General features: G+C 47.8%; 3 protein-coding genes across 4 annotated transcripts; 2 read left to right on the forward strand and 1 right to left on the reverse strand.

Moving 5' to 3' along the window:
* Positions 1-3,949: 3,949 nt before the first annotated feature.
* On the reverse strand, positions 3,950-15,784 carry JKAMP (JNK1/MAPK8 associated membrane protein). 2 transcript variants are annotated; one of them, XM_077819540.1, is made up of 7 exons: positions 15,689-15,784; positions 15,154-15,245; positions 12,259-12,413; positions 10,894-11,100; positions 8,417-8,598; positions 4,994-5,070; positions 3,950-4,526 (listed from the first exon to the last, which is right to left on the reverse strand). In XM_077819540.1, exons 1-7 carry the CDS (start codon positions 15,690-15,692, stop codon positions 4,308-4,310), a joined length of 936 nt encoding a protein of 311 aa, XP_077675666.1. In that variant the 5' UTR covers positions 15,693-15,784; the 3' UTR covers positions 3,950-4,307. The 2 variants fall into 2 exon arrangements, with proteins under 2 accessions (XP_077675666.1, XP_077675667.1); XM_077819541.1 differs by lacking the exon at positions 4,994-5,070 and having other exon boundaries at positions 4,341-4,526.
* A 370-nt stretch (positions 15,785-16,154) lies between these two features.
* On the forward strand, positions 16,155-24,008 carry L3HYPDH (trans-L-3-hydroxyproline dehydratase). The gene is made up of 5 exons (XM_077819542.1): positions 16,155-16,649; positions 18,957-19,126; positions 21,000-21,122; positions 21,727-21,864; positions 23,640-24,008. Exons 1-5 carry the CDS (start codon positions 16,160-16,162, stop codon positions 23,763-23,765), a joined length of 1,047 nt encoding a protein of 348 aa, XP_077675668.1. The 5' UTR covers positions 16,155-16,159; the 3' UTR covers positions 23,766-24,008.
* A 14,125-nt stretch (positions 24,009-38,133) lies between these two features.
* GPR135 (G protein-coupled receptor 135) lies at positions 38,134-39,405 on the forward strand. Its single transcript, XM_077818449.1, has one exon. The coding sequence runs from the start codon at positions 38,134-38,136 to the stop codon at positions 39,403-39,405; it is 1,272 nt and encodes a 423-aa protein (XP_077674575.1).
* Positions 39,406-63,871: the final 24,466 nt, after the last annotated feature.

The raw sequence follows: 63,871 nt of genomic DNA on the forward strand, positions 1-63,871 counted from the left end.
CTGGACTTACATTCACAGTGGAAAAGCTATTGTGTTCATTGGGAAAAGTATGCATATTTTATTGCACAGCCTGGGTGATGATGATACATTTAATTTCCTGTTCCTAAAGGCTAATTCAGTAAGAAAGCTGTGGAAAATATTCAGAGCTTCACTGTTCTCTTCAGAAACACATTTTAGCTTTTCCACAATGGACATGTGAAGGCTAACAAGTCAGAGCTGCTGCCTGGCCTGGCGCTATATGATTAGCATTATGGCACTGTAAGTTTAATTGATGGTTAGGATGCCTAGAATTTTTTGTATCGGCAACTTCTATTGTTTACATTTTAAATAATAATACACTGGGACTGAGCATGAACGTGTCTCCTCTTAGGGCCGTTCCCTCCATCCCCCATAATACCTTGCTACTCATTTTAGCTCCGGTGGTACAGGCTTGTGCTTTGGATGCTAAAAGTCCTAAGCTCTATCCCGGGGAATGTCCGTGGTATGTGCATGCATATGGCTATATTCCTGTAACAGAAGTACATTGGTTTTTTGATTATAGGATTTTTAAGCAGAAAGGTTCTTGTAGTCATACACCTTTGAGGTGATTGGGATTTGGATATTTGGACAGCAAACTAGAGAAAGGGATGGGTTAAATCTATAAGGAAAAGAATATTTCTGCTTCAGCTTAAGGCCTGATGCTGCCATTATTTCATGTGTGGAATGTTCACTGTGGTCAATGGAAAGTAATTTCATAAAAGGACCACAAGGATCAGGCAAAAATGGGTCTGTTTAATTACATCCATCTTAAACTAAGTATCTATAATTAACTTTTTTGTGCAAATGATAGCAGATACTGAGAAAAGTTTGCTAAAATATGTATTTTATATTTAAATTCCAGATGTTTCTGAAGGATAGAATATTGGAGTAAAAAGGAAAAGGTAAGTATCCATATATGATCCCTAGGCTACATTTACCTACTATAAACTATGCTCTTAACAGATTACTGACTAATAGAAATTTTAGGATTAATATACAAGGTTCCCCAGTCTTATCCAATGACATGCTTATCATTAGTGCTACTTGGGTTTTGTTTTCACATTTCTTTCTGACAACTTAGGGCCAAACTTTTAAGCCTGGAGTCACGCTGTCCATGAACAGAAATGCATATGCAATTGCTTTTTTGTCATTACCATAGCTGTGCGTGCAAATGTACATTGCAGTTGATCCAGAAACCCAGTCACCCCAAGTGTATGTGCAGTCCCAGTAATTGTGTCTGAAAATACAGGTACAAGACTGTGCATAGAACACTTTTATTTTTAAAAAAAAAAAAAGTGACCAAATACTAGCCAGGGTAGTTGGTATTTTAATGCATATATTTATCAGAGCCTTATGGATTTCGGTACATAAAAAATGGGAATGTTTGTATGCAAACAGATAGATGTACCCAATCTCATTTAAGTAAATGCCTATTTTCACACCCAAATGTGTTTTTGTGTGTACCATTGTAGAAGTCCTTTTTGAAATAGTGGCTCTAATTTTCCAGTTAGGCAGTAAAGTTATTAGGACAAAAATCCTAAGTCTTGTAGTAAGAGAGAATACTACATAGTTTGCATCTGAACAAGGAACAGTGACATCTGGAGGCAGGTAAGCTGGTGTAGAGTCCAAAACAAATACCCTGAATTATCTGAAGGTTCCATAGTATGGTCTCCTTTGACTAGATCTGCATCAGCTTTGCTTTGAGAAGTAAGCTCTCAAGCAGCTCTCCAATTCCTTACAGCCTAATTGGGTAATAAAACACAACATGCTACTGTGACTCTTAAATAAACACACCGACTGTTATACCAGGGTATGCCATGATCAGTACATTTTTATCCTCCTCTCCCCTCTTTGTAATTACTTCCACAGGCTCAAAATTTAAAAAACAGGTCACTGGTTAACTTGCCCCAAAAGAGTTGGCTGATCAAAATACCCTTGGGAAATGGCTGCTCATATTTTTAGATCTGAAGCAGTTAAAGGCTATGTTGGTTACCATGTGACTTCCCTCTGCAGATTAATGATCATTTAAGTGTTGTAGGATGATGATTCTCAGTCTGTTTCATACTGTCACCCTTGTCTTATGCTAGCACACCTCTTGTGAATACCTCCATTCTAGCATGTAGATTGCTGTGTTATGTGTAAAAGTAAATACTAGGAGAGCATTAAAGAATCCACTTAATGGGACAGGGACTGCTCCTTAGTGACAGCAACCCCATTTCTTTCTCTGCCCTTTCTCCCTCTGTGTGTGTGACATACACTAGCATCAAGCTTTCTATCATTGCCTACAGTCCCCCTGCTCTAACTCCTCCAGATCAGTGCTGGGTGGCAGCCAACCAGCCACATTTCTCACCTTTACAATGTTAGAATCATAGAATATCAGGGTTGGAAGGGACCCCTGAAGGTCATCTAGTCCAACCCCCTGCTCGAAGCAGGACCAATTCCCAGTTAAATCATCCCAGCCAGGGCTTTGTCAAGCCTGACCTTAAAAACTTCCAAGGAAGGAGATTCCACCACCTCCCTAGGCAACGCATTCCAGTGTTTCACCACCCTCTTAGTGAAAAAGTTTTTCCTAATATCCAATCTAAACCTCCCCCACTGCAACTTGAAGCCATTACTCCTCGTTCTGTCATCTGCTACCATTGAGAACAGTCTAGAGCCATCCTCTTTGGAACCCCCTTTCAGGTAGTTGAAAGCAGCTATCAAATCCCCCCTCATTCTTCTCTTCTGCAGGCTAAACAATCCCAGCTCCCTCAGCCTCTCCTCATAAGTCATGTGTTCTAGACCCCTAATCATTTTTGTTGCCCTTCGCTGGACTCTCTCCAATTTATCCACATCCTTCTTGTAGTGTGGGGCCCAAAACTGGACACAGTACTCCAGATGAGGCCTCACCAATGTCGAATAGAGGGGGACGATCACGTCCCTCGATCTGCTCGCTATGCCCCTACGTATACATCCCAAAATGCCATTGGCCTTCTTGGCAACAAGGGCACACTGCTGACTCATATCCAGCTTCTCGTCCACTGTCACCCCTAGGTCCTTTTCCGCAGAACTGCTGCCTAGCCATTCGGTCCCTAGTCTGTAGCGGTGCATTGGATTCTTCCGTCCTAAGTGCAGGACCCTGCACTTATCCTTATTGAACCTCATCAGATTTCTTTTGGCCCAATCCTCCAATTTGTCTAGGTCCTTCTGTATCCTATCCCTCCCCTCCAGCGTATCTACCACTCCTCCCAGTTTAGTATCGTCCGCAAATTTGCTGAGAATGTTAGTGAGAATGTTAAAATGTTAGTGGTGGCTCAAGCTTTATCAGCATGATTGAGTTACACCAAAGCAAAACCAACGGACATGAAGCACTCAATGAGGAAACAGACAATTATTTAATTGCACCAAAACCCAACAATTTTCAACAAGGGTGAAAGGCATGGAGAGGTCTCCCCCATGGAGGCTCCTTCATTGCTTAGAGATTGACAGATGCATCACATGTTTTACTGCAGAATGTTTGCTAACAACAGTTGTTAGCTAGGAGAACCAATTTCTGCATAGGAGTATGCAGGCAGCATATTAGGAAAACTGCCTGAGTGGAAGGGACCGTACTCTTTAATAGGCTCCATATGGAAGATTGTACAGTCAGCACATCTCAAACAAGACTGAATGATGCAGTAAGAAATGTACTATAGAGAACAATCCTGCTCTAACCATTCTGTGCTTCGTTTCCTCGCCCGTGTTTTAAGATCTAAATTGAACTGGGCTGCAAGTTAATAAGAGGCTGTAGCAGGGGAAGGGAGGGGGTTCTAGTGGGAGTAAAATGCTAATACATAACTACAGCTGCAACTTTAGACATTGAGTGTTCTCCACAAACCTCTTATTTTTAAGGAGATGGTAATTCCAAGTGAGCGGGTGACAGAAGCCAGACACTTTACCAGAAAACCACAGCTCTATTTTGCAACTTTATTCAAACAGAGGCTAATATATGGCATTGTGAAATAAATAAATAAGGTACATGTTTTTTGTTTGTATTACAAGGTATGTCCCACCAGTATTTACACATAGTGAAAAATGTATATAGATTAAGACATTATCCACTTCGATTTTTTACAAGCCCTTCATGAAGTTAAAGTACAGCACTTTAAGATTACATACTCTTAGATTCTGTACGGTGTTTTACCCAGAAAATGTTTTGTACAGAAATGACAACTTCAGTCTAAGAAGAGCTGAAGGGCATAACAAACAGTGAAATTCTTTAATCCATGTTACTGGGATGGTTTCATTGGGGGTGTTGGCACAAATTACATTTAATGTCCATTTGCTCCTTCTGAAAGGATGCGTGAAGGTTCAGTGTACTTTGCAGTAAGTAAGTAAAAGAGGGCAGGTGCAGGTACCAAAGCCAACAGTGGTAAATCCTGGCCAAGTCTCTCCAGTTTGGAAATAGAGATGATTCCATAGGCATGAAGTAACCAGTGGCTAGAAAGAACAACAAGCCTTTTCTTCCTGACAAGAAGATCCTTGAAAGACTTGTAAAAGAAAAAGTGTTGTTAATGTTTTCACACCTACATTGTATCTGACACTTAAGTGAGAGGTTGTGCACAATGCAGGGGGAGGCACTATATATAAAGTCTATTGGACTTGAGAATGATTTGACTCTAATCACTCTCTATGATCTTTCCCTAGTCCTCCTTGGGAGAGGCAGTTGCATCAAGGACTACCAGTTCATGCTAGTTTCCTTGAGCTGGACCCATATGCCAAAAATGAAAAAGGCTTATTCCCAGAATAAGCACAAGAGTACAGACAAATACATGAGGCGAGGCAAGCTAGCAGTCTCCACTCAAGTCAGTATTCCAGAAGATATTGTAGCATATGCCAGATATCTGATCATGCATTAACAATGAGCTAGTGTTCCTTATCTTACTTCTCAGGCCTCAAGGCTCTGCTGGTAAAATTAAGTTTTAAAATCTATGACAGAAGAGACATTTCTACCTACCTCTACTTCAGAGGCAGACATGTACACAGCCAGAGTAACCAAAGATAACACCAATATAATATATGGGAATGCATAATCTAAAGGCAAACATTGCATGTATTAGGGGGAGGGAAAAAACACCACCACTTTAAGTACATTTCAGCAAAAGACGTTAACTACTGCTATGTATGCAACTGTTCCACTGAATCAGTTCAGCCTACTTTAGCCCACGGATTTGAAATTTAACAATCATGCACTACAGTATGAATGAGTGATAAACAAGCACAGAAGTTTACTTTTTGACCTTCTAGAGCAGTAATACTCGGATTGTGGCTCACAAGCCACAAGTAGCTCTTTAATGGGTCTCCTGCAGGTCTTTGTAGCACGATATGAAAACACGGTGTGGTTTAACCAATCAACCAATCAGGATGCTTTTACTAGGTTATTAACTTATTTGCTGTGAGAATAATTTATATCCAAAAACTAAATATTTCCCCTGTCATTCACACTACTGTGGCTCTTTTGGGTAATGTTGTTCACTAATTTGGCTCCTGAACCACTGAAGTTTGAGCATCACTGTTCTAAAGGTTTCAAAATCCATTTCCTCCAAGGCCCAAAGGATCATATTTCTACATAACATAAGAACGGCCATACTAGGTCAGATTAATGATCCATCTAGCCCAGTATCCTGCCTTCCGACAGTGCCCGGTGCCAGATGCTTTAGAGGGAGTGAACGGAACAGGGCAATTTATTGAGTGATCCATCCCATGCTGTCTAGGCCCAGCTTCTGGCAGTCATAGGTTTACAGACACCCAGAGCGTGGGGTTGTGTCCCTGACCATGTTGGCTAATACCCATCAATGGACCTATCCTCCCTGCATTTAACTAATTTTTTTAAACCTAGTTATAGTTTTGACCTTCACCCCATCTCCAGCAATAGGTTCCACAGGTTGCCTGTGAATGGTGTGAAGAAGTGCTTCCTTTTGTTTGTTTTACACCTGCTGCCTCTTAATTTCATTGCATGACTTCTGGTTCTTGTGTAACATGAAGGAGTAAATAATTCCTTATTCACTTTCTCCACATCATTCATGCTTTAATAGACAGGTTTCAGAGTAACAGCTGTGTTAGTCTGTATTTTCAACAAGAAAAGGAGTACTTGTGGCACCTTAGAGACTAACCAATTTATTTGAGCATAAGCTTTCGTGAGCTACAGCTCACTTCATCTAATAGACCTCTCTCATACTATTTCTAATTAGGCTCTGTACATTTTAACATGCATCACTGAAGTTTAATAGCCCTCTGGCTCCCTCCTCCACAGCTAAAGCACAAATGTGAATAGAAAAGTGGACAGAAGATTCCGCTGAAATGGGAGCGTGCATGCTGAGTGATGGCACGGTGACATGCTGCCCTTTCACACAGAAACCCACAGCCTCATAGCGCAAGGCTGGAACTCGAGAATGGAGGGGGCCTAAGAATAGCTACATTTTCCAATTTGCTTTAGCCCCTTCTGAAACGAGAGGTATTTCTGCTGGAAAAGAGAGATTAAGTTCATACCACTAAAATGCAGCATAATCTTCCAGTCCACACCCACTGCTTTGAGGGGTAAAAGGCAAGGCACAGAGCCATGTGCCCAGGAGGGAGGGAATAGCACACGAGGCAGCCTCTCCTCGTGGATTCCTCAAGGTCTGGAGGCCACAAACCCCTCTTCATATCCCCTTAAAAAGGGGGAATATGGTAAGCAAGTTTGAGACAGTCCTCAGCTTTCCTGATCTCTTCCCCTGCTGCTGTCTACAGGTTTCACAAGAGGGCTCCATTTGGCTGTAAGTGAATGAGGGCTTGATTTTCAGATACATTGAGTGCATCTGACAACCAGGCTCTGAATTCTCCTATTGGCACAGGCAAGTAGCTTTTAGAATAATTTAGAACAATAATTTTCTCTCTTGAGCTGCTGACTGCATTTGAGTGTTCTCTAGCCTCCCATTGTCACCGCTTTCCCAATGCATTCTTAGCATTTGCTAATTCTTGCCTTTATTTAAAATATTTATTTCTGGAAGGCTGAATTTACAGAACTGCAATGAAGCTTGGAACAGCATTCCTACTACCTAGGGAGTGAGGCCAATGCTGCTTTGGAGAGGTCTGAAAGTTATCTGTGGTTTTAAACCAGTGTGTGTGTTAGGATATAGATATTCAGGCCAGTCTGCAAAGGCCTATACTTTAAGAATTTATGTGTATTGTTATCACTTAACTAGTTCTAGAGGTATAAAAGAAAATCAAAATCACAGTCTGCCTGTTTATGGGCCTTCTCTTACAGTGACAGTCTTAGGCCCTGTTCTTAGGCTAAGATCTCTGGCTAAACAGCAGAGGCAGCCATAAGCTAGGAAATGTACGGTCACATCCCAAACTAGTCACTATTGAAATAAGGCAATCTGATCTATCACCTCCAGAGAAAGGGAAGAGCCTAGAGAATGTAAAAGGAAGTTTAGTTTGATAGCATTCTATTCAGTAAGAAATCATCAATAGACACAGCTGGGAAACCTTTATGGCTTAATAGATGTAGTTGTGAAATCCTCACTTCTGTATTGTTTTGTCATTATAGTTCCCACTTCGCTATTATTTGCATGGTCTGTCTGGTTCTGTGACTGTTTCTGTCTGCTGTATAATTAATTTTGCTGCCTGTAAACTAATTAAGGTGGGGGGATATATTGTAACATGATTATTTAACCAATTATGTTACGATTGGTTAAGGTATAGCTAAGCAGAACTCAAGTTTTACTCTGTAGTCTGCAGTCAATCAGGAAGTAAGGGTGGGGAAATTGGAATCATGTTTTGCTACGGGGGGGAATGGGAACAGGGACACAGGTACGGCTCTGTGGTGTCAGAGCTGGGAAGGGGGACACCAAGGAAGGAAACTGGAATCATGCTTTCTGGAAGTTCACCCCAATACACATCAAATTGTTTGCATCTTTGGACTTCGGGTATTGTTGCTCTCTGTTCATGCGAGAAGGACCAGGGAAGTAAGCAGGTGAAGGAATAAGCCCCTAACAGCATGCGCGCAAAGAGCTATCTTAGCTAAACTGATAGTATACTTAATGCACTGTCATGTTCTGCTAAGGCAACACTGAGTTGATTGGCTAAGGAACCTTACTATTGATTTACAACACCAGCTCTATGATTTGTCAATGTTTTCCCAAGAAGCAGGGGGGAAGGGGCACGCTTCTTCATGTAATAGATGGCTGTGTGGAGTAATCGCATTTTATAATAGCACTGCGGGCAGATATTTGAACAAAGGTAATTTTGATGAATGTTTCTTTATACATTTAACGCAATAGCCTTACGCAAGCAAAGCAAAAAAGGACATACTTTGTCCACTGAGCAAGGTGTTCTTTTTGTTAAGGGCATACGTTTTAAAAACAAACTAAACAAAAAAAACAAACAAACAACTTACAGAGCAGGCCTCCTCCAACTGCTTGAAGTACAGTTAGAATAGGGAAGAAGTAGAGTGCTGCATAAATACTTTTAAATCGATCTGACTTTCCTAACCCACAGGCAATCTTCTTAACCAGAAGCGGTCGGAGCAGCATCATCAACACCAGACAGAAGGCATAGTATATAAATACAATGGTGTATCTATAAAGGAAAAAATACTTAGTATTTGCATTACAGTAGTAACTACAGGCTCTAACAGACCTAGGATGCCTTGTGTTAGGCACTATACACACTCTCACACAGAGAAAAGTTTACAATCTATATAGAGGGTGGGAGGGAAAAACAGGCCCAGAGAGTTCAGTTGACTTGTCATAGTTCACCCCAGAAGGCAGTGACAGAGGTGGGAGCAAACTGCAGGTTTCCTGACTCATAGTACAGCATCCTCTCTAGACCAAACTGCCTCCCCAGGGCAGTGAAAGCAACATGTAGGTTAGTTCTTAAAGGCTGCCCAAATCTATAGGTGTTTCTTAATTCTCTCCCCTGAAGTGTAATGAAGATGTATTGAAGCTCGCTGTTAGAGTCTCTGTACTCCTAAACCCTCATGAACAGGCTCCCTTGTATGGCTGCTCGTTGTGACACTAATTTAGGAGATGTTAAAAGGTACAGGTTGCTACTCTCCAGTGTAAGACTACTATAATTACCATTACTTGAGTTCTTTGTGCAACTACCTAGAGCAGGGGTGGGCAAACTTTTTGGCTCGAGGGCCACATTGGGGTTGCAAAACTGTATGGAGGTCTGAGTAGGGAAGGCTGTGTCCCCCAAACAGCCAGCCTCTGCCCCCTCCCACTTCCCACCCCCTCAGAACCCCCAACCCATCCAACTCCACCTGCTCCTTGTCCCCTAACTACCCCCTCCCAGAACCCCCCCCCCCCCCAACCACCCTCCAGGACCCCATCCCCTATCCGACTGCCCCAACCCCTGTCTGCACCCCCACCCCCAACAGGCCCCCGGGACCTCATGCTCTATCCAACCCCCCCGGCTCCCTGTCCCGACTGCCCTGCCCCCTATCCACACCCCTGCCCCCTAGGACCCCATGCCTATCCAACCCCCCCGCCGTTCCCTGACCCCACCCCTAAACTTCCACCCCCTGACTGCCCCCACAGAACCTCTGCCCCATCCAACTGCCCCCTGTCTCCTAACTGCCCCCCAGGACCCTCCGCCCCTTATCCAACCCCCCTGCCCTGGTCCCCTTACCATGCTGCTCAGAGCAGCATGTCTGGCAGCTGCCCTGCCCAGCCCAGCCAGAGCCAGACATGCTGCTGCTTTGCCCTGCAGGAGCGCACAGCTCTGCTGTCCAGAGCACTGCCCACGCAGCAGCATCGCTACGGGGGAAGGGGGACAGCAAGGGAGCAGCCCGGGGCTAGCCTCCCCAGCCGGGAGCTCAAGGGCCAGACAGGACGGTCCTACAGGCCAGATGTGGCTCGCAGGCTGTAGTTTGCCCACCTCTAACCTAGAGATATGTAGAATTTCTCCCAAAGAGCCAGCATGCTGCAATGTGCCAAAAACGCTGCCAGTAAAGCTGCAGTTACAGATTGTTGGCTTGCTGGTTTACTATGATTCACTATGCTGGTGCTTTAAAGAAGCAGCACAAAAAAGAAAGCTCACAAGACTTCAAAGGGGGTTTGGTAGCCCACTGGTCTGGGTTAGATAAGCCCTTTTACATTCTACACTGTCAAAGAGGAATTTCTAAAGAAGTCAGTCATTTAAACAATTGTTAAAATCAACATTATAAGCAGAAGAAAGGAAAATTGATGCACTCTACCAGATGAAAGATTGACTTTGTATTTGTGAAGTGTTGTGAATGTTCAGATTTTTCTTCTTCAATTAGTGGCATATGGCTATATTTCAGACTAAGGTTAGTTTAAGCTGACTTCCTTGGTTTATCCTCATTTCATCTAGAACAGCACTCAGTGTAAAGTTTTATATCTCTACCTCTGTTTGAAAGTTATACAAACTTTAGAATTTAAAGCATGTATTTCTACCAATACCTGCAAAAAAATTTATTACTGTTCACTTATAATTAGTATAAGCTGCTGTTATAGACAAGCAGATTCACAAATAAACTGAAGTCTAGACTACCACTAGGACTTTCCATTTCTCACACAAGGGCCAATAAAAGAATTAATAAGCACTTACAGTGTTCCATTTTTGAAGTGCCATATAAACACAGCCCCCAATTCAAGACAGCACTTGGGCACATGCTTAAGGTTAAGCATGTGCTTAAGTGCTTCTCTGGATAGGGATGCTTTCCTGAATCCAGGCTACATTAAAGTACATTTTAGCAAGCAGATTACCCTTCTTACAAGAAGTACTAATTTAGCAGAATACGGCCACATTTCAGGGTTAAATGTACCATAACCCAACATTTTATAAATTTCTGAAACACATATGGTGAAATAGCAAACTGATAAAAAAATACTCTGAGTTTATACTCACAGAGGATAGACAGCTTCATGAGTACAGTGTATAGTTGTAATGTAATCAGGACTTGGGTTGTAAAGCATCGTATACCAGTCAGAAAGCATCTCTACCTTGCAAGAACGGATATACAGAAAACCTACTGGATCACTCACAAGCAGTGTAACTATTGCTGCAATACTGCATTCGAATAAGGCAGTAAGATGCTGAAACAATGCACTGGAACTGCAGAGGGAGGAAGAAAAAAGTTCTTTAATACCACTTAAAAAATCAACAGGGAAAAAAAGTCAAAAATATCAAATGCTGAGTGAAGTATAAAGACTCTTTCAATTCTAAACTGTCTATTGTGTTTAAATTCACTATGAAAGATGGGCCAAAGCCACAGTTATTACAAAATGAAGATTGAAGTAAGCATGATACTGAAAATAATCTTCTCATTTATCTGAGTCACACTATTTAGTGCACAAGTGCAGTTGTACTTCATCTAAACTTCTGAAACTAGCATTCACACCACATTTAGTCTAGCAAAATGAAGGATCAAATATGCAAGGCAGGTGAGAGTTATACAACTTCCTACAATGCAGAAAGCATATTCTTTGTTCAGCAAAACTAAACTATTAAGTATTGCAACATTATAAAGCCCTCTGCCTAATTCACTGGCAAAGTGAGAACTAAGCACCACCCTTGATATTTCCAAGGCATTAATTTCTAAGTTACCTATTCTTTATAAATGGTGGTTTTCATTTTCATAGTGACTTGCTACATATGTTTTTTAAATAAAAGGGCAAACATTTTAAATCAGATGCATGAAACTCTCACTGGAGCTGAAAGCTCATGTTAAAATGATATATTTTAGTGGGTTGAGAGTTTATAGTATGAAACATTAAGTGTTTAGTATACTGTTTGCACATCACTTTAAATGGGCATCATTTGTAAAATATTTACACAGCATGAAATTACAGAACGCAGCCACGTTCTTTAACAAGTCTGTTATAAAGTGCATTCAGAAACCTAGGATACTACAGTAAAGGTTAAGTATCTTCCCATCAGGGGTTATAAAGATATAGTAATACTCTTTAGGCCAAAACCTGACATACGTGAGCGTTCCCTCCTACACCAATGAGGATTCCTTCAATACATTTAAAACAAGGAGTTGGGTATAGGGCATTTCCTGGGCACTGTGACCATCTGGGAGGAACTTGCAGCTCTAAGATGAAAATTAATAAACCCATAAGCACAGTGTGCCCAGAAAATTAGCAGCCTGTGTATCTGCCTGCCCAGTAGCATGACTCCTTTAGCACAACTCAATTTGCCTTCTCATATGAATGATATACATTTATGGTGGGCCTTTTTGTTTTTAAATTAAATAAAAAGATTACTAACCTCTTTTTTCCTGAATACCATTCAATGAAGAACCAGTGCAAAATCAAAGGAAGCATAGCCATAAAGCCAAGGTATAGCCAATCATAATGCCCTGGAGATCCTGTACACTCCCGACAGATTTTATCACCATCGGTTCGCTGTCCTCTCGGACAAACCTACAAAAACAGCACCACAAAACTGTATTTACAAGTGCCTAAAAACCCAATAACTGATTGATTGCTTTCTTGGAAGCCCAGTTAAAGGGAGTGCGTGGGCTGACAAATTTACATTATTCAAGGAAGTTCAATCCCTCAGCCCTCCACTTGCCTCAATGATCCCATCCCCTGAGCAAACTCGTCCCACTCTCATTCCATCCCTTACGCTCACTTTCATCTGGCTTGTTCCCCTCACAATACAAAAATGCTTTAGTCTCTTGTGTCCTACAAAATCCCACCCACCTTTAACCCCGCTTGTCTCATTAACTACTGCCCCATATCCCTTTCATCTCTAAGCTCACTGCATGCACTGTTTACCAGCATTGTCTGGAGTTCTTCTCCTCCAATTCCATTGTAGATCCTCCAATCTAGCTTCCACCCCTTGCACTCTACTGAAATTGCTCTTGCCAGAGTCTCTAATGACCTCTTCCTTAAAGCTCAGAACCAGTACTCCATCTTCATCCTCCTTGACCTGTCAGTCACTTAGTCAACTGTGCTCCTCGAAATCTTGTCCTTCCCTGGCATCCATGACTCTCCACTCTCCTGGTTCTCCTCCAACCTTTCTAATCGCTCCTTTAGCGTATCCTCTGCCTCCCTTCAGCTTTCAGGGGGGTCCACAGAGCTCTGTCCTTGGTCCCCTTTTCTTCTCTCTCTCTGCCTTATCGCTGGGTAATCTCAACAGCAAACACAAATTCAACTACCATCTCTATACTGATGACTCACAGATCTATGTCTCCACTCCAGACCGGACTCCTGTCTGAACTAAAATCTCAGCCTGTCTCCGACATCTCCTTGTAGATGTCTAGCCATCAAGCTCAACATGGCTATAACAGAGCTCTTAATCTTCCCCTACCTATCTTCTTGATCATTGGGGAAAATGCCACTCTCACACCTGGCACTCAAGCCCATAACCTCGATGTCATCTTTGACTCAGACCTCTCTCTAGGTCAGTGGTTCCTAAACAATGGGTCCCAGGCATGGTGCAGAGAGCAGGGTTGAAGTGTGAGCCCACACTGCACTCATCTCACAGTGGTGGCTCCTGTCCTGCAGAGTCTGGGCCTGCTCCAGGCATTGCAACCTCATGCATGGGGTTGCAGCACCACTCAGGCTTGAAGAGGCAACCAAGCCAAACCTAAGTGCCGTTGCAATCCCGGGCACTGGGCTGCAAACACCTAGAGCAGGGACCCGGACCCAGGCCCAGCTCCACTGGACAGGAGCTACCACTGTAGGGTGAGTGCAGATCAGGCTCTCTCTCCAACTTCCCTTTGCACCAGTGTTAGGGTTGCAGTGGTGGGGTGGAAAGTGCTGCTACAGGTGGTCGGTGCCCCCTCAGTGGGGCAGAAGGATACTGGTGAATGATTTTTGGCTCCTTCCTTCCATGAATTTGGACCCTGGGTGGGTCACAAAAAAAAGACAAAATGCATTTGGTGGGTCGCCTTAGTAAAAAATTTGGGAACTGCTCCTCTAGGTCTTCACAGCTAGGCTGTGCCTCAAGCTTGCTAATTTTTTTCTGCATAACATCTCTAAGACATGGCCCTTTCCATCCATTCACACATTTAGAACTCTTATTCAGGGTCCCCGTCATCTCATGTCTTGATTCCTGCAACATGGTTTTCTCTGGTCTTGACAGATGAAATCTTAGACCCATTCAGAATGCTGCTACTGCTACTAAGATAATTTCCCAAGCACGTCACTTTGACTATGTCACCTCTTTCTTGCATCCCTGTCTTGGTTCCCTCTTCTCTATCACATCAAACATAAGCTACTTGTGTTTCAAGGCCCTTCACAACCTATCCCCAGCTCTTTTTCACTATTCAGATGTCAGCTCCCTCCTCCGATGGGCCTAAGATGCCAGCCTCCATCGTCAACTTGGTAAATCTTCAAACACACAGCTACGTGCTTCCTCCCATGCTGCCCCTCGTGCTTAGGAGCTCCCTGTAAACATCTTCCTTCAAATCCCTCCTTAAAACTCTCCTTTGCTGGGATACCTATAAAAAACTTGACAAAAGTCAGGCCACTTGGTGTGCTGAGATCATTGATTAGCAGGCTGATCAATGCTACCTCAGTTTCCTTGCACTCCCATCTATTTGTCTGTATCTATCTGTTGTCGCTTGTCTTACACTTAACGCTACGATTTAGTCGCAGAGGTCATGGATTCTGTGACTCTACCGAACCTCCGTGACTTCTAGAGCTTGAGGAGAAGGCGGGACTGTGCGCCCCTGCCCTGCAACTGGGGCTGGCTGGAATCAGGACCCTGCAGCCCCAACCCCACGACTTCTGCCAGGGGCTGCAGCTGTGTGCCCCAGCCCCACAGCCTCCACCGGGGCTGCCACTGCCACCCCTGAGCTGATCGAGGTAAGTGGCACTGGGCTGGGGCCCACACCCCTCCTACCCCCCACACCCAAACCCCCTTAGCCCACTAACCCCCTGCCTTGAGCTCCCTGCCACACCCCTCCTGCACCCCAACCCCCCTGCCCTGAGCCCCTTCCTGCACACCGCACCCACTCCCAAACTCCTGCCCCAGCCCTACATTCAACTTCCCCACCCGATGTAGCCCTCAGGCCAAAAAGTTTGCCCACCCCTGGTTTAGACAACCTTATGCCTCCTTTGCACGTGACACAGGAGACACCACATCACAGGCCAAGATCAGGCCCTAGATCTCGGTCACAAATTCAAGAGTCTGTCGGAATTCGACACTTACCCCACAGTCGCCGTAGATTTGAGTGGACGCATTTAAGTATTGTGCGGTTCTCCCACAATACAAGCCAAGGCAGGCTGGCTGGATAGCTACAGCTTTTAAAAATACAAGGAGTTGCAACACTGTAGTACCTCACGTTACTGGAGATGCAACAGCAAAGCCGGTGAAAGAGTTTGTGGCACCGCACTTAAGAAATGGAGTTCTAGGCCCCCACTGATCCCCCCCCTTTTCCCCCCTCCGGCTCCCAGGCATCCCTGCCCTGCCCCCCTCCCGACCGGGGGCAACCCCCCCACCCCGTCCACTCCCTCGGCTCCAGGGACCGCCCCTCCCCCGCTGCAGGGAAGGGGGTGCGGGGCTGCTTTGACCCCGGGACAACCAGGTCTCAGGCTGGGTCCCGTCGGGGGTCCCCGCCCCCACGAGTGGGCACCGGGAGGGGCCCGACAGGCGGCGGCCCGGGGAGGAACGGGACGGAACAGACCCTCCCAGCGCGGGCCATGGGCCCCGGCTCCGGCACGGTCACCCCGGGGGCTGCGCTCACTCATCTTGCCGCAGCAGGGCCCACCCGCCGGAGCCTCCCCCCAGAGCACCAGCAGCAGCCGCCACTTCCGGACTCCTAGGGCGGGGAGAGGCGAAGCTCCACCCCCCGTCTGCGTCACTTCCTTCTCCCCTGTGTGGCAACCGCGGGCTGACTCCGCCCCTACTGGGGGCGGGGTTTCACATCCCCCATCCCGCTTGTGGGCGAGGCCACGATAGCCCCGCCTACCTCCGGAGCTCCTTGCGGTTTCTCGCCTGGTTGGGCGAGGTTTCCCCGGCGCTCCCCCAATGGGGGCCCGCTTGGTCGCGCACCCGCCCTTATGGGCGCGGTTACCGCGCAAGCCGCACCCCGTTGGTGCATGACGTCAGGCGGACTCCGCCCATTTGGGCGTGGCCAACCTGGACCCGACAGGCTCCATTGGTCCTGCCCCCGCCTGGGCGTGGCCGCCACGCGGCGCTGGCGGGGCAAGCGGCGATGGCGGCGCCCGGCTGGTTGCCGCCCCGCGCGCGGGCCGTGGTGCGCGTGGTGGACATGCACACGGGCGGGGAGCCGCTGCGCATCGTGCCGGGCGGGCTGGAGCCGGGCCCCGCGGGCCCCACGCTGCTGGCCCGGCGGCGCCACATGGGCGCGGAGCTGGACCACGTGCGGCGGCTGCTGGTGCACGAGCCCCGCGGGCACCGCGACATGTACGCGGCGGTGCTGGTGCCCAGCGAGCTGCCGGCCGCCCAGCTGGGCGCGCTCTTCCTGCACGGCCAGGGCTACAGCACCATGTGCGGCCACGCCGTGCTGGCGCTGGGCCGCTTCGCCCTGGACGGCGGCCTGGTGCCGGCGCCGAGCCGCCCGGAGACCGCGGTCACCATCCACTGCCCCTGCGGGCCCGTCACCGCCTTCGTGCCCTGGGACGGGCAGCGCAGCGGCAGCCGCGTCCGCTTCCACAGCGTGCCCGCCTTCGCCGCCGCCGCAGGTACCGGCCCCTGCCGCAGGGAGACCCCGGGCTCCTGTTCCTCAGAGCCGGGGCGCCCCCGTCTGTGTGGGATCCCCCCCGGGGGCGACCCCTGCCGGTGTGGTACCCCTGTGACCCCGTCTGTCAGCCCCCTAATCGTAGTGTGGGAGCGCCCCTTGTCTGGGTGATCCCCGAGCCCCCCTCTGTGGGACCCCCCGGGGCCACCCCCGCCTGTGTGGCACCCCTGAAAGCCTGACCCCTTGTCTGTCAACCCCCCAATCGTGGTGTGGGGGCACCCCTTGTTTGGGTGATCCCCGAGCCCCCCTCTGTGGGACCCCTCGGGGGCGACCCCCGCCTGTGTGGCACCCCTGTGACCCCCTGTCTGTTAGCTCCCCAGTTGTGGTGTGGGAGCGCCCCTTGTCAGGGTCATCCCCCAGTCCCGCTCTGTGGGACACCCCGGGGTGACCACCGCCTGTGTGGCACCCCTGAAAGTCTGGCACCCCGTCTGTCAGCCCCCCAATCGTGGTATGGGGGCGCCCCTTGTCTGGGTGATCCTCGAGCCCCCCTCTGTGGGACTCTCATCCACTGGAGCCTTGGGGAGGGGTGCCCCTGTTCTCTTCCCCCCCCCCAGACTGTACGGCCCCCACGGGTGAAAGTGATGACTGTGTGCATGACTAACAGCACTAAACCTGCTCTCGCTTTCCCCACGTCTGCCCCCCCCCCCGGGGTGTGAATTTGTGAGGTACCTAGGGAGGGGTGTTATGGGTGCTTTGGTTCTGATGCTGCAACCAGCTTCAAGCATGTGTGCTGGCCCCTTGCCTTTGGAAGCAGGTGGCAGCGTCAAAGGGCATGGCAGGGCTCTGGCAGCCAGCAGACTTTCTGCAGAAAGGATTATAGTTTGTGCCCTGCATGATGCTGCCACCTGAGCCCATATTGGGCTGGCAGCCTCCAGCTCTGCAAAACTGAGTGCACCCTTATTCCTGGGAATTAGAGTGGGTAATTTAAGACTGTGTAAACATCAATAGTTTGAAGGAGAAAGCTTGTCCAAGATTGGTGTCTCTTGGTCTGCAGGGTAGTTATGGAGATACCATTTACTGAGATCACTCCAGAAAACAGAGGAATGATTTGTTTTTAACTTTGTATACTCCACTCATTAAGGGTAGGAAGAGGACAGGCAGGTGAATGTTTTGGTGGAGAAAGGGGTTTTTTAATGAAGTTTGTACCTACTTTTGACTCCACAGAAGAATAGACCTAACTATGGATCTGCCCGATGTTGAAATTGGTGACCAGGTCGAGAAGATGAAGAACTCTGCTTTGTAGGGCTCTCTGCAGATGACCTACCTAATGTTTCTGAGACCCTTTATTAAGTAACAAAAGAGCAGAACTTCGGATAGATTAGAGACTTCACAATACCTGCAATATTTTAGGATGATATGCTATCCCAAATTTGTGTCTTCATTATTGCATAACCATATTCAGCTTCTGTAAGTACACTAGGAATCACTCACACTCTTCAGTCTGATGGTCTCCTGTGTTTTGCTATTTCATTTTGCTACTGCATTAATTCCTTTAGCTGTTCCGCTTCCTGCCCTCCAGCATCCTTTCCTTTCCAAGACTCCTTGTTTCCATTTTATATCTGCATCTAATAATTGGTCTACTCACTGTCATTTGTTTTTTGGTTTGGGTTTTTTAATATTTCTAATGATTGAAACTCATGAAACAATTTCTAGCATTGTGTTCCTTGACTTTTCTGTGGAGTTCTGTGCCATTCACTTGCTTTAGCACCTACCTATATTTACATCTCACTTCAAAGTAAATCTGACACTGTAATTAAGTTGATTTACCCTACTGTGTTTGTTGGAATCCTTCTGAATTGATTAAATCTGATTGCATTATCTTGCATTAATAAGCATGAGATAAATTGTTTTTTAAAAAATCTAATACTTCTAATTTGGAAAGAGTACAGTCTGTATAGTTGGCCAAATTCAGCTCAGCAAGGACAAGGACAAATTGTTCCCTGATTTAGAACCCAAACTGACCTATGGATTTTAACAGGAGAGTTTTTCCATTGACTTTAATGGAAGTTGGATCAGGCTCTTATAAGACTCAGCACTTACCTCTATCCTTTGATGTCAAAGTGCTACACAAAATTATCCTTGTTACTATGCTAACAGTTGCATTAAAATCAGCAACGTTGCACTGGGGTGTGAATTAGGATAGAATTTGGTTTCCTGTGTTGAGAGGGTTGGGGCGGGGGGGGAGATAATATTACCCATATATGTTCATGCACGGTTCTGTTTGCTTTTCCCTCTCTCCTGTTCTGTTTAGATGTGACCGTTGATGTTCCTGGCCATGGGAAGGTGGTGGTCGATATTGGATATGGTGGTGCTTTCTATGCCTTTCTCAGTGCTGAGAGATTGGGATTAGATGTTTGTTCTTCAAAGACTCAGGATCTTGTAGATGCAGCAAGTGCAGTAACAGAAGCAGTAAAGAGACAGGTACAGAAGATGCCAACATACCCCAAATACTTTTCTAACAACGTAGTAATATTGCAGGGTTTTTCTTAGAGGAGATTATTCATGACGTTGGAATTCTATACCTGGAATTTAAAACAAAGAGTAAATATCATAGTAGACTTTCTCAGGTGTTTATGGGTGTGACTGTTCTTGCCCTGTTAATGTAACTTTACAGTTTAGTTAACTTAAACTGTTGATTATGTTGCTAGAAATGTGTTGAATAATCCAGATAGCCAGAGGTGCTGGGAAGTGGGGGAGTTTGTGTCCAGCTGCAAATACAAATTTTTTTAAAATGCAGAAAACACACACAGCACAACTTGCTTCAGGAAACATAGGCACTGCCCTTCTGGATCAGACCAAGGTCCACCCAGTCCAGTATGCTGTCTCTGACAGTGGCCAACACCAGCTGCTTCAGAGGACAGCATAAGAATACTGCAGTAGGCAGGTGTGGCATAGTCTGCCTCCCACATTAGGTCTCAGCATACACTACTGTGAAGCAACTGCATTGTTGTGTTTTGTGATGTGTCTAGAAAGATTAAGTGGCGTGTACGCCATATACCTATCAAATACACGCCCGACACATTAGGTGCTGAATGCAAATCATTTATTTGTAGAATTGGGCATTACTCATAGCAGGTTAATTTAACGTTTTCTTCACTGTGGAAGATGTTATGTTATAACTTCTCCATGTGATCAATATTCTGTGTTTTTTTGACACAGTTTCTGTATCACTCTTTAAGGGGAAAAAAAAGCCATAAAGTTTCAACTATGTTCTGTATTTCCCATGCTTTAGTTGTCTTAGCACAATACCGAATTACAGATGCTTTGTGTTACAAATGGCTCTGTTTTAACCATCATAATACCCAAATAATATTTAGCATCTTTCTAGCAATTTACATTTTCAAAGCTCTGTATAAATATTAGTCTTTCCAACACCCATATAAGGTAGGCAGCTATTATCCTCATTTTACTGTTAGGGAAACCTCTTCATCTCAGTGTGCCTCAACTAAGGGCTTGTACACACTTGCGCTTACTTCGGTATAACTTAAGTCGCTCGGGGTATGGAAAAGCCGCCGACACAGCTACCGCTGCTCAGGGAGGTGGAGTAATTGTGGCAACGGGAGAGCTCTCTCCCATTGGCATAGCGTGTCTGCACGCGCACCGCAGCTGCATCGGTACGGCTGCCTCGCTGTAGCCATTCTAGTGTAGACTAGCCCTAATCCAAATTCAGAGCCAGGGCTGAGGACTCTGGAGTTGCTGTTTCTAGTCTACTCTACTGCCTTCTGAATGATTGATCTTACTAAAAAGTGTAATATTAGCATATTTTTAGTTTGAATTTTGTATTTATGTCTTCTTAATGACTTCAGGAGCGCCCATATCTAGCATCAAATTGTCTACTGTAGTCTGTTTAAATGTCTGTCATGTTTGTGCGTGTCCCACCTCCACTCAACGCACACATCCCTGTACAGCCCCAGGCAACAACATCACACTGATGGTTTGTAGTCAAGCAAATATTAGACCTGAAAAATGCATCCTGAACAGAGCTTAGGAAATCAGTGAAGTCAAATCTTGAAGAAATACCTGAGGGTTTGAGTTGCACACAGGAAATTCCACAGTTCCACGATGTCTGTAGTCTTAAGTGAACACAAGATAAAAAAGTTGCTGTCCTCACTAATGAGCCTCAGTTGTGTTACCTGTGGGGTAGAAACAAATGTGCCCAAGAGTCATTAGAATGGCACATTTATACCTGAGTGCGCGCCCACCTCGGTCATCTTGTAAAAATCTTACTGCAATTTAATTGAAAATATTTGATTGTTGTATATGTCTGTATATCCATTTTGTGTGGTGTTCCTAGTTTAAACTTCATCACCCTGATAACGAAGAGCTTGCTTTCCTCTACGGTACTATATTAACAGATGGAAAAGATGCATTTAGTGATGAACCAACAACCAACATCTGTGTGTTTGCAGATGCACAGGTATGAAAACATGCTACTTTAAGAGATACAAGATAAGTAATGCCTGGTCTGTGCGTCTATTAAGAATGAGTTAAAATCTCTCACGGTGCTGCAAAGGCATTGTCTTTGAAGTGTCGTCTGTTCCTTAACAGTAAACTATTTCAGTACAGAATGAAAGCAGGTAAATATTTCTGAAAACATGAGAGAGGCTTTCAGTAAGGATTAAAAATGAGTTTAGTAGGTAGGACTCTCCCAACTGTCACATGGGAATGATCCAGAGAATACCGGTCGAGAGAATTTAGTTGCTCTGGATTCTGTTAGTGATTATCTGCAAGTGTTACAGACCTGAAAGTAACATGAAGGTTTAATACTTGAGTAGTAATTATGAATATTGTCAAACTAGGATCCCTCACTCCTAGTATTTGCCAAACAGAATCATAGTCTAAAAGTGCCAGAACCCACTTAGTTTCTTTTGTGCTTCTCTCAGCCTGTCTATTTACAGAACCCCAGAGCTAGGAAATGCCAATGTCTGTAATGCTATGGACTGTAGGGGGAGGCGTTTCTCGTGTTTTTGTAATAAAAGAGAAAAATTAAAAGCTAACGAACGTTTTATTTTTTAATTTAGGTCGACAGAAGTCCGACAGGCTCAGGCGTAACTGCTCGCATTGCCTTACAATACCATAAGGGACTCATCCAGCTGAATCAGACCAGAACCTTTAGAAGCAGCTCAACTGGTTCCTTGTTCACTGGAAAAGCAGTGAAGGCAAGCAGCAAACCTCTTCTTTTCTGTGTATTTTAAGGTGTTTGTTGTGAATTCTGTGCTCATGCCAGTGAGGAACTAACAGCACAGGCTTAAACCAGGCATAGTTGCACTATCTACAGACAGCTCTGCCCCTGTAGTCACTTCTGATCTGTAGCATCCCTATAGTTTCAGTCCTGGGCCTGTTTTGAGCAGAGATTGCAAGTCTTGACAAATTGTGTGTCTGAGAGCAGTGTGTTATGGATAAATAGGGATGAAGATTCACCTGATACAGTAATTTTTCCATTATGATCATAGGCTATACAGAAAGGAATAAACAGTATGATGATGAAATTCACAGATGATACAAAATTGAAAGGAACTGAGGCTGGAGGAATAATTCAGAGACCTAAAATAATTAGGAACATAGGCAGAAAATAATACAAATGGGGGCAGGGGCAGAATAATCCAAAACAGACATTGTGTGTGACAAACCGAAGAAGTGGCACTGCTGAAAGAGACTTGGGGGTGACAGCCAACTCCAGATCAAAGATGAACTTGAAGTGAAAGGAAAAAAGACCAGTGCAGTTTTGCACTGTATATACAAAGGCTCCTCATCAGAGGAGGGCAATATTTGTATGGCTTTCGTATGGTTACAGCTGGAATCTTGCCTTCTGGGCACTTGTTCTCCAAAAAAAGATTTCTGAATTGGAAGGAGTTGAGTGAAGAGCACCAGCAACATGGGCTGGTGGGACTGATTTACAAAGAAGATTGGGTTCAGCTGAGTAACAATTAGAGAGAGACATAGGAGGCTGCATACATTGGAAGGAGGAAAATGGGATGAACTTGGGATGGGAAAGCTTGTGAATGTCAGAAAAATTTCCCCAGCAACTATTGGACTAGGAAAGGGAAGGAGCCATGTGTCTGAGGCAGGCTTGCCAGAGGTAACTGCAGTTCCATTTAAAGTGCAAAACTATTGATTAACAAAACCAATAAGCAAACCCCACGATCTTAGGCCATGTCTACACTACTACCTATGTCGGTAAAACTTATGTCGTTCAGGGGGCTGAAAAAAACACACGCCTGAGCGACATACGTTTTGCCGGAACAAGTGGTGGTGTGCACAGCGCTATATCGGCGGGAGAGCTTGTTCTGCCGCCGTTCGTTGGGGTGGTTTAATTATGTCGACGGGCGCGATCTCTCCCATCGTCGTAGAGCGGCTACACGAGAGATCTTACAGCGGTGCAGCTGCGTTGGTGCCGCTGTGAGGCCTCTAGTGTAGACACAGCCTTAAATTTCTGTTCCTGCAGCAATAGTGGAGCCTTTCCTTGACTTGCCTTGCCTTCCTGGAGCTCCCCGCAGAAGTCGTCGTAGGCTGCTATTTCAAGTCTTTTATACAGCAGCTATACGCTTCTTGCCTGTTAACTGATGGCTCAGTCCAAGCTAGGTTGGCCTGTGCCAAATAGAAGCCATTATCAAGGTGTGGCTCAGTAAGGCCTAGTTTACTCTTGAAAGACAGGTTGACATAGCTAGTTGGTCAGGGGTGTGAAAACGCACTCCTGACTGATGTAGCTGTGGGTGTAGGTGGGTTATATCTGCGAGTGACTCTGTAAGTAAACAAAAGCCCTCTGACTGTAACTGCAATTGGTAAGAGCTGAGGAACACCCAGAGAAGCAGTGCCATTGGTGACCCAATTTTATTGTACTCCGCTACCTACTGTGTAGTAATGCTCCTTTGTAAACAGCGAAGAACCCCCTCAATGCCCATTCAATTTAAATCTAAACCTTTTCTCTTCTCAGGAAGCAAAGTGTGGGGACTATAACGCTGTTGTAGTAGAAGTCTCAGGAGAAGCCTTTTATACTGGAACAGCAACCTTCGTTGTTGAAGAGGAGGACCCACTGAAATACGGATTTTCTCTAAAGTGACCTTTGCCATCATTCAATTGCCAGCTTTTAGATAGTAACCAATATCAAAAAGATGATCTTTGTAATCTGTAGGGGGGAAATATAAATACACTGTATTTACTTAGCTCATATATTCCTCATAGACTGCTGCAGCTATGAATGGTTAAAAACAAATTCATTTAAATATCATAGAGAAGAGCTTAAAAAAAACTTTCCTGGTATCATGATTACTTGTATTACAAATAAAGATCACAGGCCACATTATTCTGTAGTGATTAGCATGTATTATACAAGTCTGGGTCTGTTTGAAACTGCATTTACAATTATATTTCAAATGCTAGATAGTAAACAAAGCGAAGCTTGAAGGGACAATTTCAAATATAAGTGCCTCTTGTAAAGACATTATGTACTTTAAACTCTACTTCAGTGCAAGGATTCTGTTAAAATGCAGTATTCTGATCTCCCATTTTTCTTGTTTTAATTCTTGTAACATGGCCTCCGTCACTGATCTTAAGCGTTTCACAGTCATTGTTTTTGGCTCAATTGCCCTGACTTGGTCATCTCACTTTAACTACTGTAACCTGTCTGGCCTGCTTCCTTGTTCAGATCTCTTAAAAGATACCAGAGCTGAAGTTATCTTTCCTGCTCTACAAACATTACCCCTGTCAGTGGGTACTTCCATTGACATCCTGTCTCAAGTCACTTCGTATTCAGGCTCCTTGTCATGACAAACAAGGGGCTACCATGCCTCTGCCTGCTATTCATCTGTCTTCTTTCCGCATTCTTGGCATTGTGCCTTTTGATATGCTGCCCTCTGCACCTGGCGTAGGCTGGGTCATACTTTGCCAATACTTTTGTCCTTCCAATCATTTAGCCTCCATTTCTTCAAATATGATCCCTCCTTACTTCTCAATAATCCCCACACTATGTTCAGATATGTAGTCCAGTGTCCTCTTTGTTTCAGATCACAAATCCGTTGGGGGCAGGGAATATCTCTATATGGGCTAAATCCTAATCCCAAAGAAGTCAACCGTAAAAATCTGACTTCAGTAGCGCCAAGATTGAGCCCTCTGTTTGTAAAGTGCTGGGTATGTTTGTAGCACTACATAAATCAATATGCAATCCACTGTTGTGGTTGGATGTAACGTACTAAATAGTAAATAATGCCTTTCACTTGTGTAGCTAGACCCTTCATAATCTACTGCAAGCTAAATCTAAATTGTGAGCCTGGAGTCTGTGCTACCATGATAGAGCAGACTAGAAAAAAATGTGGCAGCTTGATATAAAAATGCTAGTAAATGTGATGAATTGGTACAATCCAACCCTAGTGCCTGATAAACTCATTTTATACTGTCCCATAAATTCAGATTTTATATTTACAATGCATATCTGTAGTTGGATGGAGAAGCTGGTGGCTTTAACAGCTAGTTGAGACATGAAACCGTTTGGCACCTAGGAAAGTAGTTTGGACTCTTGGAGTAAGTACTTTAACTAGAAGTTTCTGTTGAAACTGTTACCTATGAAACAGTTAAACTGATGCTGAAATCTATAAGTGATTATAAGAGGTGTAACGCCCACTGAGATAACTGAGGTCATTCACCCTCCAAGTTTTTGTTTCAGGATGCCTGCAGATTCAGGAAAGCAACACTACTCATTTTGCTCTCAGGCATGTTTTCAGTGTTATCTTCAAAACTTCAAGGACTTGATTTCTTTCTCATCCATTTCATCTTGCCCTTTAAAACCACAAAAGTGTTATGAAACTCAGTTTCATAAGACCTCTTTAAAGTCTGCTAAGTCATTCAATGCATGCAGGACTATTTAAGTTAGCATTTTTGGAGGGGGATTATATTTTTGCTACTATGTGGTATATATACATACAATGGAAAAATACAAAGAGCATGAGGCTTTGTCTGTGTGGGAAATATACTTCAGTATAGCATAAGATGTGAATTTAAACTGCTGTAGTTATACAAGTATTTCCCCCAGGTGGATGCTTTTATTCTGGTTTAAGAGGGACCTTTTCTGTGGTTTAGCTTATTGCTTAGGAAGGAGTTTAAGCTATACTGAAAAAAGGCACTCTGTACCAGAATCAGCATCCACCTAAATTATACTGCTGTAACATAAAATTTCCCTGTGTTGACAAGCCCTTAGTAACAAATTAGATTAGGCCTTGTTCAGATGTGCTGAGCAACCCTAGCTCCTGTCAAAGCCAAATGGAACTGCAGGTGCTCAGCACCTCTGAAAGAGAGGTAATTTGTTCCTCAGTTTCCCCACTTGTAAAAATGAGGGCAGTAGGAGTGGGACCCCTGAAGGGACTTAGGCATTGCAGTGCTGAGCATCACAGTGCCTACTTTAGCTGTGTAGAAAATTAGGAACAACACTGTGATCCTCAAAGCTGAGTTAGGCAACCAGGCTCTCTAGACAGTGAATGGGAAGAGAGAGGGAGGACTTCAGAATGTGATCCACAAAAGCCATTGTGCTAAGCATGGAGCTGCCTAATCTAGCCAACTGGAGATGCTGATCAGAGGGGGGATTGTGCTAAGCCCTGCCACTCTCTAAGACTGGGCTGCCTGGAGGTGCCTAGCTCTGCTTAGCGATCCATGAACGGGCACCTGCAATCAGGCAGCTTAAATGCCTAATACTCACTGGGCCAGGGAGCGAGATTGTCTAGTGGTTAGGGCCCCCATGTGGGAGATCCCAAGTCCAGTCCCTGTTACAAAATGTTTTATTTATCTACAGTTGAACAGCTTCAAGGGGAGAAACTGAAGAAGCCCCCCTGCCCATTAGAATATCCCAGGTGCTTTTTTAAAAAACCAGCTGCAATGAACCAGGCTATTGTAGCATCAGAGTAGATACAATTGGTGGCCTACTATGATGTATGGTTTGCTGGGACACGTCCTCAGTTGATGTAAATTGAGGCCAATGGAGCTATGTCAGTTGAGGCCAAGTGAGCATGTGCTCCTCTGTAGCTAGGTACAGATGTGCCCTCATCGTTGTAGCAGAGTGCCTGCATTTTGCTAGGCTTGTAGGGCCAAATCCTGCAGTCCATACTATGGTAAATCAGGACAAAGAGGCAGCAAATGAGGAAAAAAATCACAATCACACCATTTCTGAGCCAGAGAAATTCTTGGATGTGGTCTGGAAAAAAACAGCCAAATTAAAACTCCATGTACATTTTAAAAAATGTAAAAATATATATTGAATAGTATCTGATATCTCCATTTGAGATCAATCTCTCTATTAATTTCGATGAAGAATGAGTACCTTACTGTTTTCAGTGGTGTTGCAGCCATATTGATCCTAGGAGATGAGACAAGGTGGTGTGGTCATATCTTTTATTAGACCAACTTCTGCTGGTGAAAGAGATGTTTCGAGCAGGCAAATGGCAGCTTCCATGGAACAAGCTAGGAGATATCCATAGTTTGAAAGGAGTTTAGGCATTGAGGTATTTCTTAATGTTTGTCAATTTTAATTAAGCTCTAGGGCATATTTATCCACCTATAGAATGCACAATAGGAAAACAGTGGAATCGTCCTTTAAAAAGCTTAACAATGATTTGAGCCAATTTGATTTCTGCCTTTCCTATCACCGAAGTCTATGGCTACAGCGACACAAACTTGCCATGAGTTAGCATGAGTATAAACAGCAGCGTAGCCAGGGTAGCATATGGGTAGCGGCAGCAGAGGGCATGGGTGAGCTATGCCTAAAACAAACCGGCTGGAACCTGGTGGGTATGTAGTAGCCCAGTGCCTCTGCTGTGGCCAGGGGCGGCAGGTTTCTATAATTTTTTGTGGTGCCCAGAATGGTTTATCTTCAAAATGTTTTGGGCTAGATCTACCAAAGGCTCAGAACTACAAAGCCTAATATTTAGGCACCCTGCTACCTAGTGGAATCCACAGCCACAACCAGCACCTGTCAGGGGTGGTCAAAGTATTCTGAGTCCTGCCCCTGTGCAGAAGGCTGGACTAGATGGTTTCTTGAGGTCCCTTCTAGCCGCACATTGATTCTAATAGTTAGGTGCTCAGGCTCCCTATATAATCTATGGGGAGGGATAAGTGTCTAAAAAAGGGATTCACAGAAACCAGCAAGCTAAGCGGGCAGCTACCCTAAGGTACCACTAGGAAATGGTGAGGGCCGTGGGTGTTAGCCTGCCCCAAAGAGAGCCAGGTCAGCCCTTTTTTACAGACACTCGTGAGGGTGGTATCTGTGCCTTCCCATATACACAATAGGCCAGTGTTCAGAGCACTGCCTGATTCAGAGCCAGGTCTTGAACCCAGAGCTTCCCCTCTGAATGCTCCATCCACTCGGCTATAGGGTAGTGTACTTATTATCAGGGGTGTCATAGGTAAGACATGGGCGATGATTTTTCCACCATACGTGGCACTGATGAGGCCCCAGCTGATGACTGTCAGAGATGATGGAGGTATACTCAATCCTGCGCATGCAGGGGGCTGGATGAGATGACCTCCTGAGGTCCCTTCCTGCTGACATTTCTATGACTCGGGTGGATCTCTTTTAATCCCGCTTCTTGGAGCGGTTCCACTTTGTATTAATACTTGAATAGTCATTGGGCCAGTGAGCGAAAATTACACTATAGCCAGTGGTTAGCAAATGCTCCTGGGAGACCCAGGTTCCAGTCCCTGCGCCAATGACTAAGTCAATAGTCCCCAAACTGTGGGGCGCACCCCTGAGGGGGCATGGAGGAATGTTCGAGGGGGCACGTGGCAGGGCCCAGACCAACCCCTATGGGGGCGCCACTCAGTCCAGCTCTGCCCCTAGCCGCAGCTCAACTCCGCCCCCTACTCTTCCCCCACCCCAATTGCAGCACCACTGCACCCCATCCCTGCACTGCCCTCAGCTGCACCTCCACTCTGCCCCAGCCCAGCTCTGCCCTCAGTCCCGCTCTGCCCCCCAGGCCAGCTCCGCCTCTAGCTCCAGCACCTTCCCCCAGCGTCAGTTCTGTCCCCAGCTCCACCTTCGACTCCCCTGCTGAGCCAGCCGTGCAGTAATGGAGGGGACACGGACAGCTTCCATTACTAGTAAGGTGGGGGGGGACGCGGCAGGAAAAGTTTGGGCATCACTGGACTAAGTGAAGCAGCTTCAACAGGAGAGACACAGAAAAGCGCACGCACGCACACCCCCTTCCCCAGGCCCCAGTGATTAGGGCGCTCACCTAGGAGGTGGACGATGTTGTTTCAAGTCCCTGCTTCAAAGCTGGCAGTGTGGGGATTTGAAACTAGGTCTCCTACGTTGTTGGTGCGGGCTTTAATCACTAGCTATTGGGCTTAGGGAGGCAGGAAGGGGGTACCATCACCAGGGTTGCCAACTGTCTAATCGCGCAAACCCAAAGACCCTTGCCCCGCCCCTTTCCTGAGGCTTCGCCCCTGTCCTGCCCCCTTCTCTGAGCCCCCCCACCCTCACTCACTTTCACCAGGCTGGGGAAGGGGGTTGGGATGCAGGAGGGAGTGCAGGTTCTGGGAGGGAGTTTGGGCGCGGGCTCTAGGCTGGGGCAGGTGGGTGGGGTGCAGGAGGGTCAGGGGGTCGACACTTACCTCGGGCAGCTCCTCAAAGCAACCGGCACATCCCTCTGGCAGCAGCTCCTAGCCAGGGGGAGCTGGGGGGGGGGGGGGGGGGGGGGGGTGTGTCTCCGCATGCCACTGCCTGCAGGTACCGCCCCCGCAGCTCCCATTGGCTGCAGTTCCCAGCCAATGGGAGCTGCAGAGTTGGCGCTCAGGGAAGGGGGCAGCATGTGGAAACCCCCTTCCCCACTCCCATGGTCCACAGGAATGGTGCTGGCCACTTCTGGGAGCAGCGCAGGGCAGGTAAGGGTGGAGCCTGCCTTCACTCCACTGCCATGCCAGCCTGTTAGTGCCCAACATCTGGAGTCTGGCTGAAGTAGCCACTGGGAGAGAGAGAGAGAGCGATTCCAGGAGACTCCTGCTGAAAGCAGGAGGGTTGGCAACCCTACCCATCACCCCAGAACACCCTATAGTGCCATGGTTAGGCCCCCTCACCTGGGACATGGGAGACCAGCATTCAAGTACCTGCTCCAAATCAGGCAGTGTGAGGCTGTGAACTATACATGCTCTCACCACTGAGTTATAGGGTGCAAGGCTCTATTCCCGCCGGCTTGGATTTTTGTGAGAGAGGCTTGACCTGGCTTAAATACCGGACTGTGGGAGAGGGCTCACAGCTGTGCGTCCCAAGAGGCGATAGATGCCTCCCTCATGTCCAGATTTAGCTTCCCCCCGCAACTCCCTTTGAGGGACTGGGCTTAGGTCCCCCCATCCCTCTCCTCTGTATTTCCTACTGGCTAGCTTGGGCGGGGGGGGAGGGTTTTCAGCTTATCGTGCTGTCTTGTGTGTATTCCTTTTGCAGACACCGAACTTGTCCCATGCATTGTATGGGCAGCCTGGCGTTAGGCAGCACAATGCTGAGCCTAAGTCCTGGATCTGGTGCCTACAGGGCTAGGTGATAGCTGAGCAAGGGGGCTGAGGCTCTGCAATTTGGAGGCAGTGGCGGTGAGGTTTCTACACCCCTCTGTGTCTAGGTCTGTAGCTACGTGGTGGAGTTGTTAAAAAAATAACCGACTGTTAACGATTGCATTTCCCCTGGACAGTGCGGGTTCTCGTCGGTGCTCAGCGCCGCTGGCTCATGAACTAGCCATTGCCAGAGCAACTGAAGCCCTGTGGCTTCTCCAGTCAGGCGCTTTGTTTCAGCAGTGCTTTGACCAGCAGTAATGGCCTTGCCGGCCAAAGGGCAATGCATGCGTGACGTGGGTAACACACGCATCAGCCCTGCAGCTAACCGCCGCTGGAGCCATTTGTAGTTATGAGCCGGCGGCTGCACAGTAGAATCAGGAGATTAAATGCCAAGCTGGGAGGGAAGAGCCAGTGTGCTCGTCAGCAGGGCAATGGAGGCACAGGTCGATGGGGACAAATTCTGTTTCGGCCGCCCGTGTAAGTCCACGGCGCCCAGATGTCCTCTTGCCGAACACTCGCTCCAACAGCGTCCTGGGCTGGCTCCCCTATGGCTGGGTGCTAAGTTCTTTGGTGGTGAGCTTGTGCTCATCAAAAGGTATAAATGCTGTGCCGTATAGTTGAGGGCGGTCACACACATCAGCTGTAGGTTCGTGTTTATGGCCTTTTGTGTGCGCCTGCCTTGCAATTGTTTGTACTAGTAAAAAGCCAAGCTGTGAGTTAAAGGTCCTGTCGCTGCATTACATGCTCCATCTGCGTAAACAATTACATGCGAAATGGAGGCTGCCAGGGTAGCGCGTGCCAGCCCAGCATCTATTCTGGGGAGGAAGGATGGAGAGAAACGTCTCAGCTCCCCTTTGTAAGCTTTGGGGTCGGGGGGGGGGGGGAGCACTTGTCCCAGCACGCTAGTGGGGTGCAGGGCTTGTACGCTTGCCTTCCCAAGATGGCCTTACATCTCAGGAGCAGGGGTGCCTGCCAGTAATTCTCCACAGGATAGCTATACGTTCGATGAGTAAAGTTAAGCATGTGTGGATTTGGAAGCTCGAGTATTTAGTTCCTTGGCATTGTTTATTATTAATAGAAACTATTATCCATTGTGGGGCTGAGTCCCTGGCCTTTTCTGTCACTTGGCTGCTTTTAACAGGCAACATACTGTCATCTCTCCAGCACCAATGAACCTGTGCATTATGAGTCGCCTTTAGCTATCAAAGGGGATCTAAACCTGTAGTTACATGGACAAAAGATCCAAAGGGCGTTTTTATGAAGGGCAATCTACTATTCTTCGGACAAAAGTTTCCGAGGGGCCAGCGGCTAGGAAGACAGCTGCTGGATGCATGCTGCGGCTGCGTGGCATTGCATCCTGTGCCAGTTGTCAGCCGGGCTGTTGCAGAGAATGTCTGCCTTTTCGGGGGTGTTGTATGCAGGGCTATGTGTCTAGTAGCAGTCAGGGGCGCTGGGATCCTCACACACACACAATCTGCTTGGGGGGATAGGAGGGGCTGTTAGAGGGAGCAGTCTCAGGTCCTATTCTGGGGGGTGGGAGGAGTCCCAGCTCCTGGAGGAAAGACAGGACGGGGTGCGCATGTGTGAGGGCAGGGTGGTCCCAGTCCTGTCTGTATCTGTGTATGGGGGGGACCGACGGTCCCAGCCCCTGTGTATATGTGTGTGTGACAACAGGGCGGCTGCTCCAGTGTCCTACCTCTTTGTGTGTGTCTGTCTTGGGGGGTAGTGGCTACTCCCAGCCCCTATCTTTGTGTTGCGGGGAGATGTCTGTCTGTCCGGGGGGGGGCGTGTATTGGGAGCTGTCTCTGTGCTGGGGGGGGTGTGTGTGTGGTGAGGGGTTCCTGGGTGTGTGGTGGGGTGTCTTGGTATGTGTTGAGTGTCTGTGTGTGTTGGCGGTATGTGTCTGTTTTGGGGTGGGTGGGTGTCTCTGTGTGTCTGCCTTTGGGGTATGTCTGTGTGTGTATTGGGGGTTATTTGCTGAGTGGGGGTCTGTGTGCCGAGTGTGTCTCCAGGGTGGGTGGGTGTGTTGGAGGTATGTATGTCTGGGTGTGCTGGAAGGCATCTGTTGGGTATGTCTGTCTGCTGGAGGTGTGTGCGCTGGGGTGTGTGGATGTCTGGGTTATGTCTGGCTGTGTTGGGGGTCTCTGACGGCGGGGACTCTGTATTGGGGACTGTGTTGGGGTGTCTGTGTGTGTGTTGGAGGGTGTCTTGGTATGTGTTGGGTGTGTTTCTGTGTTGCGGTGTCTGTGTGGAGTATTCAGAGTAACAGCCGTGTTAGTCTGTATTCGCAAAAAGAAAAGGAGTCCTTGTGGCACCTTAGAGACTAACCAATTTATTTGAGCATGAGCTTTCGTGAGCTACAGCTCACTTCATCAGATGCATACCGTGGAAACTGCAGAAGACTTTATATATACACAGAGAATATGAAACAATACCTCCTCTCACCCCACTGTCCTGCTGGTAATAGCTTATCTAAAGTGAGCAACAGGTTAGGCCATTTCCAGCACAAATCCAGGTTTTCTCACCCTCCACCCCCCACACAAATTCACTCTCCTGCTGGTGATAGCCCATCCAAAGTGACAACTCTTTACACAATGTGCATGATAATGAAGTTAGGCCATTTCCTGCACAAATCCAGGTTCTCTCACTCCCTCACCCCCCTCCAAAAACCCACCCCCATACACACACAGACTCACTCTCCTGCTGGTAATAGCTCATCCAGACTGACCACTCTCCAAGTTTAAAACCAAGTTAAACCAGAACATCTGTGGGGGGGGGGGGGTAGGAAAAAACAAGAGGAAATAGGCTACCTTGCATAATGACTTAGCCACTCCCAGTCTCTATTTAAGCCTAAATTAATAGTATCCAATTTGCAAATGAATTCCAATTCAGCAGTTTCTCGCTGGAGTCTGGATTTGAAGTTTCTTTGTTTTAAGATAGCGACCTTCATGTCTGTGATTGCGTGACCAGAGAGATTGAAGTGTTCTCCGACTGGTTTATGAATGTTATAATTCTTGACATCTGATTTGTGTCCATTTATTCTTTTACGTAGAGACTGTCCAGTTTGACCAATGTACATGGCAGAGGGGCATTGCTGGCACATGATGGCATAAATCACATTGGTGGATGTGCAGGTGAACGAGCCTCTGATAGTGTGGCTGATGTTATTAGGCCCTGTGATGGTGTCCCCTGAATAGATATGTGGGCACAATTGGCAACGGGCTTTGTTGCAAGGATAAGTTCCTGGGTTAGTGGTTCTGTTGCGTGGTATGTGGTTGTTAGTGAGTATTTGCTTCAGGTTGCGGGGCTGTCTGTAGGCAAGGACTGGCCTGTCTCCCAAGATTTCTGAGTCTGTGTTGGGGTGTGTCTATCTGTGGGGGGTGGTCTGTCAGTGATATGCCTGTGTGTGCTGTATGTCTGTGTGTGCTGCGGCTGTGTGTTTATATGTTGGGGGTATGTTGTCTGTCTCTTCATTTGTTGTGGGGTCTGCTGTTGGGGGTGTCCTGTGTGTCTCTGTGTATTGGGGGTATGTCTTTGTGTTGGGGGGTCTGTGTGCTGGGGTGTGTTTGTGCTGAGGGTCAGGGGGTCTGTGCAGGTTTTGTGGGGGGTGTCAGGTGGTGGCTGTGTGTGTGTTCGAGGTGGCCACATTGGGTATGTATATCAGTCTGTTGGGGGTGTCTATGTTTGGGGGTGTCTGGCAGGGAGTGTCTGTTGGGGAGGGGCATGCACAAGGCGACAAGGACACCCCCCCATAATCGTTGGGGGCACAGAACTCCTCCAGCCCTGGGACCGTGGTGGCAGAGAGAGGGAGCGCCTCCTGGCCACAAGGCTGTGAGGAGGAGAGCGAGTTCCTGCTGGAGCGCAGGGGTGCACATTTTGACCCCAAGGGGTCAAATTTAAATTTCTGCACATGCCCCTGATGTTGGGTATATATATGTGTCAGTCTGTTGAAGGGTGTCTTAATGGGGGGAGGGTGTCTGTCAGGGGGTGTCTGTCGGAGATGTGTGTCAGTCTGCTGGGGATGTCTGTGTCAGGGGCTGTCTGTTGGGGGTGTCTGTGTCAGGGGCTGTCTGTCGGGGATGTGTGTCAGTCTGTCAGGGATGTCTGCTTCAGGGAGTGTCTGTCGGGGATGTGTGTCAGTCTGTCGGGGGTGTCTGTGCCAGGGGCTATCTGTCGGAGATGTGTGTCACTCTGTCAGGGGTTTCTGTGTCAGGGGTGTCTGTTGGGGATGTGTGTCAGTCTGTTGTGGATATCTGTGTCAGGGGCTGTCTGTTGGAGATGTGTGTCAGTCTGCTGGGGACGTCTGTGTCAGGGGCTCTCTGCTGGGGGTGTCTGTGTCAGGGAGTGTCTGTCGGGGATTTGTGTCAGTCTGTCAGGGATGTCTGTGCCAGGGGCTGTCAGAGATGTGTGTCAGTCTGTCAGGGGTTTCTGTGTCAGGGGGTGTCTGTCTGGGATGTGTGTCAGTCTGTTGTGTATGTCTGTGTCAGGGGCTGTCTGTCGGAGATGTGTGTCAGTCTGCTGGGGATGTCTGTGTCAGGGGCTGTCTGTTGGGGGTTTCTGTGTCAGGGAGTGTCTGTCGGGGATGTGTGTCAGTCTGTTGGGGGTGTCTGTGTGAGGGGGTGTCTGTTGGGGGTGTGTGTGTCAGGGGGTGTCTTTCGGAGATGTGTGTCAGTCTGCTGGGGATGTCTGTGTCAGGGCCTGTCTGTTGGGGATATGGGTCAGTCTGTTGGGGGTGTGTGTGTCAGGGGGTGTCTGTCGGGGATGCGTGTCAGTCTGCTGGGGATGTCTCTTTCAGGGGGTGTCTGTTGGGGGTGTCCGCGCCAGGGGGTGTCTGTCGGGGATGTGTGTCAGTCTGTTGGGGGTGTATGTGTCAGGGGGTGTCTGTTGGGGATTTGTGTCAGTCTGTTGGGGGTCTCTGTGTCAGGGGGTGTCTGTCGGGGATGTGTGTCAGTCTGTTGGGGGTGTCTATGTTTGGGGGTGTCTGGCAGGGAGTGTCTGTTGGGGAGGGGCATGCACAAGGCGACAAGGACACCCCCCCATAATCGTTGGGGGCACAGAACTCCTCCAGCCCTGGGACCGTGGTGGCAGAGAGAGGGAGCGCCTCCTGGCCACAAGGCTGTGAGGAGGAGAGCGAGTTCCTGCTGGAGCGCAGGGGTGCACATTTTGACCCCAAGGGGTCAAATTTAAATTTCTGCACATGCCCCTGATGTTGGGTATATATATGTGTCAGTCTGTTGAAGGGTGTCTTAATGGGGGGAGGGTGTCTGTCAGGGGGTGTCTGTCGGAGATGTGTGTCAGTCTGCTGGGGATGTCTGTGTCAGGGGCTGTCTGTTGGGGGTGTCTGTGTCAGGGGCTGTCTGTCGGGGATGTGTGTCAGTCTGTCAGGGATGTCTGCTTCAGGGAGTGTCTGTCGGGGATGTGTGTCAGTCTGTCGGGGGTGTCTGTGCCAGGGGCTATCTGTCGGAGATGTGTGTCACTCTGTCAGGGGTTTCTGTGTCAGGGGTGTCTGTTGGGGATGTGTGTCAGTCTGTTGTGGATATCTGTGTCAGGGGCTGTCTGTTGGAGATGTGTGTCAGTCTGCTGGGGACGTCTGTGTCAGGGGCTCTCTGCTGGGGGTGTCTGTGTCAGGGAGTGTCTGTCGGGGATTTGTGTCAGTCTGTCAGGGATGTCTGTGCCAGGGGCTGTCAGAGATGTGTGTCAGTCTGTCAGGGGTTTCTGTGTCAGGGGGTGTCTGTCTGGGATGTGTGTCAGTCTGTTGTGTATGTCTGTGTCAGGGGCTGTCTGTCGGAGATGTGTGTCAGTCTGCTGGGGATGTCTGTGTCAGGGGCTGTCTGTTGGGGGTTTCTGTGTCAGGGAGTGTCTGTCGGGGATGTGTGTCAGTCTGTTGGGGGTGTCTGTGTGAGGGGGTGTCTGTTGGGGGTGTGTGTGTCAGGGGGTGTCTTTCGGAGATGTGTGTCAGTCTGCTGGGGATGTCTGTGTCAGGGCCTGTCTGTTGGGGATATGGGTCAGTCTGTTGGGGGTGTGTGTGTCAGGGGGTGTCTGTCGGGGATGCGTGTCAGTCTGCTGGGGATGTCTCTTTCAGGGGGTGTCTGTTGGGGGTGTCCGCGCCAGGGGGTGTCTGTCGGGGATGTGTGTCAGTCTGTTGGGGGTGTATGTGTCAGGGGGTGTCTGTTGGGGATTTGTGTCAGTCTGTTGGGGGTCTCTGTGTCAGGGGGTGTCTGTCGGGGATGTGTGTCAGTCTGTTGGGGATGTCTGTGTCAGGGGCTGTCTGTCGGGGATGGCTGTCAGTCTGTCTGGGGTGTCCGTGTCAGGGGGTGTCTGTCGGGGATGTGTGTCAGTCTGTCGGGGGTGTCCGTGTCAGGGGGTGTCTGTCGGGGATGCGTGTCAGTCTGCTGGGGATGTCTCTTTCAGGGGGTGTCTGTTGGGGGTGTCTGCGTCAGGGGGTGTCTGTCGGGGATGTGTGTCAGTCTGTCGGGGGTGTCTGTGTCAGGGGGTGTCTGTCGGAGATGTGTGTCAGTCTGTTGGGGGTGTCTGTGTCAGGGGGTGTCTGTCGGAGATGTGTGTCAGTCTGTTGGGGGTGTGTGTGTCAGGGGGTGTCTGTCGGGGGTGTGTGTGTCAGGGGGTGTCTGTCGGGGATGTGTGTCAGTCTGTTGGGGGTGTCTGTGTCAGGGGGTGTCTGTCGGAGATGTGTGTCAGTCTGTTGGGGGTGTCTGTGTCAGGGGGTGTCTGTTGGGGGTGTGTGTGTCAGGGGGTGTCTTTCGGAGATGTGTGTCAGTCTGCTGGGGATGTCTGTGTCAGGGCCTGTCTGTTGGGGATATGGGTCAGTCTGTTGGGGGTGTCTGTGTCAGGGGGTGTCTGTCGGGGATGCGTGTCAGTCTGCTGGGGATGTCTCCTTCAGGGGGTGTCTGTTGGGGGTGTCCGCGTCAGGGGGTGTCTGTCGGGGATGTGTGTCAGTCTGTCGGGGGTGTATGTGTCAGGGGGTGTCTGTCGGGGATGCGTGTCAGTCTGCTGGGGATGTCTCTTTCAGGGGGTGTCTGTTGGGGGTGTCCGCGGCAGGGGGTGTCTGTCGGGGATGTGTGTCAGTCTGTCTGGGGTGTCCGCGTCAGGGGGTGTCTGTCGGGGATGTGTGTCAGTCTGTCTGGGGTGTCCGTGTCAGGGGGTGTCTGTCGGGGATGTGTGTCAGTCTGTCGGGGGTGTCCGTGTCAGGGGGTGTCTGTCGGGGATATGTGTCAGTCTGTCGGGGGTGTCCGTGTCAGGGGGTGTCTGTCGGGGATGTGTGTCAGTCTGTCGGGGGTGTCCGTGTCAGGGGGTGTCTGTCGGGGATGTGTGTCAGTCTGTTGGGGGTCTCCGTGTCAGGGGGTGTCTGTCGGGGATGTGTGTCAGTCTGTCTGGGGTGTCCGTGTCAGGGGGTGTCTGTCGGGGATGTGTGTCAGTCTGTCGGGGGTGTCCGTGTCAGGGGGTGTCTGTCGGGGATGTGTGTCAGTCTGTTGGGGGTGTCTGTCGGAGGGTGTCCGTGTGCGTCGGGGGCGCGCATGGCCCCAGCCCTGCGGGTGACCAGGGGTCTCGGCAGCGCGGGGGTGGCCGCTGAGTCTCGCCGGGCGCCGTGTGCGCAGTCTGGCAGGCTGGAGTCGGTTCCCTGGGCAACGGGCTGGAGACGTCAGCGGCTCCCGGAGCCCCCGGAGCCCGCACGCGGCAGGGGACGCGGGCGCGCGGCAGGCAGGGCTCAGAGCCCGGCAGGCCGGGCAGGGAGCAGCAGCCTGAGCCGCGGCTCCCCCGACACGGGCGGCGGGCGGCTCCGCGACCCCGCAGCAGCCGGGACCCCAACCCCTTGGCCGGCCTCGGGCCGAGCGTGCGCCCCACGCCCGCCGCTCTCCCCGGGGCGGCGGGGACGGGGATGCTCGCTGCTCATGGAGCCGCCGTCGGCGAGCCCGGGGCTGCTGAGCGCCCTGTCCCGGGCGGGGGCCAATGAGAGCGGCGGGGCGGCGGAGGAGGCGGGCTGGTCGGGCGCGGCGCTGGCCTCGCAGGCGCTGCTGCTGGCGCTGATCTTCGCCCTCTCGGCGCTGGGCAACGGGGCCGTGGTGCTGGTGATCGCCCGGCACCGGCAGCTGCGCACCGTCACCAACGCCTTCGTGCTGTCGCTGTCGCTCTCCGAGCTGCTGGGCGCGCTGCTCTGCCTGCCCCTCGCCTTCCTGCGCCTGCTCAGCCGCCCGCGCGGCGCCTGGCTCTCCGGCCAGCGCCTGTGCCTGGCCAGCGCCGCCCTGCACGCCGGCCTGGGCATCGCCGCCACCCTCACCATGGCGCTGCTCTCCTTCGACCGCTACTGCGCCATCGTGCGCCAGCCGCGCCGCAAGATGGGCCGCCGCCGCGCCGCCCAGCTGCTGGCCGCCGCCTGGCTGGCGGCGCTCGGCTTCGCCGCGCCCTGGTACCTGCTGGCCCAGGCGGCGGGCGCGGGCCACGGGGCCGGCGCGGGCCGCTGCACCTACGTGCTGCTGCCCTGGGGCTCGTCGCGGCTGGGCCCGCCCTACAGCGCGGCGCTGATCGTGCTCTGCTACCTGCTGCCCTTCGCCCTCATGTGCTTCTGCCACTACAACATCTGCCGGGCCGTGCGCCTCTCCGAGAGCCGGGTGCGGCCGCTCACCACCTACGGCCACCTGCTGCGCTGCTACGGGGAGATGCGCACCGCCACCACCGTGCTCATCATGATCGTCTCCATCATCTGCTGCTGGGGGCCCTACTGCGTCCTGGGGCTGGCGGCCGCCGCCGGCCACCTGCCCTTCTCGCCCACCGTGGACGCCGTGGCCAGCTGGATGGCCTGGGCCAACGGCGCCATCAACCCGCTCGTCTACGCCGCCCGCAACCCCAACATCGCCATGCTGCTGGGCCGCAGCCGCGAGGGCGGCTACCGGACTAGGAACAACGTGGCCGCTTCTCTGGCCGCCCGGGGCCAGCGCCTGGAGGCCCGCGGCCGGGCCGAGCCAGGCCGGGAGCGCTGTGCCCGGCAGCGGCCCGGCGGCCACGCCGCCAGCACCCTCTCCTCCTCCAGCCCGGCCAGCGGCGGCGAGGTGGCCATGTGGGCCTGCAAGAACCCGGCCGTGCTCTTCTGCCGCGACGCGCAGCCCGGCGCGGCCGCCCAGCCTGCCCTGCCGCCCAAATCCGACACGGCCGATACCAGCCTCTGACGGGGCCCGCTGGGGAAAGCTGCCTGGCCGCCAGCTGGCTCGGGCTGCGGCACGGGTGCCCACGGGATGGGCTGGGAGACCTGCGGCTTGGGCCGTTGGAAACTCGGCTGAGCAAAGCGCTGGGTACTGGGGAGCAACGTGCAGGGTGAGCTAGTGGGTCTGCTCCAGTTCTTAATGCGCTGGCTCTCCCCATTTCAACAGGGGCTCAAAGATGCCCGGGAAGAGCTGCTGAAATGAGCCCAGGACACAGCTGAAGAGAGGGAGGGTGGCAGTAATCATCCTCTGACTGACTCTCTATGAGCTCATCTCGCTTTAGCTAAAAAGTGCCAAAAGGAAGTTAAGAACAACAGGAGCCCCCTGGCCCTTGGGAACTATTAAGTGCCAAAAAAAAGTGTCTGAAAGCTGAGTATTGCCAGCTCAAAGACACACAAAACGTATCACACTGTGAAAACTACAGCTTTGCAGGAGACAATTGCTTTAACACATTATATGTGGAAATACGCCAAGTCTCAGACTAGGACAGACTGAATACCTTGAGGTTCATTTTTAAATCCCAAACAAGAAAAATCCCATTCAGAGCTCTCCAGATTTAAAGAAAACATGCAAGATTAGCAGGCAGAAGAATGAAACGTGAAGCCCCATGAAATCTGTGATATTTCAGTATATATATTCAGTGTGAGAAGTATTTCAAATGGGGAAAATTCCCAGAAATGGGAGATCAGTACTATATTCTGATCCAGACAAAATTGAAGAAAGATAAAATATGGGTTTGGAATAGATGCGGCATCATTCAGTTTGTAGACTTTTGAATTTCCTCTTGGAGATGGACAAAATGTCTAATTTCATTTAACATCCTTTGAATAGATTTATATGAGCCCCTAGGGAGAGGCAGGTATTCTGCTGAAGGAGAGAAAAAGCAATGTGATGAGTCTAGTTTGTGTTTCGGGGTGCACATTACCTGCTCACTGCATTACTCAGTTGACCTATTAGAATTTAACGATATTTGGAAAACAGCGTTGATTGCCAGTACTGATATTATATATAAAACCAAAAAGAGCACAAATCAATATGTTGAAACCAACTCACATGAAATGCTGCTGCACAGCCAATCCTCAACTTGGGATTTATGAATTTATTTTTCCTCAGAGGTTCAGGATCTCAAGCCTTAAATTAATACTTTTAATTGGAAATGAGATTCAGACCTTCTGTTACCTTCACTAAATTTAAATGTGGAGAAATAGACAGTATTTTTTCTTGTACAGTATTTAAATTATAATGTTTTATTAGATTTTTCAACTGTTTGTGACTCCAGTGGATGTATATCATTCTTTTGTAAATGAGACAAGAAATAAATTGTCTTTTATGCAAGAGATTAAAATGCTTCTGCCTTTTATCATCCAAAAGCTAAATATGAAAGGACAAAGGGGTGGCAAAATTGCCACGATAATAATGGAGAGAGATTTAATGGTAGATAAAAATTTTAAAATCTTGATAATTTGTCGTGCTTTCATAATTACTATACTTTTCTAGTTAGGGCTCCATCATGCCCCTTCTTAAATCAGTGTGAGAAAGATTTGACCCTTAAAGACAGTCTCAATACTAACATTTACACATATATGGCTTGAACCTGCAACCAATACTACATAAAGTGTTTGTGATATAAAGGGCCCATCCCCTAGGGACTGGAATGAGACTACCACTGCATTTCACAAAGGCCAGTAAACAGCTAGAGGATAACAGCAGCTTAGGAATAGAAAAGTTTTTTATTGCTTGTAATTTTGCTTCTCTGGCCTGCCCAGCTTTAGATTGCTACAGAATTAACTGGGCATTACATTTTTTTTTTTTTTTAAGTCTTTGCTAAGATTTCATTATTTATTTTACTCTGTATACTTTTGTATTGTTTTATATAATTTTATTTATTTGGATTTATACACTCTAAACAGGCACCTATCCATATGCTCTAGCTACATTACTTTATTATAAAAGTACCTACATGCTATAAAACTACAGAGATAATAGGAATTTGTAAGGTACATGATTTCAGAATACTATTTATCAGTTTTTCACCATCATTTAATTTATTATAATTGCAAACATGCAAGCAGGCTTGGTTTGGGTGTCCCTCAACAGACAGCATCTCCAGCATTGTGCTCGAGGGCTGGTTTGGTACTGGCTTAAGTTGCATCTACTCTTGAGACATTGAACATCCCTTAGCAAGTTTGTGCCAGAGTAGGGGTGTTAACTCGAGTAACCTGGTCAAATTCCAGCTCAAGAAATTACCTTCCACATTCCTAAAACATCCCCTGAACTTTCAACTGAATAGAATATTCTTTACCTTCTTATCTGAAATCTTGTTGCTGAGTGCTGTTAAACCATTTCAGACATAGATGTTTTGATCTCAGTGTTCTTTTCCTATCTGTTTAAGTTCCCAGTCCTGTAACCCTTTCACACACAAATAGTTTCACATCAATGGGGAGCACCTGTGTGACTAAGGATTATAGAATCAGGCCATTAAAGTTTGTAAAACAGGATGGAAGACTGTATAAAAAAGCTTCAGGTGGGAGCTAGAGAGTAGTAAAGTTAAATAAGCATGGCCAAGATAGTTCCTCTTAATTAAATTACTAAATATCTATACATTTAAGCTGTGTCTATAAATTGCTTCTTGATTATTTAATTGATTCCACATAGATAGGCTAATAGTCTTCATAACACTTCATCAACACATCAAATTTGTGAATTAATTTTGCCATGTTTGATCTTAGTATACAGCTAAAAGACCCCCCAAAAAGTATATTAGTGCATACAAATTCTGGAAAGAAGAGGGTAGAATTCACCACAGCACAGATGTATCAATTCAAACATTTTTTATGTATGCATAACTATTATTATTATCCCAGTTTTCCCTTGAGCAAGATTGTTTCTGCCATCTGTTCAGATCTTCTCTGTGGTTACCTTCTGAGGAAACATGGAGATGTCCTGGCGCTGGTCTCTGATAGGTGTACTATTGATACATAGCTCTGCCAAATGGAATTCACTTGGTCTAAACAGACAAACCAAGGAATTGATCATTTTTCTCTTTGGGTTATAATCTGTCTGCCAATATGTCTTAATTTATTATTCTTCTTCTTCTTGTTGGTTTGTTGTTGTTGTTATTATATAGCTAACAAAAATCGAAGAACAAACAAAAACCACAGTGGGATGATGGAATGGATTTAAATAGTGCAGTAGAAACATATCTAAGAAAAATAAACCAAACCATTGTGAGGTTTAACCACTATTTACACAGAGCTGTAAATCTGATGCACTGGCTTAATGTACTTTGTAGTGCGAACCTGGCTGGCAACAGTGTGGCAGGCACAATAACTATTTTATGTGCTATATCTTAGGACCAAATGTTGCATCAGTTGGTGTGCAACTGCTTGCACGGTTTTTGTGTACTATGTCTTGTGCACACAATGAAAGAAAATTTCTCTAGGTAGTACTCTTCAATGCTTACTCTTATTACACTAATATCTGAGCCCTGTCTAAACATAATGGGATAGCACCCCTGTGAGGTAGGCTATTAGTTCTATTTTAGAGCTGGGAAAGTGAGACACATAAATGAAGTGACTTGCCCAAAGTCACAGGCAGAGCTAGAAATTGAACTCAGATCACCTGAATCCCAGTCCTCTATCTGACCCACAAGACCACCTGCCATTCTTTACATCTTCAACCGTGCTTGCATGCACGGAACAAGAGCAAATGCAGTACAGAGTATAATGTTTACAAGCGAATGTTAGTGCATACCAATCGAAACATGCAAGTGATTCGTATGTGCAAAGCTGCATGTGCGTAAATGGATGCATGGTTGAGGGCCCTTTGCAAATTAGGCCCCTTGTATGAAACACCAGCTTTTTCAGGAGTCTCTGGGAAGGAGTCTCTTCACTTGCTCTCTTCTGAAGTGGAACTGCATGAATATCTGCTAGAAATCCAGCCTTTTTAAGCAAACATCTTCACCCTCCAGTCCCAGCAACAACACTAGAGCTTGGCAGTTCAGGTACAAGCCACAGGATGTGCACATTTTTAAAACTCTTGTTTTCAAAGTAAAACTGAATGATAAGGTATGTTCAATACACACTGCAGCAAAGCCTAAGCAGAGAGATGGAGTTAAAATTGTTCTGTCATTTAAGCAACCTGTGCTTGTTCTGATGGACGAATCCCTCAGCCCACATGATACCTGACCAGAGATGGGACCTTGCATCACTAGCAAGGATCACAAGATGTAAGATTCCATTTCCAATAGGTACCTTCCTCATATTCTGTCACACTTCATCCAGCACTAAGGAGTCTGTTCTCAAGTGTAGCAGCCGCACAGTAACTGTTTCTGCAGGAAAATCCTTCCCCTTGTTTCTCATACCGCAAGGCTCACGTCCTTGTCTGAATTTCCTGTTCTACCCCATACAAGTTTGTGCCTAGAAGCCTGCAATACCTCTTTCTCCAGGACAGTCTGTCTCATGGGATCCTCACGCTGTACATGACCATGCTAAGTCAGAAATGCCCTATGCTATACAGCCCGATCCAAAGCTCACTGAATTTAATGGCGCTCATTCCGCTGACTTCAGTGAGCTTTGGATGAAGACCATTAAGCATTCTAAGCTGCTCCTTTATTTTTAACATTCTGTTGCTCAGCAGAGTACACATCTTGTGGGGATTACGGTCCATGATGTATTAGTTTAAAATAAATCTGCAAAAAACTCACAACTTTCCTATATTCAAGTAACTTGGAGCATCTGAATTTAAACCCCCAAAAAGCAAGGACATTAAACAAGGCAAATGCAGAACAGCATATTTAATTCACCTTCACATATTGGTTAGCTGATCCAACACATATATGCAATTTCAGACAGTGTTTAAGGAGCCTTGGCATCACAAAGTGCATTAAGGATGGATACTGTTTTAATTCCTAGATACAATATTTATATAGCAATAATCATTGCAGAATTTAGGCAATTTTCTTTTTTGCTAATCACCACTTAAGCAGTACATGTTATTTGAGCACATAGACTCCAATTATGCAAACTCTGCCTAACCTGTATTGTCATCAGGCCCTTAAGATCCCAAATCAATTAGTGTCAGATTTTGAAAATTTTACCCAGATGTACTAATCCTGAAAGCTTTATTCATAAACAAACTAGAAAAATGCAGTCTAGATGGAGCTACTATCAAGTGGGTGCAAAACTGGCTGGAAAACCATTCCCAGAGAGTAGTAGTTTTCAGTGGTTCACAGTGAAGTTGGAAGGGCTATCAAGTGGGGTCCCACAGGGATTGGTCCTTGGTCTGATTCTGTTCAATAAATGATTCAGATAATGGCATAGAAAAATTATAAAGTTTGCAGACCTACTAAGCTGAAAGGGGTTGCAAGAGCTTTGGAGAATAGGATTAAAATTCAAAATGATCTGGACAAACTGGAGAAATGGTCTGAAGTAAACAGGATGAAATTCAACAAGGACAAATGCAAAGTACTCCACTTAGGAAGAAAAACTGCACACATACAAAATGGGAAATGACTGCCTAGGAAGGAATACTGTGGAAAGGGATCTGGGGGTTATAGTGGATCACAAGCTAAATACGAGTCCACAATCAACACTGTTGTAAAAAAAGCAAACCTCATTCTGGGATCTTAGTGGGAGTGTTGTAAGCAAGACAAAAGTAGTAATTCTTCCACTCTACTCTGTGCTGATGAGGCCTCAGCTGGAGTATTGTGTCCAGTTCTGGGCAGCACATTTCAGGAAAGATGTGGACAAATTGGAGAAAGTTCAGAGACGAGCAACAAAAATGATAAAAGGTTTAGAAAACATGGCCAAACTGGGCATGTTTAGTCTTGAGAAAAGAAGGTGGAGTGGGGACCCGATAACTGTCTTCAAATATGTTAAAAGCGGTTATAAAGGGAACGGTGATTGATTATTCCCTATGTCTATTAACGGTAGGACAAGAAGTGATGGCCTTAATGTGCAGCAAGGGAGATTTAGGTTAGATATTAGGAAAAACTTTCTAACAATAAGCCCTGGTCTACACTAGGACTTTAGGTTGAATTTAGCAGCATTAAATCGATGTAAACCTGCACCCGTCCACACGATGAAGCCCTTTATTTCGACTTAAAGGGCTCTTAAAATCGATTTCCTTACTCCACTCCTGACAAGTGGATTAGCGCTTAAATCGGCCTTGCCGGCTCGAATTTGGGGTACTGTGGACACAATTCAATGGTATTGGCCTCCGGGAGCTATCCCAGAGTGGTCCATTGTGACAGCTCTGGACAGCTTTCTCAACTCAGATGCACTGGCCAGGTAGACAGGAAAAGAACCGCGAACTTTTGAATCTCATTTCCTGTTTGGCCAGCGTGGCAAGCTGCAGGTGACCATGGAGAGCTCATCAGCAGAGGTGACCATGATGGAGTCCCAGAATCGCAAAAGAGCTCCAGCATGGACCGAACGGGAGGTACGGGATCTGATCGCTGTATGGGGAGAGGAATCCGTGCTATCAGAACTCCATTCCAATTTTCGAAATGCCAAAACCTTTGTCAAGATCTCCCAGGGCATGAAGGACAGAGGCCATAACAGGGACCTGAAGCAGTGCCGCGTGAAACTGAAGGAGCTGAGGCAAGCCTACCAGAAAACCAGAGAGGCGAACGGCTGCTCCGGGTCAGAGCCCCAAACATGCCTCTTCTATGATGAGCTGCATGCCATTTTAGGGGGTTCAGCCACCACTACCCCAGCCTTGTTGTTTGACTCCTTCAATGGAGATGGAGGCAACACGGAAGCAGGTTTTGGGGACGAAGAAGATGATGAGGAGGAGGAGGTTGTAGATAGCAAAAGCGGAGAAACCGGTTTTCCCGACAGCCAGGAACTGTTTCTCACCCTGGACCTGGAGCCAGTACCCCCCGAACCCACCCAAGGCTGCCTCCTGGACCCAGCAGGCGGAGAAGGGACCTCCGGTGAGTGTACCTTTTAAAATACTATACATGGTTTAAAAGCAAGTATGTGAAAGGATTACTTTGCCCTGGCATTCGCGGCTCTCCTGGATGTATTCCCAAAGCCTTTGCAAAAGGTTTCTGGGGAGGGCAGCCTTATTGCGTCCTTCATGGTAGGACACTTTACCACTCCAGGCCAGTAACACGTACTCGGGAATCATTATACAACAAAGCATTGCAGTGTATGTTTGCTGGCGTTCAAACAACATCTGTTCTTTATCTCTCGGTGTTATCCTCAGGAGAGTGAGATATAATTCATGGTCACCTGGTTGAAATAGAGTGCTTTTCTTCGGGGGACACTCAGGGGAGCCCATTCCTGCTGGGCTGTTTGCCTGTGGCTAAACAGAAATGTTCCCCGCTGTTAGCCACAGGGAGGGGGGAGGGTTGAGGGGGTAGCCACGCGGTGTGGGGGAGGCAAAATGTGACCTTGTAACGAAAGCACATGTGCTATGTATGTAATGTTAACAGCAAGGTTTACCCTGAAAGAGTGTAGCCACTGTTTTATAAAATGTGTCTTTTTAAATACCGCTGTCCCTTTTTTTTTCTCCACCAGCTGCATGTGTTTCAATGATCACAGGATCTTCTCCTTCCCAGAGGCTAGTGAAGCTTAGAAAGAAAAAAAAACGCACTCGAGATGAAATGTTCTCCAAGCTCATGCTGTCCTCCCACACTGACAGAGCACAGACGAATGCGTGGAGGCAAATAATGTCAGAGTACAGGAAAGCACAAAATGACCGGGAGGAGAGGTGGTGGGCTGAAGAGAGTAAGTGGCGGGCTGAAGAGAGTAAGTGGCGGGCTGAAGACAGGGCTGAAGCTCAAATGTGGCGGCAGCGTGATGAGAGGAGGCAGGATTCAATGCTGAGGCTGCTGGAGGACCAAACCAGTATGCTCCAGTGTATGGTTGAGCTGCAGCAAAGGCAGCTGGAGCACAGACTGCCACTACAGCCCCTGTGTAACCAACCGCCCTCCTCCCCAAGTTTCATAGCCTCCACACCCAGACGCCCAAGAACGCGGTGGGGGGGCCACCGGCCAACCAGCCACTCCACCACAGAGGATTACCCAAAAAAAAGAAGGCTGGCATTCAACAAATTTTAAAGTTGTAAACTTTTAAAGTGCTGTGTGGCATTTTCCTTCCCTCCTCCACCACCCCTCCTGGGCTACCTTGGTAGTCATCCCCCTATTTGTGTGATGAATGAATAAAGAATGCATGAATTTGAAGCAACAATGACTTTATTGCCTCTGCAAGGGGTGATCGAAGGGAGGAGGGGAAGTGGTTAGCTTACAGGGAAGTAGAGTGAACCAAGGGGCGGGGGGTTTCATCAAGGAGAAACAAACAGAACTTTCACACCGTAGCCTGGCCAGTCATGAAACTGGTTTTCAAAGCTTCTCTGAGGCGTACCGCGCCCTCCTGTGCTCTTCTAACCGCCCTGGTGTCTGGTTGCGTGTAACCAGCAGCCAGGCGATTTGCCTCAACCTCCCACCCCACCATAAACGTCTCCCCCTTACTCTCACAGAGATTGTGGAGCGCACAGCAAGCAGTAATAACAGTGGGAATATTGGTTTCGCTGAGGTCTAAGTGAGTCAGTAAACTGCACCAGCATGCCTTTAAACGCCCAAATGCACATTTACCACCATTCTGCACTTGCTCAGCCTGTAGTTGAACAGCTCCTGACTACTGTCCAGGCTGCCTGTGTACGGCTTCATGAGCCATGGCATGAAGGGGTAGGCTGGGTCCCCAAGGATACATATAGGCATTTCAACATCCCCAACAGTTATTTTCTGGTCTGGGAATAAAGTCCCTTCCTGCAGCTTTTGAAACAGACCAGAGTTCCTGAAGATGCGAGCGTCATGTACCTTTCCCGGCCATCCCACGCTGATGTTGGTGAAACGTCCCTTGTGATCCACCAGAGCTTGCAGCACTATTGAAAAGTACCCCTTGCGGTTTATGTACTCGGCGGCTTGGTGCACCGATGCCAAGATAGGGATATGGGTTCCGTCTATGGCCCCACCACAGTTAGGGAATCCCATTGCAGCAAAGCCATCCACTATGACCTGCACATTTCCCAGGGTCACTGCCCTTGATATCAGCAGATCTTTGATTGCGTGGGCTACTTGCATCACAGCAGCCCCCACAGTAGATTTGCCCACTCCAAATTGATTCCCAACTGACCGGTAGCTGTCTGGCGTTGCAAGCTTCCACAGGGCTATCGCCACTCGCTTCTCAACTGTGAGGGCTGCTCTCATCTTGGTATTCATGCACCTCAGGGCAGGGGAAAGCAAGTCACAAAGTTCCATGAAAGTGCCCTTACGCATGCAAAAGTTTCGCAGCCACTGGGAATTGTCCCAGATCTGCAACACTATGTGGTCCCACCAGTCTGTGCTTGTTTCCCGAGCCCAGAATCGGTGTTCCACAGCATGAACCTGTCCCATTAGCACCATGATGCATGCATTGGCAGGGCCCATGCTTTCAGAGAAATCTGTGTCCATGTCCTGAACACTCACATGACCGCGCTGACGTCGCCTCCTCGCCCGGTATCGCTTTGCCAGGTTCCGGTGCTGCATATACTGCTGGATAATGCGTGTGGTGTTTAATGTGCTCCTAATTGCCAAAGTGAGCTGAGCGGCCTCCATGCTTGCCTTGGTATGGCGTCCGCACAGAAAAAAGGCGCGGAACGATTGTCTGCCGTTGCTCTGACGGAGGGAGGGGCGACTGACGACACGGCTTACAGGGTTGGCTTCAGGGAGCTAAAATCAACAAAGGAGGTGGCTTTACATCAAGGAGTATTTCAGGCAGGACTTCACGGAGGGTTCCAATAAGAAATGGTGCACCTAAGTTATTGTTCTTATTGGAACAAGGAGGTTAGCCTGGCCTCTGATTGATACATGGCTAGATTTACCTCGCTGCACCTTCTCTGTGAGTGACTGCAGTGTGACCTAGAGGAATGAGTCCCCTAGTCGGGGGAGGAGGCAAATGAGTACAAAACAAATCTGCTCTATTTCTTGTTTTGATCCACTCCATCTATCTTTTACATCTTTGGCTGGCAGCAGACGGTGCAGAAGGACTGCATGCCATCAATATCTCATGGCTGCTCGGCAGAAGATGGTACAGTACGACTGCTAGCCATCCTCATCTCTTGCCTGCCCGGCAGAAGATGGTACAATACGACTGCTAGCCATCCTCATCTCTTGCCTGCCCGGCAGAAGATGGTACAGTACGACTGCTAGCAATCCGTATCGCCTGCCTGCTCACCATAAGACGGTTAAATAGGACTGACTGCAGGACTAAAGAGAATGACCTGGTCAAGTCACTCCAAATTTAGTCTCTGTGCCCATGTCTGCCCAGGCGCTCCCAGCCGACGTGGCCAGGAGCACCTCGGACACGACGAGAACGGCTACCAGACGTACTGCACCGTCTGCAGCCAGAAGGCAATGGGTTGCTGCTACTGTGTAGCAATGCCGTACCGCGTCTGCCAGCACCCAGGAGACATACGGTGACGGTTACCTGAGCGGGCTCCATGCTTGCCGTGGTATGGCGTCTCTACAGGTAACTCAGGAAAAAAGGTGCGAAACGATTGTCTGCCCTTGCTTTCACGGAGGGAGGGAAGGGGGGCCTGACGATATGTACCCAGAACCACCCGCAACAATGTTTTAGCCCTATCAGGCATTGGGATCTCAACCCAGAATTCCAATGGGCAGCGGAGACTGCGGGAACTGTGGGAGAGCTATACACAGTGCAACGCTCCGGAAGTCGACTCTAGCCTCGGTACTGTGGAAGCACTCCGCCGAGTTAATGCACTTAATGCACTTAGAGCATTTTCTGTGGGGACACACACACTCGAATATATAAAACCGATTTCTAAAAACCCGACTTCTATAAATTCGACCTTATTCCGTAGTGTAGACGTACCCTAATAGTAGTTAAGCACTGAAATAGGCTTTCAAGGGAGGTTGTGGAATCCCCATCATTGGAAGTTTTTACGAACAGGTTAGACAGTCAGCTGTCAAGGATGATCTCAGTTAACTTGGTCCTGCCTCGGTGCAGGGGACTGGACTGGACAACCTCTTGAGGTCCCTTGCAGCCTAAGATTATAAGCTTATATGTGGTTCTAATTTGTTCTGTACTTATTCTTTTGGTGGCAACCAAATCTTGCAATTTCAGCAAAAGTAGGCCATTATAGAAGACCACTGAACTCAGCTTTGCATGTGTGGAACAATGTTTTCCAAACAGTGGAATCCCTAATTTAATGAATAAATTCCCATCCATGATCTTTATGTACATTTTCAATTCTACCTTATACATAAATGATTTGTAAACCTAGCCCTTCTTATAAATTAGTAATCATGACGGCCTCTTTAAAGTATTTATAATTTTAAGCATCACCATAAACCTCCTGTCTGTGCTAGGCAATCAATTATTTATCTGTAAGTACAACCACTTGCACTAGATGACCCTATTTATAATTTAGATGTAATGCTCATCCTATATAATATTACACACACACAAAAACAATGTGTTTTCCTCATTGGAGCAAAGCCATTTAGGATTTATCCCTTGGCACCTTGCTGATGCGCACAGTCTCATTCATCCTTTCCCAATCCCAGAGTAGAAGGTAGCTGCATGGTAGACACTTACTTGGATATTGTTCAAATCCAAGTGAACTTTGATTTGTTCTCTCTTGAGGTATTTGTATTTCCCCATATAAGGGTAGCTGAAGGGATCTGTGTAGAAGGTCATGCTACAGCTTCATGAAGAACAAAACCAAATGATTCCTATAGACTAAGAACCTCTGAGTCATATACATGGACAAAGCAGTGAGACAAATTTATTTTGAATCACTGAACCGGCAATTCCCTCACAACAGAATACATTTAATTTGATTATCCAACCCAGGAACACACACTGACCTAGTCTCAATGTTAGGAAAAACATTCTGAATAAAAAGGTCACTTATTTCTACTGTGAAATCTAATGTACCAAGGCATTTCTCTTCCTCGCTGAACTATGCCCATAGCTGCTGTGTTTAATCTGGTGCATTTTACAGAACATTTGATAATATATTAGCCCCAAAGTTGTGTCAAGTTTTGAATTAAGCATCTCGGTGTGGATCATTTCCAGAAAATGTTTCAAGCTGTAATCTAGCCCTTCTCTTTGACTGGAATGACCCATTATACAACCCTTCATTTAAAAACAAAATTATTTTGAACAGATGTTACAATCTGGCTTGACTACACAGCAAGCGATCTCCGCACAATCATTTTGGCGTCCTGAAATGCAGTGCGACACACACCAAATTAAAGATGGGTCGACCCTGTTCACAGGGCTGCCTGGGCTCTACAGCTGTGGCAGTATGTTTCAGTGCTGAGACTTCGTAGCCAAGGTGGTCAATAGTTCATTGTTTGCTGAATCACTAGGATGGCATTTTTAACGAGTTAGGGAGCAAATGCCTATTGGCCTTGGAAATCACATGCCTTGTATTGGTTTATGGCAGGGGTGGGCGAACTTTTTGGCCCAAGGGCCACATCTGGAAATAAAAATTGTATGGGGGGCTATGAATGCTCACAAAATTAGGGTTGGAGTGCGGGAAGGGGTGAAGGCCCTGGCTAGGGGTGCGGGCTCTGGGGTAGAGCCAGAAATGAGGAGTTCAGGGTGCTGGAGGCAGCTCTGGGCTAGGGCAGGGGAGTGGAGTCTGTGCGGGGGGGGGAGGGCTCTGGCTGGGGGTGTGGGCTCTGGGGATGAGGGTCTTGGGGTGCAGGATCTGGGCTGGGATCGAGGTGTTTGGAGGGCAGGAGTGGGATCAGGGCTGGGGCACGGAGAGAGGCTCAGGGATGCAGACTCCGAATGGTGCTTACCTCAAGCGGCTCCCGGAAGCAGCAGCATGTCCCTACTCTGGCTCCTTCATGGAGGCGCAGCCAGGTTTTCTGCATGCTGCCCCATCCACAGGCACACCCCTGTAGCTCCCATTGGAGTGCCAAGGGGACCATTGGAGCACGTAGGAGCCAGAGAGGGCCATGCTGCAGCTTCCGGGAGCCGCGTGGAGCGTCCCCCGACCCTGCACCCCGGCTCTCCTTCCTTCTGGAGCAGGGGCCCATGAGCCAGGAACATGCACACAAATCTAGACCCCTTTATAAGGCTAAGTATTGCAGAATGCTGACCATACATTCTGCACTGGGGAGGATGGCTCCGCATCCTTTTAAAAACAAATGGCAAAGTGAATTCACCGAGCTCATCAAGAGTTCAGTTTTCTGAGCTAAGATCGCCTGTCAAACGCGAACTAAAATGATAATTTGAGGTTCTCCCCCACCCATTGTTTGAATGGCACTGTAATCCATGTTCACTAACCAATAATCGGTTTATGGGCACAAGTTTGTTCAATAATTAAAAAGGCCTCAGATAACCAAGCAGGACTGAGTTGATTAAATGATTGTTAGTGCATAGCAGAAAAGATAAGCATTAGCAAATTCAACCCATTAGAACCAATTCCTACAACCCTTTGCAAGCAATCGATATCAGCCTGCTTTGGTCTGCTTGCTAGTTTTCAGCCTGTCACACTTATACCCCAAGATTCTTGGGCATGAGGGGAAGGTTACAGTTTCAGCTCCTAGGAGTTCCTCTTTGCTCCCCTAAATATATCATAGTTTGGTGCTGTTCCAGATTTTGTCATAGGTCATAAATTTCCTACCTGCGTAATTAACACCTGCTCCTTACCCATTGTTTCTGTGTTGGTGCACTATATTTATATATATTCCTGCCAGTTGAGGTTAAAACATTACTTGCTCAGCCAAAAGAGCATGGCACTTGTGTTAAACATCACTAGATCTTTCTTAACAAGTTTAGCAAGCTTGTATTTTTTCCCTTCTTAGCATGACCACAGCAGTTTATGGGAGGTCTGGTTCACAAGTGAGCTATAGGCCCTTAAAAAGTCCGGCTCGGAGGTCAACATCACATACTGAAGACATTCACAATGAAATGCTACCCCATATTTTTGTGTTCAGTTATTTGCACAACTGGATGTCGCTAAACCTGACTGTCACAGGCATGATTAAAATGAATCTTTATTAACGTGGGTATCAGGGGAGTTTGGATATAGCATGTGACATTTTGGCTGTCCCAGGCCCTGCAAAATCGCACACCTTTAGGTATGCAACAGAAATGTGCTAAATGCAGAGACAACCAAGGGCATTCTGGAGTTCTCCATTAGGGATGGCTATTAAAGTTTAAAGAGCTCAAAAGTGCCACCAGATGGCACTATTGCTTTCTGTAATGGGCCTTTGCCGTTGAACTGTATAATCTCACGCACACACCTACACAAAAAGAAAAGGAGGACTTGTGGCACCTTAGAGACTAACCAATTTATTTGAGCATAAGCTTTCGTGAGCTACAGCTCACGTCATCGGATGCTCACGAAAGCTTCTGGTCAAATAAATTGGTTAGTCTCTAAGGTGCCACAAGTCCTCCTTTTCTTTTTGCGAATACAGACTAACACGGCTGTTACTCTGAAACACACCTACACAGAATCTTGTTCACAGAATTTCAGGGTTCGAAGGGACCTCAGAAGATCATCTAGTCCAACCCCCTGCTCAAAGCAGGACCAATCCCCAATTTTTGCCTTATAGCTGAAAAATAGAAAAGGTTCTGAAATCCGTCCAGACATTTGGATCAGAGCAGTGGAACCTCCTGCCTAAGGAAAGGAAGTAGTTTTTGTAGGGCAAGTATCTCCTTGTTATATACAGTACCCAGTACCAGTCTGGCTATTATGGCCCAGATTTTGTGACGCCTTCCAATGGAAATGTTAAAGGTGGGGGTGGGGGGGGGCAGGGAGGAAGAAATCCTGTGGGTTTTCCCAGATGGACTTTTCTTGCAGAGGGGGTTTTCCATCTGCAGAACAACCAGCAGTTCTTTCCCCAGACTCCACAGATCCCAGGGACTGCACCAGAAGCCAGGGTCCACAGATGTTGGGTGCCTTCACACTGGTGCTGAATCCCCCCGCTTCCCTCCCCAAGCAGTACAGCTTACAGTACATGAACTTTGTGCTAGGTTCCCTGCATGTCTTGGGGGTATGAGATGAATCCCTAACCCCCATGAGCCTGATCTTCCTGGATCTACAGTCCCCATGCAGGGTTCTCCGTGGGATCTGGGCCATAGGTTCCAGCCAGTTTCTGAAATGGTTCTGAACATGGTACCTGCTTGGCTACACTTACAGCTAAACCACATCCTTTGTCAGCCACAGGCTGTTCCACAGTTCAGACAAAGCTCGAGAGGGTAAGTGCACAAGGCCAACCCATGAGTCAGTGGGACAGCTGGGATTTGAACTCTGGCCCTGGGTGCTATGCTCTGACCACTGGACCACACAGCCTCCCATAAACCATACAGGCCCCCCAGGCTGCTCTCACACAGATGTAAAGCAGGAGTAACATTGTTGCTGTCAATGGGATTACACCCCTGTAAAACTAACGGGAGAGGAGAATGAGTTGCGTTTTCTGCTCAAAGGGGAAGGAAAAGTGACCACCAGTGGAAAGCAGTACCCGTATTTTACAACTCCAGGCAGGCCGTTCAAGTACAGGCCACTTTTCCTGGGCAGGGGCAACTGTTTTCCATTGTACACCTGCAGTCTACATGACAAAATAGCGATTTACTCCAAAACAACAGATACCCAGCATGAAAAACCACTCACTTCCCTCACCGCACTATCCTGACTGAAGACATAAAAAAAGAGGCCGACCACAGGCCCCAATCCTGCAATCGCACGTGCAGCAGAGTAATGCCATTCAGCTCACTGGGCCTGTTCACGGGCAGGAAGCACAGCACGTGCACAAGGCTATGGCTCTCCATGGTACAGCAGCACTCAGCCATGGGGGAGCAACCCAGGCTGCACGAGGACCCCTGCAAAGCGTGGGTGTCGGCAGAAGCAGCAGGCTGAGAAATGACACTGGAACTGGCTTTGGGAGGAGGCCAGCACCAGCACTAGGAAGCACTGGCCCAGGCCAAATAAATGCTTCCAGCTCTCTTCTAGCTCCTCCGATGTGGGGCAGAGTGGGGCTTGCTGCCCCCCATCCCTCCTGGCCAGCGCAGGAGCAGCCGGTTGTGTAGAGAGCGAGCATGGAGGGAGATTGAAAGGGGAAAGTGGGCGAGAGGGAGGACAAATGGACCTGGGGCGGGGGGAGCCCAAGAGGGTTTTATATCACCTCTGGGCCCCCCCCGACACCAGGGGCCAGTTTGGTCTCCAGCACAAGTTCCTGCAGCTGCCATTGTGGGACCCTGCGGGCAGCACGCTCCAGCCATGCCGCCTCCCTGCCATACTCAATATGTGCAATTACAGCCATGCCTCTGGCCAGTGAAGAAGGGGGACCCCCTGTGGTCGATGCTTGTGAGCACAGAGTCGCAGACAGTCCCTGCCCCAAAGAGCTGATCGGCTCCCTTTGCCAATGGCTGTGAGAGGGGCTGGCTCTGCACCGCCTGGGAACTCCCCGTCCTGCCAATTGCTCCAGCTTTACGGCTGCTTTACACCACTGAAACAGTACCAAGGATCCAGCCCATTATTGGTACAGGAGTGCACGTCGCCAAGGAGCCGGTGGCCAGAGCACTGCCCTCAATGAGCCTGACCCTCAGCCCCAAAGCTCGCGGGGTGGCCATTGGTGTGTTTACCTCAAACAGCACATACACAACGACACATTATTGTGAGAAATAACCTCGTGTACAGCAACCTTCAACCGTTACAGCTCACGCCATCCCCCTGCCGGATGCAGCTAATATAAATGCGGAGCGACGTCCAGAATTCAGAAGACAGCAAACCAGGAGCAAAGGTGCTGGCCTAGTACCCACGGTGCGCCCGGAAATGATCACAGCCGCTGGGGGGTCCTGGCACACTGCCCGTACATACGCTGCATTTGGGGATGAGGAGGCAATGCTGTCCCACTGGGTGTGATGGGCGTTGGCTCAGTTTTGCTCTCTGGCTTTCAGATCTGAGCTCCTTGCAGCCCAGGAGTTAGTGTGCAAGAATCACACCACATCACAGGCCAATTATCACCTGGGAAGTGCTGAGCGGTACAAGGACAAACAGCGCCGCCGCTGGTTCAAGTCCAGGTGTGGTGCTAGGGAGAACTGCCTGAGCCCACGTAGGCTTGCTGAACGGCCAGGCTCATACTGCTTGCGGGCCAAATGCTGAAGTGCTAACTCATCCGGCAGAAATCCTACTCCCTTTGAGGGTTGAGAGGGAGCGTGCACGTGCATGGTGGGTGTAACGAAGACCAGCTCAGCTGTGGTTTATTTCATTTTGCAGAGCTCAGTATTCACATGGGACCAGATCCTCGGCTGGTGTCAATCAGCATAGCTCTGTTGACATCAGTGGAGCTATGCTGATTTACACCAGCTGAGGCTCTAGACCACTGTGTCTTCCTCCACTACAGCACTGCCTTCACCCCTTCTCTCCCCTCTGCACGGATTTTCGCTCACTTGCTGCCCTCTGTCCCAGTTTCGGAGTAGTCAGGAAGAACATGGGTGAGTTAATTCCTTGGTGGGAGAGAACGCCGGTCTGCTGGTAAAGGGATCCTTTCCCAGTGTAGTCATGGGTCAGTACAAACACCTAGGTCAATAGACTCCTAGTCTGATTTTATTGACAAGGTGCACTTGTTTTCATGAATGAACAGCTAAAACAGGAGCAAACCTCGCACAGCTGGAGTAACCCCCTTCGGAACTCCAGCAAAGCAGCTGTGTTCACACCGTCAACCAGATGGCTTTGCCCACCCAAACAGACCCCAGGTGCTGTCCAGAACTTCTGTGTCTACTTCCCCGGCACATTTCAAAGTCCTCCATGAGCTGAGTGCGCTCGACCTCCCATTTCACAGTCAGTGCAGTAACCGGGATGTGGGGAGTCTGGCGAAGGATTGAGTATTTTATATCCAGCCCTTCAGGACGACACTCCAGCTGACAAAGTTTTTAGGCTGCTCTTAAAGCTCAACTCTCCCACCAGCTTCTCAAATCCACCTGATCCCACCTTCTCCAGACGAGCCAGTGAGCCCCTCCCCGGTTTCCAGACTCTCCAAAGGTGGATGGTGGGTGCTGCTTTGCTTAGTGCCTTGGCCAGATGAGCACCAGTCCTCCTAGCTGGTGGTGGGGACTGGCTTAGGTTTCTGTGTCCTTTCTTTCCCGACACTGGCTGGCTGCATCGTGCGTCACCAGACTGGAGTACGCTCAGCAGCTGCCTGGTAAGGGAAACCCTCAGTCACCTGCCTGGACCAGTAGCAACAGTGCACCAGCCTCCAGGGTCAGGCGGCTGAAATGCAGAGCCTGGAGTGTGCCACGCGCATAAGGAACCATCCACACTGGGGATGACCGTGGAAAATCTGGGGATGGCTGCCCTCTTGGTGGGATCTAGGCGCCTGTGGTAAAGGTTTCATGAAGTCTTGTAGCCTATTCAGAATAATGGGTGTTTACTGCTCTGTGGCTAGGGTGACCAGACAGCAAATGTGAAAAATCGGGACAGGGGGTGGAGGGTAATAGGAGCCTATATAAGAAAAAGACCCCAAAATCAGTTCTGTCCCTATAAAATCGGGACATCTGGTCACCCTACCTGTGGCGTTTGCTCTATTCCTAATCCTTAAAATAGGAACTACTACAAATGCAGTGATGAATTTAACAGTAAAGGTCTGCTTAGTAAAGGCACAAACTGCCATTGGCTGGCTGTTCCTGACCGGTGTGTTTTGTGTGACGTTATTCTGAAATTCAAGATGAATCAAACGTTTCTATAGAAAAAGCAAAGGCTATTGCACTCCCTCAGCATTCATTCAAGGGATCATTTGAGTCTATTTACCTTCACCACAGCAGGCCGGGCGCTGCACCATGTCCGAGACACGGAGACTGTACGATCAACGATTCAAAGCAGGTTGTTCATCAGATTGTTTATCAAGTGCTTATCAGACCCTTAGACAAAGCTCCCAGCAGGGAGACATGAAGTAGTGAGAGTGATGGATTGGGATTATCCCCTACTAGGGATGAAATCAGGAAGGTGTGCTTTTACTTCTGTTTCTAATTAGTATGGAAAGAAGTGGGGGGAAGAAAAGAACACCCCCACCCCAAAAGGGTTTGGATCCCTCCAAAGAATGCTGGTAGCTTGTCCACCTCCCCAGCCCTTAGACACAGGAATAGATAGGAGAAAATATTATTGTGTAATATATTTTTACATGTGAAATGTTACTTTAAACCCTTCCTTTCTCTTTATACCACGAAAAACCAAAGCCCTGCACTGGTTTCATGTTATGTTAACAATCAAACCGTACGGCGAAACTCTGTAACAAACAGCTGTGATGTTAATCACCATTACACATGCCAGGGCAGCTGGAGTTTGACAAAACATGAGGTCACACAAGCTCTCTTCAGTGGGAAGCACTGGTCTATAAATAGGAAAACCATCCTGTATTTGCCAAAACTGACATTGCCTGTGCGTTTGACCACACCAAAAGGAAGCTACAACGAATAAAGACTAATGGTGAGCTGGACAGAGGTGCTCTGAATTACAGACATCATCAATGTACAGTGTTGTGCTTAACGGGTGCAATGCTGCTGTTAGTGGCCAGCTTGAAATTAAAGTTTTTAAATGCAGGCACTTCTTTTGAGCAAGAATCCTGAAAAAATGAGAAAGCACTGAAAATCCAGGAATCTTGATGGAAAGTGTATAGAAAGAAGAATTGCGTTATGATGGGGGATTTCAATCTGGAGGATATATGCTGGATGTGTCATGCTGCAACTAGTAAAGTAACTCTGGAGTTCCTAAAAATCATAGACGATAACTATCTAAGGGCTTATCTACACTTACCGGGGGATCGATGCATGGCGATTGATGCATCGGCAGCCGATTTAGCGGGTCTAGTGAAGACCCACTAAATCGACTGCAGATCACTCTCCCGTACTCGACCTGAACAAGAAGTGCAAGGGGAGTCGACGGATCGACATAGTGTAGTGTGGACCCTGCGGTAAGTAGATCTAAATACGTTGACTTCAGCTATGTTATTCATGTAGCTGAAGTTACATAACTTAGATCGAGCTCCCCCTGTAGTGTAGACAAGGCCTAACACAACAAATGTTGTAACTCAGTGTAATTCCATATTAGCCCTCATTTTGACAGATAAAGATAAATTGATCAGTGACCTAAATATTGACGGTTGCCTAGGTGCAAGTGATCATGACCTAATCTCATTTGCTGTGTGCGACCAGACTATAGTCCCAACAATAAATATATTTGGTGCTTTTAAAAAAGCGGTTTCCCAAAGCTGAAAACAATTGTGAGCAAAATTGAGTAGGAGAAAAAGAATGTGAATGATAATTGGGAATTTTTTAAGAATGCTTTTCAAATACCTAAACCACACTATACCACAATCTGGAAAGAAAGCTTCTTTGGGTAAAAAACTTCCGGATTAAGAGTAGAGATGAAAGTAGAAATGAAAAATACAAAAAAATATTATATAGCAAATAGAAAATGTGGAAGTTAATAGCAATGAGCACAAATTGGCACTTCGTACATGCAGACGATTGATAAGGGAAACTAAAGGTATCAGTGAAACACTGTGGCCAATAGGGGAAAGGAAAATAAGGAATTCTTTAAATATATCAGTAACAAACAAAATCCTAGCAATGGTGTAGGTCTGGTACTAGATAAGGATGGTGAAATTGTAAATCATGAAGTAGAAAAAGCAGAAGTGTTCAATAAATATTTCTGTTCTGTGTTCAGAAAGATGATGATGTATTCATATCTTACTCTGATAATACAATACTTTCTACTCAGTCAGTAACTAGGGAGGATGTTAGACAGCAACTATTAAATGTTTTTAAAACTGCAGGAATGGATAACTTGCACCCAAGAGTATTAAAAGAATTGGGCAAGATGCTATCTGAAACATTTAAGTTGATTTAAAATGGAATGGTAAGTAATGAAAGAGACAAGTCAGTTATTCAGGTCAACCTGGACCACTTGGTAAGGTTGGCTTGTTTGAGTAACATGCTTTAATATGCCCAAATGCAATATCTAGCAACAAAGAATATAGGTTACACTTACAAGATAGGGGACTGCAGCCTGGAATGCAGTGAGACAGAAAAGGACTTAGATATAACAGTAGATAATCTATTAAACGTAACCTCCCCGTGTAATGCTGTAACTAAGAGGACAAATACAATCCTTGGATGCATAAGCAGGAGAATATCAAATAGGAGTAAGGAGGTGGAATTACCTCTGTATATGGTAAGAGTGAGACCATTACTGGAATATTGTGCCCAATTCTGATATCCACACTTCACAGAGGATATCGTTGGAATTAATATTAGATAATTACAAATATTAATATGGGTGTCTGGGGGGGGGTGTCTCTAAGTAATAAAGGAATTTATGATTAAGTTTGAAGGCCAAATGGTATTTTATACAATTGCTCTAAACCTGCCTACCAGCTTAAAATCAGCTGTCACTACACCCAAGACAAAGGCAGTAAGGTAGTATTCAGAAGCATGTGATCGGTACACTTACAAATAGGCAGCCAGTGGGGAAAACCGGTTCATCCTGGTGTGCTCCAGCCTGTTCAGGTAAGGTCTGACAAAGAACTCGCCAATTCCAAATCTTTTTATACCTTTTCACAAACCAACAAGGTCACCACCAATTACCACTGGAGCTAAGAACTAATTTAAAGGCAAAAAGAAAAGGAGTACTTGTGGCACCTTAGAGACTAACCAATTTATTTGAGCATGAGCTTTCGTGAGCTACAGCTCACTTCATCAGAAGCTCATGCTCAAATAAATTGGTTAGTCTCTAAGGTGCCACAAGTACTCCTTTTCTTTTTGCGAATACAGACTAACACGGCTGTTACTCTGAATTTAAAGGCAGTTCACCCAAATGTTCAATTTTAATCCAGAGAAGAATTACAACCTCCTTTCTCCCTAAGATCTTTCCTCCCTATCTCTTCCCTTCCTTCCTGCTGACCACCAGCTTTTCACTGCACCTGGTTCACATAGGCTTGGCTTTGCAGATGACACTGGTATCCGGGATGGAAGTTCCATGTTGGCTCCTTAAGACAGATTCTTATTGTCTTATTTAAAGCCCTCTGCAGTCAGCTCTATAGTCAGAGACCTTCTTTTTAGAAACTTCCCCTTATCTCAGCAGTTGTTCTTTGAACCAGATACTCTCCCTACCTCATTCCTTCTGGCCCTATAACTCATTGTTTTCAAGGCCTTCCTTCTCCTTGCTGGTCAGGGCCTTTCTTTACAACACACATTTTTCCTTAACCAAACTTAAGCTAATTCGAATTTGTTGATTTCATATTTATCCTACGGATGTTGACAAATTAAAAAGGGTTCAGAAGGGCGCCAGAGGCTTCTGAAGCTCAATCTGTGTAGTTTATCCAAAAGAAGATGATCTGGTCACAGTCTACAAGCACCTATATGGAGAAGAGATTTCTGATAGCAGATGGCTTGTTAATGTAGCAGATAAATGTATAACAAGATCCTCTGGTCAGAAGTTGACTCGAAACAAATTCAGACTAGGAATACGGTGCAGATTTTTAACATTAAGGGCAATTAGCCATTGGAACAACAATGTGGTGGTTTCTCCATCACTTGAAGTCTTTATAATCAAACTAGCTGCCTTTCTAAAGGAGATGCTGTCCCAGAAACAGAAGTTATTGCTCAATGCAAGAATTACTGGGGGAGGTGAGATGCAGGAGGTCAGCCGAGATGAGCACCATGGTCCCAGCTGGCCTTCAAATCTATGCATCTCCCCTTATAATGAGGCACTTCCCTGTTGGCACTGTGTTTTCTCCCCCACGAGCGAGAACATGTCACATATCAGGACAGCCGCCGCCCAACAATTGCTTCATTTTTCTAACATGGGCACTTGTTTTGATAAATGGCTGATAAATACCTTCTTCATGCTCAGGATCAATGTCATTTTCCCCAGCACTCACTCAGACTAGTTAAGGCTGAAAAAGCAGGAAGTCGGCAGATTTGCTCCAAATGAGCTGATGCCCTGTTTTGCATGTTTTGATGAATATGCATTGCCTAATTTACACAAAATGTCAGCAAATAGCCTGATTACCCCAATTTAAGCCTGACAAGTCAGCAGCACGGAACACGCTTTAGGAATAAAGCGGTCGCTGTGCTCCTCGCTGGCTCTGGTATCTTGCCTGGGTTGGTGGCCAGATAACCTAGGCAACTCCTTGAAGCTTTGTCCTCTTGCTCCTCCTTTGGGAGGGGATATAGCTGGGTTGCCAGCCCTAAACTGGGAAGGGGAATCTGGCTGCTTCCTGCCATCACTTGGGCTTTCTCTAGCTGGGCTGCTGGAGGCTCCTTTCCCCTCACTGCCCCTGCTTGCTACTCCCATCCCTTGCTTGAGGGAGGAAGGAGGGTTCTGGCTGGGCAAGAGGAGGGTCCTGGCTGTGCTGGCTGCTCCCTGGCTGGAGATGGGGCCACAGCCATATCTCAGGGTCATTCTAGCCTTAACCTTGAGTCTCTGGCCAGTGGTGGATTGGGGATAGGGTGACCAGATGTCCCAATTTTATAGGGGCAGTCCCGATTTTGGGGGCTTTTCCTTACATAGGCTTCTATTACCCCCCACCCCCTGTCCCGATTTTTCACACTTGCTATCTGATCACCCTAGTTGTGGGACTATGGGCATCTGGGAGGACTCTAAACACAAAATGTGGCCCAGAGCAAAGGACTGACCACCCTTCCCTCGCCAAAAAAATCCTACAGGTTATAAAGCCTAGAACATCTCTTCAGCTTCTCCAGAATAGGCCCCTCCCTGCTGGAGCTGGATCCCCGTACCACACGACTGCTGGCTCTCCTTGCATTGTGGTGGGCAGGGTAGGAGCCCTGGATGCCTTTGGCTGCTTTAGAGCCACAAAACAGATGAGATATTGAACTTAAAACATCACTGAGAGCTTCCCACATGCAGACCAGGGGCTGCAGGTGGGCTGATAAACCACATCTGTTTGAAACTGCGGAGCTATCAGCTAGACCAGCGTTTGTTAACCAGTGGGTCGCGACGCCCATGGTCATGAAAGGCAGTCAGGGGACGGGGTAGCAAGACATTAAAAATTTTATACTCTAAGCCCAGAAAAGCTCTCTCCCCCCCTCCCCTCACTGTTCAAGGCCAAATATTCTCTGTTAATCTCTAGAAACACACACATACAACTTGTATTGGTCTTTCGGTGTTGTCACGGAGATATGTTTTACTCATATTTATACAGTAAACATAAGCGGACGCAATCATTTTTGACTATGACTAAGGGGCTGTGAACCGGAAAGGTTGAGAAACACTGATCTTGACTAATATTATTTGTTACACAGAAGCTCCTAGAGGCCTTGACTGAGACTCTGTCAAACCATGTTGTAAGAGACAATCCCTACCGCAAAGGGCTAGTTTAGAAGCTAAATTCTGCTCTTATATGCATGTGATTAAATCCAGAGTTACACCCATGCTTTTCTCT

This window comes from Eretmochelys imbricata, chromosome 6 (assembly GCF_965152235.1).
Source record: "Eretmochelys imbricata isolate rEreImb1 chromosome 6, rEreImb1.hap1, whole genome shotgun sequence".
NCBI lineage: Eukaryota > Metazoa > Chordata > Testudines > Cheloniidae > Eretmochelys > Eretmochelys imbricata.

Bases quoted from the DNA above. Each gene is read 5' to 3' on its own strand.
- JKAMP (XM_077819540.1), bottom strand. The intron at 12,414-15,153 runs GTAAGTGTCGAA...CTGTTTTTGTAG, and splicing joins AAATCTACGGCGACTGTGGG to GTTTGTCCGAGAGGACAGCG. The intron at 4,527-4,993 runs GTAGGTAGAAAT...TTCTTTTACAAG, and splicing joins TGTCTGCCTCTGAAGTAGAG to TCTTTCAAGGATCTTCTTGT.
- L3HYPDH (XM_077819542.1), top strand. From the start codon at position 16,160: ATGGCGGCGCCCGGCTGGTTGCCGCCCCGCGCGCGGGCCGTGGTGCGC. The intron at 21,123-21,726 runs GTATGAAAACAT...TTTTTAATTTAG, and splicing joins GTGTGTTTGCAGATGCACAG to GTCGACAGAAGTCCGACAGG. The intron at 21,865-23,639 runs GCAAGCAGCAAA...TTCTCTTCTCAG, and splicing joins TCACTGGAAAAGCAGTGAAG to GAAGCAAAGTGTGGGGACTA.
- GPR135 (XM_077818449.1), top strand. From the start codon at position 38,134: ATGGAGCCGCCGTCGGCGAGCCCGGGGCTGCTGAGCGCCCTGTCCCGG.